This window comes from Ictidomys tridecemlineatus, chromosome 11 (assembly GCF_052094955.1).
Source record: "Ictidomys tridecemlineatus isolate mIctTri1 chromosome 11, mIctTri1.hap1, whole genome shotgun sequence".
NCBI classification, from domain to species: Eukaryota; Metazoa; Chordata; class Mammalia; order Rodentia; family Sciuridae; genus Ictidomys; species Ictidomys tridecemlineatus.
This window is the reverse complement of record NC_135487.1, coordinates 89,056,923-89,129,011: the sequence shown is the minus strand read 5'-3', so window position 1 is coordinate 89,129,011 and position 72,089 is coordinate 89,056,923.

The window sequence follows — 72,089 nt, the reverse complement described above, 5'->3', positions numbered from 1 at the left end:
GTACGGCATGATGTATTGGAATATTTTTATATAGTGAAATCACATTTGCAATAAATAAAATAAACTTATCTCTTTACATAGTTACTTTTTGTTGTTGTAAGAGTGCCTGAAATCTGCAGCCTTAGAAAATTTCTATTTTGTAATATATTATTATTAACTATAGTCATCACACTGTATATTCTGTCTCTGAAATTTTACAGTACACATGACTGCAAATTTGTACTCCTTGATTTACATCTGTTCTTTCCTACCTCTAGTCCCAAAACTTCCACTACTTGTTCCTGGTAATAACCATTCAATTCTTGATGCCCATGTATTTCAACTTTTTTAGATTGTATAAATAAATGAGATCATGCAGTATTTTCTGTGTTTCTTATTTTACTTGACACAATGTTTTCCAGGCTTACATAAGTTGTCAAAAACAGTCAGATCTTATTTTTCAAGTCTAAAAATGTTCATTTATCTGTGTGTATATGTAAGTATGCACATATTTTATGCATTTATATGCACTCATATATGTACACACACATATATGAGTTCTATGCTTTCAGGTGTTATGTTTAGATAATTAATCTATTTTGAGTTGATTTATTTTTATGGTGCAAAGTAAGGATTCAATTTCACTCTTTTACATGTTCAGATTTCTCAATAAACATCAAATAAATGTTATCCCATCATGTGATCTTTGTGCCCTTGTCAAAGTAGTTGACTGTATATATGCTAGGGTTTATTTCTGTCCTCTAATACATTTCATTCGTCTATGTTTGATTTACTTATTTCTAGCTTACCTATTTTAATTTGTACATTAAAAACTCAACAGTTGTATGTATTAATTGAGTACATGCACAGCTTCAATACATGCATATAATTATGTTAAATTACATTAGGTTATACATGTAAATCTCATGCAAATCTGATCATCTTTTTATGATGAAAACATTCAAATCCTTTCTTCTAGCCAGTACCATATTCTTCAGTACTATATCTTGGTACTATCATTTTAAATAAGGAAATGTGAAGCTTTTCATTTTGTTTTGCTTTGTCAACGTTTTTTGACTAATGAAGATCCTTTGTGGGATTTTATATATATATTTTTTTTTCTGTTAAAAATGACACTAAAATTTTGATAGTGATTGCATTTAAATTATATATTACCTTGTTTAGCATGGACACTCATTCTAACATTAAAATTTGTTTCTTTGGAAATTTTATATTTAGTGTCCTGAGTTTCCTAAATTTGTATTTTTATTTTCATCCCTATACTTGAGAAATTTTAAGATATTACTTCTTTGAATAAGCTTTCTGTTCCTTTCTCTCTTCTTCTTTTTCTTGGACACTGACAATGTATATATTGGCCTATTGATGTTGCCCTGTGCACCCCTTAAGCTAGTTTTATTCTTTTTTATTCTTTGTTGTCATTGTCATTACTCTGATTGGATGATTTCCAATAAGATGTTCTTAGATATTAGAAATTAAAGGCAAGGTGTATTTTCTGACAGTTTCTCAGCTCAAGATATAAAAAGCGGAAGGACTGATTAAGAGAATTTATGAAAATTCAACAAAGTAAGCACCACCGAGACACTGAGAGTCAGAAAATTTGAACATAATATAAGAAATAATAGAGACATGCCAACTTGACTAGCAGTAGCAGTGGTGGTCATTGCTGTTGAGCGAAGTGAGAACACAGAGAGAAAGGAAGGAAAATGGCAAATAAAATTGAATTGAGGAAACCAATGGAATACAGAGAGGCTGACATTAACTAATCCAGAGATGGCGGGGTAGTTTTTGAATGAAAAGTGATTTAACTCAATGGTCCAAGGGATGGAGTCCAACAGAAATTAACTCTGTGGCAGTGAAAACTGTTTCAAAATGGCAATGAGGTAGCAAGCAGAGACTAGAGTTTGGGAATTCCTTAAGGAAGTTGCCAGTCTAGCCCAGAAGTTGCCTGTTGTGAGGTCCATTGCATTCATGTAATTTTGAGTATTAATCCAGTGTCTGGAGTCGTAAACACCTGCTGGTTAAAGTCTAATTTGGTGTATGGTTGCTTATTATTGTCACTTCTGTTAAATGCTGGCCCCACCTTTGTACTATAGGTGGTAATTAATGTTATAGATTTCAAAATAGATAACTGAGATTTATTTTAAGGTTCTGCATTGGTTGTTAAAATCATTTCTATTCTTTGCTCTCCCTTTTTTTTTTTTTTAAGAAAAGTTGGGAAGTGATTGGGATATTTTATGTTCAGAGTAGAGAACCTGAGGTTGAACAAATATTACAACCCAGCCAAGTAACAGTGAACCTCTCCCTACACATGAATTTTCCCCACTTGAGCCTCAACAATATTTCAAGACATAAAAGAGGGGAGAGAAAAAAAACTCAAAGCAACAACCAGGACCCCAGTAGGAACAGCTCACTAAGTCCCTCTCCTGGATATATACAACAAAACAGAGAGAAGTCCGTAAGGGGGGGGAAAAATATATATATATATATCTACACACCAAAGGACACATGTATAAAAGATAAATGGGAATCTAATACAACTCATGCACAAGTCCAAGACTTCCAAAAATATGAGGAAATACAAAACAAATCTCTCCATAAAATTTATACTTCCTAACGGGAATCCACAGACATAGAAATGGACAAAAATTTCAGAGATGACTATAAAAAACTGATTATTAAAATCTTCAATGGACTAAAAGAATAAGGAATGAATAAAGAGAACCAAACACGAGGTGAAAGACTATTTCAAGAAAGAAAAAAATATATTGAAAACAAACTAATTAAAGCTAATGGAAATGAAAGACATATGTAGTCAAACTAAAAATTCTCTTGAAAGTATGACCAACAGAATAGGATGCATAGAAATCATTATTTTAAGTCTTCAAGAAAGGCTTTCAGACCTTGAAGACAGGGTATATGAATTGTAATACTCAGTATGCAATACAAAACAACAACAAACAAAACATTATCCGAAAACAAAATAACTCTTAGAAGACAACAAGAGACCAAATCTGAGAGTCATTGGGATAGAAGAGAATATGGAGATACAAGCTAAATGCATTAAGAATCTATTCAGTGAGATAATAGCAGGTTCCCTGGTAAATCCCAATATAATAATAACAATGGGTGATTTCAACCCCCTTCCCCCAAATAGACAGGTATTCCAAACATGAAATCAACATTTCTGACATAAATAATACTATAACTAACTAGGACTTAATGGATATCTATAGAATGCTTCACCCCAAAACAGTTGAATTCACTTTCTTCTCAGCAGCTCATGGAACATTTTCAAAAATTAGACCTTATCCTAGGTCACACCAAAGGACACATCCATAAAAGAGGAATAAGAAAGACAGAAAATTTGAACATAATAAATGATAGAGGTCACAACCTAAGTATTAGCAAATACAAAATTTGATATAATCCCATACTTCCTATCAGATATAAGAGAAGAAACTAGAAATCAACAGCAAGAAAAAGTTAAAGGAGTCATATAAAAGTATGAAGATTGAACAACACTCTTTTTAAATGAAGAATGGATAAAAGAAGAAATTAGAAAAGAAATGAAGAAATTCTGAAAACAGATAAGAACAGGGATCTCTGGAACAGCTAAAGGCATTTCTAATGAAAAAGCTTATAACATTGATGCCTATGTTAAAAAAAAATAGAAAGATACAAAATAAATCACCTAATTCTGAACATTAAGACCTTAGGAAAAGAAAAAAAAACTAAATGCCAAAATTGGCAGAAGACAGGAAATAATTAAAATCAGAGTGAAAAATAATGAAATTGAGAACTAAAAAAAAATAATACAAAGGATCAATGTAGCAAAGAGTTGGTTCTTTTAAAAGATAAACAGGGATTGATTAAAGCCTTGCCAAACTAACAAAAAAGAAAGAAGGAAAAAATTCCAAATCAACAAAAGTATAGATTAAAAGGAGAGTATAATCATAGGCAGTTTTAAAATCTAGAAAAAAATATTAGAAATTATTTTAAAAATTCATATTCATTAAACTGGAATACCTAGAAGACACCAACCACTTTTTAGACACATATGACCTGCCCAATTGAATCAGGAATACACAGAAAATCTAAACAGACCAACAACAAATAATGAAATTGAAAGAACAGCTAAAAGTCTTTCAACAAAGTAAAGCTCAGGAACAGAGGGATTTTCAAGTGAGTTCTACCCTAAGTTTAAAGAACTGACTCTATTCTTTCTCAAATTACTCTATAAAATTGAAAGAGAGGGAACACTCTTACATACATTCTATGAAATTAGTGTCACTCTGTTACTCAAACCAGATAAAGACACATCAAGTACAGAGACTTAAAGAACAATACCCCTGACTAATATAGATGAAAAACTACTTAATAAAAATCAACAACCATATTCAAAAGTTCATCAAGAAGATAATACACCATGATCAAGTGGGTTTCATCCCAGGGATACAAGGTTGGTTCAATGTACGTGAATCAATAAAGTTAATTCACCACAGAAATAGAATTAAAGACAAGAATCACAATTATTTCAAAAGATGCAGAGAAGTCCTATGATAAAATGTAGCCAGCATTCATCATAAAAAACACTGGTGAAACTCGTAATAGAATAAACTAACCTTGAAACTAGACAAAGCAGCCAGTCAAGGGAAGAATATCAAAGGAATACAAATAGGAAAAGAAGAAGTCAAATTATCTCTGGTTGCTGATTACATGATCCCATATTTAGAAGACAAAAGCTCTACCAGAAGACTTCTAGAACTGATAATCAAATTTTAAAAAGTAGCAGGATCCAAGATCAACATTCACAAATCAATTGCTGGGTGTGGTGGCTCATGCCTGTAATTCCAGTGGTTTGGGAGCCTGAGGCAGGAACATCCAGTTCAAAGCTAACCTCAGGCACTTAGTGAGGCCTTAAGCAATGCAGTGAGACCCTATCACTAAATAAAATACAAAATAGGTCTGGAAATATGGCTCCTGAATTCAAACCCTGGTTTAGCCCACCCTCCAAAAAGTATAGCTTTTCTATAATCTAATAGAAATTATGCTAAAAAAGAAATCAGGAAAAGTACTGTATTTACAATAACCTAAAAAAATAAAAATTCTTGGGAATTAATCTAACCCAGGAAGTGAAAGTACTGTATCATGAAAACTATAAAACAATGGAAAAAGAAAAGAAGGAAGTATTTAGAAAATGAAAAACCTCTGATGTTCTTGGATAGGCAGAATTGAGAATTATTATTGTCAAAATTGTCATAGAATCAAAGCATTGTACACACTCAATTCAATTTCCAACAAAATATCAATGACATTTTTCAGAGAAACAGAAAAAAAAAGTCCTAAAATTTATCTGAAGAATTAAAGACTCAGCAAGAAGAATGATTCTGAAGGCATCACAATACCTTCTCTTAAAGTATACTACAAAACCATACTGGCAAAACAGCATTTTATTAGCATCAAAATAGACATGAAGATCAATAGAACAGAACTGAGGAAACAGAAACAAACTCACATACTTTCAGCTATCTGATACTTGACCAAGATGCCAGAAATAAATACTGGAGAAAAGATAGTCTTTTTAACAAATAATGACGAAATAACTAACTATTCACAAATCAAAGTGGCTCAGAGATTTAGGTATCAGATCAGAAATTTTGCAACTGCTAGAAAAAAACATAGGACCCACATTACAATACATTGCTGTAGTCACCGACTTCCTTAGGAAACCCCAAATGCACAAGAAATAAAACAATAATCAATAAGTATGTTGGCATCAAATTAAAAAGACTCTGCAAACTAAAAAGTGAAAAAAAAATGTAAAAAAGAAAGTCCAAATAATGAAAAAAATATTTGCCAGCTACTTCTCTGACTGGAGGTTAATATCAACATCATATCAAGAAGTCAACAAGTTTAACACCAAATAAGCAAACAATCCAATCAATAAATAAGCAAAACAACTAAATACAAATTTCTCAATAAATACAGTAGCCAACAAATATGTTAAAATGTTCAAAAATCACTAGAAATCAGGAAAATGCAAATCAAAACTGCACTGAGATTTCAGCTCACTCCAGATAGAATGGCAATTATCAAGAATAGAAATAGGACTGCTGATGTGGCTCAAGCGGTAGCGAGCTCGCCTGGCATGAGTGTGGTCTGGGTTGGATCCTCAGTGCCACATACAAAGATGTTGTGTCCGCCGAAAACTAAAAACTAAATATTAAAAAAATCCTCTCTCTCTCTCTCTCTCTCTCTCTCTCTCTCTCTCTCTCTCTCTCTCTCTCTCTCTTTCTCTCTCTCTCTCTCTCAAAAAAATAAAAAATAAAATAAAAACAATAGAAATGATCGTAAATGTTGATGAGGATGTGGGGGGAAAGATTCACTTATATGTTATTGATGGGACTGCAAATTAATACAACCACTATGGAAAGCAGTATGTGGATACCTCTAAATGGAAGCACCATATGATATAACTATCCCATTTGTAGGTATTTATTCAATGGAACTAAAATCTGCCTACAGTTCTATCAATGTTTATACAAGTGTACCTCACAATAGTCAGAGTATGGAACCAGCCCAGCCCCACTACTCATCAAGAAATGAATGGTTTAAAAAGTGTGTTATATATACAAAATGGAGGTTTACTTGGTCATAAAGAATAATGAAACTGGCATTTTCCAGTAAATGGATGGAAATGGAGAACCTCATGCTAAGTGAAATAATGCATCCTCAGACAATCAGAAGTCAAATGTTCTTTCTCTTATGCAGAAACAGAAAAGTAAAGGGGTAAATGGGAGGAGTTGAACATCATAGAGTCAAAAGAAAGATCAAGAAAGTAGAGGAAAATAGAAGGGGAATGAAAGGTATGGGAAAGGGGAGGACATGCAGAAAGAATTTGACAAAATTATGCTGTGTGCATGTATATATGTACCTCAGTGAATTCTACACTTATGTATATAATAAAGCACCAATTGAAAATGAGTGAAAGGTAGATCATAGACCAGGAGAGTAGAAGAAAGAGAATAAGGAAGGAAGGAAAGGAAAGAGAGTTATCACTGGGGGCTGAAATGGAGCAAGTTAAATTCCATGCGGACATAATTATGTCAGAATTAACTCAAATTTTATGCACAATTATAATGCAGCAATAAAAACAAAAATAAAAAAAGATGTCTTTAAGTATGCTGATCCTTTCCTATGATTGATCAAATCTGACGCTGTTGAACCCCTCTATGGCTATTTTTAGATCAGTTATTTTGTTCTTCTAATATAATACCAAATTTATTTAGTATTATAAAATATTTTCTATCTCATTTTTAAAATCTTCATTCATGTTTTTTTCACTAATTTCCTTAGTAGGTATCTTTATGATTGTTATTATGTATTCTCTATCAATTATATCATTCATCTTCAATTCATTAAGGTTGTTTTCTAGAATTTTCTTATTCTTTCTTTGGAATATCCTCCTCTGTTTCTTCAATTTCCTTGAGTCTCTATGTTGGCTTTTATGCCTTATATAAAATATGTCCTTTTCTCAGTTTTGAAAAACTGGTCTGATGTAAGAAAAAAATTTTGCCAATCAGTCTGGCCAAAGATTTTGGGTGCTCCCACAAACTTTGTTCATATCCAAAGTAATGTCTTTGTTCATAATATTCTGCAGGAGATTAAAGGGAGTCAAATCTGATTAGTGCCCTGGCAGAAGAAATAGAAGTCAGTCCCTTGAGATGCAGATGTTAAGTGTTGAGGTGTCAGATGCTTATTCCAGTTTTTCTAATCTCAGGGAGGACTAGGGTCTTGAGCTTACCTATCATTTGGTCTGCACTAAACTAGGAGGAAATCTGGGAGATGTCCTCACTTGAACTAAGGTCATACATCTTTTAACCCATTCCTTTCCTCTTTGCTGTCCTCAGTGTCCTAGGAAATGCTAACTCCTGTCTTCTATGAGAGCTAGATGGGTATATAATGTGTGCACTAATATGTGCACTAATACACAGCCAAAATTATGAACAGCAACTGGGAAAGTTAAGAGGTGAATAGTTTAGTCAAACCTCTTCTAGGGAGAACCTGGGACCTGGAAAATTTTGCCTCTGTGTTCTTTGTTAAGCCAGGAAAAATAGTCACAGTAGGGACTCATGTGCCCATATGAAATCACATGTCTCTTTACTGTGATTCAGAATACTCATGTTTAACCCAGTGTTACAAAAGCTAAGTGATTTAGAAAGGAAATCATTCCCTCCTTAGGGAGACACGGAGAAAGAAATATCACTTCCCGATTGTAAGGTGTTATGCCCAGAGTTTGTATTGGATGTCTGTTTCTGCCTTTCCTACTTGTTTGTTTATTGATATAGTCTCTGATTAACATGTAAATGTCTCTTGCCTCACTTATAGGATTTTATTAAAGAGATATGACCCCATGTTGATGTTGACATTTTATACCCAAGGAAGGAGAGGAGAAAAGAAACCGTCTGTTCATCTATCTTGCTGATGTCTCCTTCACAAACTTGACTTTAAATCTTGATTTTTATCCATTGTGTAAGAAAAGAAATAGCGATCATCACCACTACCTTATTGATATCTTACTATGTCCTTGATAGTGTTCTAAGCACTCTGCATAAAATTTGTATAAAAATAGAAAATGATTTCTAATTGCCTTCCACGAATATTTGAGAATATAAACTACATTTTAAGGGGAAGAAAATGTATATTGGTGTGTTGCTCAGCCTTGCATGAATGTGACAATATCTGTTAAGGACAACTTATAGAAAGAAAACAGTATTTAGGCTCAGTTTCAGAGGTTCAGTTCACACTCAACACTTCCATTGCGGAAATTTAATGGCAGGCTTCCATGATTCCAGTATTTTCCATTCTTACAAAACTAGCACCCCTTGGATGAGACCAAGGTCTGCTGCCAGATTGAACAGCAGCTTGAATCATAGCTGCAGCAAATCTGAGTGCCTGGGGGCTGAGCACAGTGAAATAAATCCTGGATAAGTGACTACCTAGGTATCCTTATTTGAGCAAGGCCACCCTCTTTTGGGCAAGACAAACCCATCGCCTCTTACTAAAGCAATGTCTTTGGAATGAATTTTAGTTTTTTATGCACTTAAGACTGAAATGGGTAGGGACTTGCCAATTATTGAGACTAATTCAAGGCATCTTTCCACCATTGTCTCATTGTAAATTGCTTAATTTCTATTAAAGGGATAATCTTTTCAGCAGCCACAACTTCTTTGGCCCCAGTTTTACACGCACCTCTTTATCGGACAAACTGCAAGTTTTAAAATTTCTCTCCCTGCTTTCCGCTCCCAGTTATCATGGTAAACCTGGCAAAAACTTCCAGCAGTACACAAATCAGCACCTGAATGCTGTGCCCCCTTGAAACGGTCTCTGCTCAGTTAATTAGTCCATCATCCTTAAATTCAGCCTCACAGAAAGTCAAGATGGATGAAATGTAGATAAGTTCTTTTCAAGAAAGTAATATGAATGGCCTCCAGTCTACCTCACAATGAAATCCTCATTTCCACCTGAAACCTCATGATCACATTTTTTACTCTGCATTCCTACTGGCATTCTGAGCTCGCACCACAACTGTCCATTAAGCTCTACTTACCACATTCTGAGTAATCTGCATCCTTCATTTTCAAAGTGTTTTAAACTCTTTCCAAAAACCAGTTGCACAGGCTTCTAAAACATACATACAGGTATTAGAGTATGGATGTGATGTGTCCCCCAAAAGCTCATGTGTGAAGCAATGCAAGAATATTCAGATTTTAAATAATTGGGTTATGAGAGCCTTAACATATTCATTAAATTAATCCCCATTAAGGGATTAACTGAGTGGTAAATGAAGGCAAGTAGAGTGTGACTGGAGGAGGTGGGCATTGGAGCCATGACTTTGGGGTATATATTTTGTATCTGGTGACTGCAGTCTCTCTCTCTCTCTCTCTCTCTCTGTCTCTCTCTCTCTTAGCTCATTATGTGAGCTACTTCCCTATACCACACTCTTCAACCTTGATGTTCTTCCTCACCTCAGTCCCCAAGGAATGGATCCTATGGACATAGACCTATGGAACCATGAACCCCCCAAATAAACTTTTTCCTCCTCTTAAATTGTTCTTGTCAGGTTTGGAAGTCACAGAAGCAAAAAGTCTCACTAAATCACCAGGTGGTGTTACTGCAACCAATTTTTGGTACCAATTTTTATTCATTGCCATGACAAATCATCTTGTAAGAACAACTTAGAAAAGAAAAAGGTTCATTTTGGCTCATGATTTCAGAAGTCTCGGTCTGTGATTATCCTTCTCTATTGCTCTGGGGTCAAAATGAGGCAGAATATTGTGGCAGGAGAACGTGGTGGAGGAAAACTGCTCAGCTCATAGCACGTAGGAAGAAGAGAGAGGAGAGGAGGAGGAGAGAGAGAGAGAGAGAGAGAGAGAGAGAGAGAGAGAGAGAGAGAGAAAGCGAGCTCTCAAAGTTAGTCACCCAGTGACCTACTTTCCCTGGTTGGTCCCCATGTACCTACAATCCCTACCCAGTGGTTCTTACAAATCATTAATCCATAAAATGGATTAATCCACTGATGATGTTACAGGTCCTGTGATTCAATCTTCTTTTACCTCTGAACATTGCTTGATTGCCTAGCACATGAAGTCTTTGGGGAACATTCAAACCATAACAACCTGAAACTCAATAAGATATTCAGAAAAAGAGGATAAAATCATACTGTTTGCAGGTAAATGGATGGAGCTGGAGAACATAATGCTAAGTGAAATTAGCCAATCCCCCAAAAACCAAATGCCGAATGATTTTTCTGATTTAAGGATGTTGATTCATAATATGCTATGGGGTGAGGTGGGGTGGGAGGATTAAATGAACTCTAGATAGGGCAAAGGGGAAAAGGGGAGGGAATGGAAGGGAAGGGGCTTGGGGTAGGAAAGATGGTGGAATGCGATGGTCATCATTACCCTAAGTACATGTATGAAGACATGAAGGATGTGACTCCACTTTGTGTACAACCAGAGATATAAAAAATTGTCCTCTATATGTGTAATATGTTGTCATATATAACTAATTAAAATTTTAAAAAAATAAAAAAGGAAAAAGGAAGAAAAAGAAAAACCAAATCTAATTATTTAAGAGTTGAATAAAAGTATGAAAATTCTTAAAAAATAATGAAATTAGTTTTAATGAACATACTGACTGATCCACAGTCCTGTGTGAGGTACTGCTGGGGTCCATCTAGGAGCCTTGTGTGAACTGAGCGATGTTCAAGACATTAATTAGGCAGGGAAGTCACTGTTTTGGGAACTCCCAGGCAGAAACCCCCTGGTACAAGAATGACAAGTTTAGTTTTGTTGTTGTTGTTGTTTGTGTTGCTTGGGATCGAACCCAGGGACTTGTGCATGCAAGGCACGCACTCTTCCAACTGAGCAATATCCTCCGCCCAAGAATACCCTGATCTAGTTAACAGCTCAAGTTCAAACACAGCCTGAGATTGGAGTAATTTACCAAATGCCAATCAGCCTATTTACTGCAAGACTCCTGCCACAGTGAGAAACAAGATCTCCTCCCAGACTGAAACCCTGTACCTGCCCATCCCCTTTGATCTGTACCCCATTAAGAAAGCAAACACAGCTTTCTTTGTTAGAGCTAGACCATTCTGGTTGGCTCAACTGATCATCCCCCTGCTTTAAGAATATTCTTCCCTTTTGTCTTTATTTTCTGATATATACTTTCACAGCTTTTACTTCACAGCAAGCCCATCCCTCTGACAGGTACCCGTTCCCTTGCCCACGCGGGACATGAGCAACAAGGTGCATTCACAAAGCATCTTTCCTGAACTATTGGAAGAATTCTACTAGCTATACCATTTGTTAAATATGGGAATTACCTATAATGTGAATTGTTAAGATGTCAGATAGTAGTGTAAGTATGTGAACTAAATTCTTATTGGAAGGTAGACCCAAGAATTTTGGCAAGTGCCTCTTAATACAGTTTGTGGATAGAGTTGCCATTATGAGTAAAGAAGTAAAAAAATCAAAGAATATAGTGAACCCTAGATAAGGAGAATGGTCTGAGGAAGGCAGCAAATAGCAAGTGACTCAGGTTATTTATGTCATGGAACATTTGACTCAATAGAATCTAGAGGATATTCCCACATGCCTAAAAGTTGATATGGTAGAATATAAAATTATATAAAATACTAAATTATACAATGTGAAATAAAAGTCTTTGGATATTTAAAATCATACTTTAAGAATACTTGGCAATAACAAACTGTCTATATGTGAAATACAGAATAATAGAGGTGTTAGGGAAAGAGTGAAATAAATATAAGTCGCTCCATCAACAACAAACATAACATCACCACATCTCAGGCATTCATCAATGCATATTATTTATGTAATAAATTATCTGAAAGTCCTTATACTTCCTTTGAAATAAGGAGTTAAAGTAATTCATTTTACACAAAATGCATTAGAAAGTAAGGAACATGCTTTTTTTTGGGGGGGGGGTCAAGGGTTTTTGTTGTTGTTACTAGGAATTAAACCCAAGGGTGCTTTTATACTTACTGAGCTACATCTCCAGCATTTTTATTTTGTTTAGTTTGAAACAGGATCTTGCTAAGTTTCTGAGAGCCTCACTATGTTACTGAGGTTGGCCTTGAACTTGCAAGCTTCCTGCCTCAGACTCCTGAGTCACCATCAGGTACTGCAAGTGCTCACATTCTTAATAACCAGACTTGTAGCAAAGAAATGACAAAAGCATGGATAGCTAAAATGAGGTTAAAACCACACTGGGTTCCTATGCAGAGTATTATAACAATTACTCTTGTTGTATTTTAGTGTTATTTTTAATTTTTGTATTTATTTTTATTATTATTTTGGTACCAGAGATTGAATCCAGGGACACTTAAGCACTGAGCCACATCTCCAGCCCTTTCTATATTTTATTTAGAGAAAGGGTCTTGCTAAGTTTCTTAGAGACACACTGTTGGAGTTACACCACTGCACCTGGAGTATTATCATTTTTAATAGAAAGACAGGTCCATGCCCAGAACTTTACGTTTTCTACAAATATATAATTTCCTATACCACTAAAATCAGCATTTCATTGTTTGAGAATTACATAACCTGATGCTATTAAGTAAATATTCATAATTCTTATAAGAATATTAAGGTGAATTAGCATTATTAACTACATTTTTTAAAAGATAACTTATGGATAACTGAATAGTCTTGGGATTACATACCTAACATTGATCTATTTATTTATTGCACCTCAACAATTCACATAGAAACAGATTTTGGAAGTCTATATGACATAACATTCCATGACGAATTTGTTTTTACATTAAAGTTAAAATTATTAAATGTTTATGGCTAAATATTTTCAATTTTTATAGAAGTTTTTATTTAAAATAAATCTTTAAAGCATACAAATTATATTAATAGTTCAAGAGGGTTAATGAAGGAATTATAAAAAACTGATTCTAAGGTAAATTATAGTTTATTCTATTAATGTATGATTTCTTTTTCAAATCCATATATTGTGGAAATTATCTACAAATAGAAATGTTCTTCTTAAACCTTCAAGACATTCCTCAATAATCTTTTATAGCAAATTGTTGAAATTTTCATTGTTTGAGAATAATATGACCTGATGCTATTAAGTAAAAAAATTACTTAATTATGTGCAACCACAATAAATAAGTGCACATATTCTAGTTTTATTTAATAGATTGACAATGTCAAATTTCACATAAGGTATCTAGACAATGCAGAACTGTTCATTCCTTCTTTACTTTCATTGATCTATTTATTTTTTGCACCTCAACAATTCACTTACAACATTAGGGGCTAGAGTTTCTGCACCTCATCTAAAATCTTATATTTGATTTTAGACTTCAACCCTTAAAGATTTATCTTCCAACTTTTATTTATTTTATTTTATTTTAGTTTAGTTTTAGTTTTTTCTAAAAGGTGAGCCTGACTCATTTCCCACTGTTCTTCACCTAATTAAGGTCCTCCAGTAACAAGAATCACGAAGTTTTTTCACTGTCTTTTTCTGTTTCTATGACCTCATTACCCACATATTCTTAGCTTTCATAGTTCATCATTATTTTCATTCCTTTATCTTTATCCTCAAGTTCTTTTGAAACTACTTTATTTATCTATTAAAAAACTCCAAATCTACCTAAACTGACTCTGAAAATACACAGAGTGTGAATCCTCACAACTGAATACATTTGGAATAAAAGAAAATTGTATTATTTGGTTTTATTTCAAATGAATGACCACACTATTTTAAGAGATCCTCAGCTGAAATCTCTTTTCAGTTTTCTTTAAGAACTCAATCTTTTCAGATACTGAAGTATTTTACACATTGTTTACTATTCTCAAACCTCCATTTGTCTTTCTATGTGAACATTTAATTGTATCCTTAATTATTCCCTGACAAAATAGAAGCAATTAGATAACAACTGCTAATAACTACCTAGTCTGACTGTCTTCAAAATATAATTATATTGTAAAAATACAAATAGCAAAATTTCATTTATCTTATAAAATACATAAACTGCTTTGACTCATTTTTAAGGCCAAATTCTATTTTTATTTTATTTTATTCACTGAATACAAATGTTTCATATCATATCTTTACTGTAGAAGAGTTCTCATTGTCTCAAATGCCATGCAATTTTTCTTCTTTACTGTTTTTGTAGTCAACATAGAAACATATTTTAATGTTTCATTCACATCAATAAAATGATACCTGTAAAAATAAAAGGTACAAAAGTACTATTCTGATTTTGCTGTTCCATTTATAACCAACTAATAAAAAATTTTCATTGCTTTATTTCTTCATACTCAACTTTCTCATGAGTCCCTTTAAACAAATCTCATTGTAATGACCTGATCATATCCCTGATGATGCATATCTTCTTAAATTTTTTTAATCATTTCTCATTTATCTCTTTTCCCTTACAACATGTAACTCAAGTGATAATTCCTCTAATTTTCTCATCACCAAGTTTTGTTGTATTACTTCCAAAATCTTATCATCATTGCTAATACATATTTAACCCAAGACAGTTTATTACCAGGAATGTTTCAATAGCTTATAACATATATCCATGATTTCCCACTATCCTCTACCTTAGAGCAGGACTTCCACTTTGTTCTCAGTGTCATTTTCATACACATTAATAAAAAATATCAGACCTATGTACAAGATTATCTAAAGTGGCCCTTTATCATTACAATAAAATACAAAGTCCTAACAAAGAATTCTAAACTTTGTGTTAACAGGATTCTTTTTACACCCATTGTAAAGGAGAAGAGGTTAGACAAATGACAAATATGTTAAAAACTACATAGTATAAAATAATGGCAGGCAGTGACAAATGCCACGTAGATACATATAGTGTTATGGTTTGAGTTTAATCAGTATAAATTATAGATTATAGGTTTTAGGTTAATGACATAGTAATTAGTAAGGATAATGGGATTATATGATAAGTTTTATAGATAATGATAATGTTAAGTTACTCTAGTCTGCTTTAGCTATAAGTTAGAAGAAATAACAGTGCAGCATAATCATATAATCATAGGACATATAATTTAAGTTGTTAGGGATAAGATAGAGAACTGTGTAAGGTGATAAGTGAAAACCCATAGGTAAAATATAGTAACAGATTAGTGTAGGTTAATAAAACAATAATTAATTACAAGACATAGGACAAGCATAAGTATAGCCATAGTGACTCCATCTTTATGATTCTCATGTGAAACTGTTATGTAAGCTATTTTAAGATGTTTTTTTTTTCTGCACTTTATACACCCACAAATGTACTCAAACCCAGGATGAAGATCCACAACCACGCTTGAACCCAAGATGTGGTTGTCTGTTTTTTTTTTTTTTATTATTGATTGTTCAAAACCTTACAAAGCTCTTGACATATCATATTTCATGCATTAGCTTCAAGTGAGTTATGAACTCCCATTTTTACCCCAAATACAGATTGCAGAATCACATCGATTACACATCCACATTTTTACATAATGCCATACTTGTAACTGTTGTATTCTGCTACCTTTCCTATCCTCTACTATCCCCCCTCCCCTCCCCTCCCATCTTCTCTCTCTATCTCATCTACTGTAATTCATTTCTCTCCTTGTTTATTTTCCAATTAAGAGGTTGTGAGGGGAAGTGGTTGTCTGTTTTTGCTTTGCTAACTGCTTCCTCAGCCTCTGCATTCCGCTTGCTTGCAATTTGCAGATTTCATAGAATTTTTTTTTTTTTTTCTTAAATACTTTGTCCACAAACAACTGTTTCTTCCAGAGAGCCAGTTGGTCTTGGTGGGAAAACAGTCCTGGGCCAGGTAAATAAACTCATTGATTTGTTTCAAATTCGGACTTAAGAGTGTTTTCTGAGTGGTAGTCCCATAACAATAGAATGTGAGAAATCCCTATGTGGTGAAGAATAAAAAATATTTACTTATAATAGATAAGCAAGAGCTTTCTGAAGACTTGATAATTGAGCAAGCATGCCTGAATAAGAAAGAAGCTAGTAAGTGCTAAGGCGTAATGTCATAGTAGTGTTGAACTAGTTGAGGGACAACAAGATAAACTGCAGTTAGAAAATTGTGAGGAAAAAGGGAGGTAGTAAGAGATTATGTGTGATGAGATGAGGCTCAATTATTCCCAGGTTGGTTACATGCGGCTTTCTGTCTACTTCATGCCTCCTGATTTGCATCTTCAGGTATCTGGAACAAAAAAATTCCTGCAATGCTGACTGGCACACTTCAAAAATTATTCTCATTAACCTCATATGCACCTCAGTTGCTACAATCTTAAAATATTGTCCTAGTTCTTTCACTTTCCTTTTATCTTTTCCATAGTCTTTTATCTCTCCACAAATTCCAAACACCTCTTTCCCTGTACTAACTCTCAGTTCCTGACCTTGTTTTCTATTTCAATAAGAAAAATATAATTATCAGAAGAGAACTTCTATAAGCTCGTTCCGTCCTGTCTACCTAAGTGTTTGTATTTGTGTTTATAGATTTTGTAGTCACCGTCTTACTAAAGAAGGAAAACTTATTTTTTCTTTTTGCAACAAACGTCAGCTTTTCCACTAGCAGACTAATTCATCCATTCTACCAACATGCCTCATTATCTAATCAAAGATAACTCTATAACAATTTCCTTGTCTTACTTTGAATTTGCAGATGTGTTCTTTGGCATCCTCTTACAAATACATTTAACAAAATTACTTGATCTCACTTTCCATCTACTTACCACAAAATGTTTTCCATTTAATCCCATTCCTTAACAGCGAGGCTACTGCTCCTGAAAAATACCATAAAATCTTCCTTCAGTTCATAAGACATTTTCCCTAATGTTTCCCCTGTACCTAACTTTGTCCCTTTATAGTCAATTCTTAACATAATACATAGATTATAAAACACAGTCTCATTAAGTCACCCTTCTGTTCTAAATCCATCAGTGGCTTTCATTCCCACTCATGGTAAATTAAAAAAAAAAAAAAAGTTCAAGTATTACCCTGAAAGGGTCTTAATACATTGTCTCCTTTCTCTGATCTCACACACACTTAGTACATGGAATTTCTCTCCAATCTCTTTTCTTAACCATTCTGTTATAGACACAACCCTGTAGCCTCAGAAACTAAAGGACAAAGGAAAAGAAAAGTGGGAGTGGATCTCATAAAAATCAAAGGGAGATCAGTAGAGGAAAAGGACCAATGGGTAGGAGTTGGGAGAGAGGGTGGAGGATCTAGTGAGAGATACTAGCCAAATTGTATTGTTATATTGTGTGCATGAATGAATGTGTAGAAACAAATCCAATCATTATGTACAGATACCAAAAAAAATTAAATGTGGAAAAAAATAAAAGAGTTCCTCCTGAAGGCATTGAGAAAGAATCACTCTCTTGGCTTCTGAGAGCAGTGTGCAGCAGCTCTAAATGCTCTGGATTGTAGAAGAGCATCTCTTAATCTGCCTCCATACCCACATGCCATTTTCCCTCTATCTCTGTGTCTTTACATGGCTGACTTCCCTGAGTTTCTCTTCCCACTAAGGACAGCAGTTATATTGGATAAAGGGGACAGTCTAATTTTGTATTAACTAATTTTAAGTAATTACATTTACAAACACACTACTTTTGAAGAAGCCCACAATTCTGAGATGCTGTTGGTTAGAACATCAACTCCTAATACTGATCAACCTTTGGATAATTGCACCTGACGTTTTCTTTTCCTTTCCCTAAAAACTCTTGTTTATTTTCTACATGATATATGCCACTGTTTTATATTCTCTATCTTTAATAATTTCTCATTTGAGTGTTTGTTTCTGTCTACAATATTTTAAGCTCCATGAAGGAAGATATTTTGGCTGATCTTTGTACAATGTTCTATTATGAGTAGAAAAAGGAAGTGAAATTGATTTGTTCTATGTTCATGATAAATATTTATTTAATGAATCAATGAATGAAATTTAAAAGGACTCGTGAGGGAAGTCATCTTAGACTATATCATGCTTTATTCTAAGCAGTAGAAATATAATAGAAAATCAATTTGCAGTCACTGTTCCTTTCTAACACCGGACTTTATTAAATGTAAGTACGTACTTAAGGACCAGTTGGTACTATCAATGCTTTTTCACTAACAATATGAATAAAATTCACATTAGATAAAAAAATTTCCTACCATAATCTGCAATTTATTTTTCACAGTTGAGAAGATATTACCTTCAGAAAACTTGTGCTTGGGATATAAACATTTATTAAGTATTAGACCACAATCACTTTTCATTTCTCTTATACATATGTGGTAGTATGAATTGATCAACTCTAATGAAAAATCACTTGGCTCTAATGTTTTCTCCATAACATTGCAAATCCCATGTCAGTGATTAAAGCACTAAAACTGAAAGTAACATGTAATATAATTTTATTTTGACTTTATTGTCCATTTTGTTTTGCAAGTCTCCTCTTCCACAGACATCCGTGATGTTAATGCACTTTTTATTGCCATACACTTTGTAGTCCTGTTGAATTCTGAGTAGGACTTAGAATTATATATCATATATGTTTTCTCAGAAAGAAGAAAAAAAGTTTGAGTTAATGATGAATGTCATCATTTATCAATGTCATCTGAATGTGATTCAGAAGTACTCTGTTTTTATTCTCTCTACTTTTATAGCTACAAGAGACTAGGAGATATTGAATTTTGACTATGTCTTTTTCAATGTAGAAGCTAAAAGATTGTGAAATGAAAAGGGAAAAAAAGAATTATAATGAGTAATGTGAAATTCATTAGACATTTACTTGTAGATCTGTATTTTTTTTTCAATTTTAATGTGATAACAATATGACAGGTGAATAATTGCCCTTTGAAATATTTTGGCTCTACACTTAATTTTCTCATGGGGCACAAATATGTACAGTAGGGTGTGCTCCTCAATATAAACATCCCAGGTAAAATGTAGAATAATGAAGGTCATGCTTTCAGTGAGAGTTTCGATCTGAATTATCTTTTCTCCTTTTACTCCTGTGTACTTGGGTATATCACTTAACCTTTCTGGAATTTGGTTGCATCATTAATTAAAATGGCAGACTTTAACATTAGTTTAATGCTTATAATATGCCCTTGAGGCTACATTTGAGAAAGTTTGCAGACCTGATATCCTTTCATTTGTGTAACATTTTTGTGAAGTGTACTATTATGCCTTTTTATAGACTAATAAATCAAGACTCTGAAAGATGAAGCTAATAGTGGATGTGTGGGTGTAGTGCTATGAATTCAGCTATTACTGAGTGCCAAATATGGGTCACTTTCTGAAATCTGTGTCGTCTGTTAATTTTTAATTTCACTCGGTTTTACATATGTGTATAGTTTCAAAAGCCAGATTCTTTAAAATCTTTTAAAGAAAATATGATCAGACATTGCCTTGCTCTTTCCCCTTCCCAATTCCAGCTTACTAGAAGCTGTCACTTTGCTTTCTAGATAATGTCTTTATTATATCTCAATTTCTAAGGTTTTCAGTTTTACATATCTACTGTTCTCTTCCTAGGGGAAGTTTTAGTTCAATTTCATTATACTTCTTCAATCTCCCACCCCCGACATAGCTGCAATCTCACTTCCTTCATAATCTACTCAATTCTGGTTTTCTTTTTTTTTTTTGAGTTTCATAAACATTGCATTAATATATCATGGCTGTGCAATATTGTTCATACTTGCATCTTACAATGCTTATTGAATGTATGAGTTGCCATGTATAATTACTTTTTTTAGGCAAGGAGTTAGTATTTGCCTCACTGGTTTGTTTAATCTCTGGACATCTATCCTGTATTTATTCACAAACCTATGTTTTATTAATTTTAAATCTTTTTAATTCAAACACATCAGGGATCTTTTATTTTTTTAGAAGAGTTTTTGTTTGGTTGTTTGTTTTGTTTTGCTTTGTTTTTAAGTCTTTATGCTGCTCTAAAATATTGACTAGCTGCTTTCTGGAATAATTTCACAACAGTACCTCTTTATTTTATGGATATGTGTATGTGTGTGTGTGTGTGTGTGTGTGTGTGTGAGAGAGAGAGAGAGAGAGAGAGAGAGAGAGAGAGTAACGTATATATGTATTTTTTTCATGACTCTTGTTTATTTTATTCTTGGACCATTACTTCTGCAAAACATTGCTTCTCAGTAGTTTGTGAAAGGGCCTGTGGAAGAACTGACCATATAAATGCATTGTAGTGTCAGATCATGTCTGATTCTTTTGTGCATGTTAAAAATTTAGTTTTGAAATAATTACCTTGCCAACTTTTGAATGGTTTGTTCCTTTGCTTCTAAGCTCTCGTTTTATAAGAAATTAGATGCCATTATAGTTCTCATTTTTATGTGGCGTCTCATTCTCTTCAGAGTTTCTCTCTCTCTCTCCCTCTTTAGTTTTTTTTTTTCTGCTACAAAATTTCCAAGAAGCATATCATTACTTGTTTTAAGAATTAATTTGTAAACTTATGCCTTTCAGTTAAATTTTATATATTGCTTTAATGTTCTAAAATGTACCCATTTAATTTATCTTTTTATTCTCTCTAGTGTTCGGATTAGTTGCACATTGGCACTCTGAACCCATCACTTTTATTTGGTCTAATTTTCATTTGCTGAGAAGTATTCTCAATTTCATCTTTAAAGGTTCTAATTTTTTCATCTGTCATATATTTCAATATTTTTCTAACCTTTTATTACATTACATTATTTCTTACCAATATATTTTATTTCTTTTTTATAGATAGATACATTTTTGTAATAGATGTTGTTTAGCAAGTGTTCACTGTGGGTTAAATTCTAGACCCACCCTCCCGCAGGAAGCCTGCTGTGGGAGCTATGCATGCTCTGTGGAAAAGCACTCACCTGTGCTGGATTTCAAGGTAATCCAATAGCTTAATAGAAAAAGAACTTTCAATAAGGAGAATGTAGATGCTTCAGAGGATATTTTTAAATTTTAAAGTGACTTTCTTTCAAAAAACAAGTAGTTTCAAAAACAAGGAATATGACTTCATTGCCATAACACCCACCCTTGCCTTTCTTGCCCAGAAGGATTTCATAATCCAAACTAATATATCACTACTGACTTTTATTTATTTACTTTTTCCTTTACTTATGGAGAATTTGTGTAATTACTTTCCTCCTTCTCCTCCTCCTCTTTTTCTTTGACTACTCCTCCTCCTACTCCTCTTTACTGATTAAGGGTATATACAGTGCTTGACATTAATGTTCATTTATTTGAACCCTATATCAAACATACTGTGTGAGACCCAGAGATCATGAACATTGAGCTGAAATTGAGTCAAATGCATAAATTATATCAGATCTTTGAATGGTCTTCTTTGGTGAGAAACAAGGGCATTTCGTATATGGAAGAAGAGTGCACATGAAAACAACATGAGTAGAAGGAAGTTACTGCTGGTTTATTGAAGAGATTTTCTCATTTTTTAAAATATATTCATGCAGTCATGTGATTATATGGATGTTAACAAGGTGTGAGTGGAATAATGCCTAACTTCTTGGTCGCCTCACACACCACCTGCCCTGTTCTTTGGCTCTAGTCTTCTTCCCTTGAGTAGGAGTGAAGTGAGCCCTTTCACCACGGAAGTGAAGACAAAAAGTGTGTTGAGTAAAGAAAGATGAAAGAACTTGGCCTTGAGAGATCTCATAGGTAGACATGTCCTATCAGGACAACACTACCTGACTCTGGAACATGAAGTAAATATGAAAGTAGCTTTGTACTCTTTGTTCTTATAATTGCAGTTTAGTTGATATACTAAATAACATAGTAGATAAGTGTAAAAACCATTTGGAAAACAGTTTACATTTTCTCCCTCAAACAAATATAACCTACAAGAATATGAGCACTAGGAGACATATATAATAATATTTGTGATAGCTTATTCATGTTCAAAAACTAGAATCAATCCAAATCATTAATGATAGATTCAAATGAGATAACAAATTACATAAGCATTTATCAATAGTTAGCTAGGTTTCTTGTCCACAATTTTAGAAAAGCTTAATATTTTGGAATGCATATAGAAATAATAGATACAAAAAAGATATGCTATGATTATACAACATTCAGATTAAACTACTTAGGGCATTAGGGTAAAGAGAGATGTATGGTGGGGAAGAAGACAGGAAGAAAAAATTTAAGAAACTACTTGTAGTACTTAACTTGAAGTAAAATTTATCATTATTTCTTTAAGTGTTGCTTAAACTAAAACACATGAAACGTACTACAAACTCTCTTGTATATGTTATGTATTTTGATATAAAAAGAAAAAATAATAGTTGGACTTTCATCATTCAGAAAATGTGTCATTTTTTGTACATAAATCATACTGATGTACTGTATACATGTTTAATATTTGTTATAAGATTTGTATAAATACTATACTTATATGTGTATATAGCACAGATTTTACTGTGCCAATTAGGATAAAGGATTCTATAAAGCAGCAAATAGTAATTGGAGAAAGTTTTTGAGAGGTAGTTTCATTACTTAAGAAATTCAATAGTCTAAAGCTTCCATGAACTTTGTGAAAATCAGTTTGAATTTTATAAAAAGGGTTCCTCCTGCGAGTCACAGTGGTCTCTTGTGTAACATAGGTAGGGAAGTACCTGGGGGAATAAAAAACGGCTCTGTGATTAGAGATTTCTTTTAACCTGGGGAAAAATACAATTATAAAAAAAAAAACCTTGCTGAAAAGCTCTTCGAAACTCTATGAAAGCCATAGCACTCTCGGGAAGCATGGAGAGGCATTTTACTTGCTTTTACTTAAAGTGCATGACAGTCAGAATTTGATTCTGGGAGAGACTTGATTTTTGTTTGGCTCAGCGGGCAATTCAATTAAAACACAATGTTTGGTTTTAAAGAGTCTATTTTATGCAGCAGTGACCTTCTCTTGTTTATGGATATTCAACCAATGGTAGTACTTACCTGTGTAAGCTGTCTATTCACAACATATATCTTTTTTTTTTTTTGGATGAGCTACATTCCCTTGTATTTTATGACTTTTTTTTTCTTTTAAATGGTAACATGGTAATTTACTTCAATTTACAAAACTACTTTGAATAAGCCATTATTTTGTCCAAAAACTTATCACATTTTAATGGTAGGATTATTTTATGATTTTTCTATTATTGTGTCTTCTCAAAACATCTTTACATGTGAGCTCTAAAATAGTTCAAGATAGAACAGACAGGAGAGAAATAAATTAACATTTATGTTACTTTGCTGACATCTCAGTCAAAATAAGTCTTTCAATTTCATGCCAGTATAAAGGAGTGTGTTCATTGAAGAGACTTTTCCTAAGATACTTCCCATGACACAAATATTTTAAGTTTGGGAGGCTCTAACCTTGATTAATGTTGTTTTTTTGTGAAATAAAAACACAAATTAAATTACCTGCTTAACTAGACTAAAGGTATAAGAAAGCAAACCTAAACTCTTCAAAAGTCTAAATAGATATTAAATACAAGTGAATATATTTGAATAATATCATTATTTGGAAATTGAATACATATATTACATACCACGTGGAAACTTCAGTTAAACTGGTTATTGAATGCACTATGTGGTTTTCTCAATAGATAAATTAATAAATATATTTTTCTTTTTTATAGATTTCCACGTAAAATTGTACATGAGTAGAAACCTAATGAGTATAACTCTACTTACTCATTCTCTGCTTTCTGGCTTATTAAAGAAAAATCAAGATTTACAAAGAAAAATGACAAAAATTTCCAATAGCACTAAGAATGAGTATTGGGTTTATGATCTAGAAATATTAATTAAACAAGAATATAATGCTAATATATCCTTGTTTGATAGAAGATCTGAGTACTAGATTTGAAATTCTTTCCTATGAGAAGCAATGATGATACTAGACATCACTTATAATGTAATAATTGTAACGTATTTAAATAAATTAGGTTTACTATCAAATAAAAATATCAACTTGTATTAAAATGAACAAAGATTATTCACTTTATTATCTTTAGTTCTGTAAAGATACATAAAAAGTTAGTATGTAAATATATATGTAATCTGTATACATATAAATATCAATCATGATATATATAATGTATATGCAAAGAAACAGTAAAAAACTTGCAGAACATTTTAATAAAAGAGTTTTTGTGTGATTTTTATGCTATAAAGACAGAATAAGTAATGAAATTATATCACACTCTGGTGAAAAGCACATTTTCTCAAAAAATGATGAGAAGCATGTTACAGCCAATCACCAAAATGTCTGCCAGTATTTCTTTGTAATTTTTTTTATGCATAATATTTTAATCACATTATGTTTTCAGGCTTTTAATAAGCCCATTGAAAATTTCAAAGAAACACAAGATGAAAGAAAGGAATTAGTGTCACTACTTAATAAGAGGGAAGACACCCTCCATGAGCCAGATTTTTAGGTTTTTCTTGTTGAGGTAAAGATGGTGTCAGAATAAAATAAAAGTGTACTTCATATCAAGGAGGAGTCCACTGGAGTGATTTTTTTTTCAATTCAGTTAAGGAGAGATAACACTCTTAATGGAAGAGTTGAATTATAATCCTTAGCTATGAAAACTCTTCTTTCTCTAAATCCCTCCCTCAAATTAAAAAAAAATGAAATTTATTTACAAAAAATACTTTTAGTGAACATAATAGATAAAAGATTCAAACCAACTATCACAGAAAAATGACAAAATATTTATGAAACCAATTCAGGGGCATTCTGAAGGATGACCAATAGGCTACAAAATATATCCAAATTTAGTACCATAAACATGAAAAGAATAGTGATGTTTATTTTTTTAAGCTGTGGTGGTTATTTGTTTATTCACTTGTTCATTTTTGAACTATGTGTTGCACAGTTGTAGAAAAGCTACAGAAAATATACAGATTATGTCTTCATAAACCTTTTTGAAACCATAGCTTAGAAAGTGGCTCGAAAGTCCTACAAATAAGGTAGAGGTAATTTTTAAAAGATAAATTTGATACAATGTGAAACATATTCTCATGCATTCATACATGTGCTATCCTTGGGGTAGGGTAGAGTGGGGAAGATATTTATATTGAATTTCAGCCAAGAATAGAGACTTTTTAGTAAAACAAGTTGTGGTAAATTCATTTTAATATAAAATAGGAAGAGTTATTAAAGATGAGGATGTAAATATTAATCTTGAATATATAAAAATAATCTAAGTAATTAAACCTGAGAAAGTGTGTTGGGGGAGTGGCAGTAGAGAGGTATGTGTAAAGACACTAAGTTTATTTTTGTTAGTTGGGCAATAAATCTTCTAATGACTTCAACATTATGTTAGAAAAACAAATGTTAAAGGAATGATTTTAGAATATAATCTATAGTAAAGACATATTTACATAAAGTATAGTAACTATCTCATTTTTACTTCAGACTGATTTTTTTTTTTCTGGAAGCATTGAACAAATTAAAAAGTGGCCTATTTTGTTAAAATAAGCTATAGTGTGATCCAATTTTTAAAATATTTATGTATGTATCTCACTACAGACAGTTATTGAAAAAACAATTATGGGATACTTCTGTGAGCCCATGATTTTGTAGATGCTGGGAATAATGCATTGGGTTCAATAAACAGAATCCTTTGATTTCACCCAGCTGTTCAAAGTTACAAGGGGGCAAGATACTCACCAAGGAGCTGTACATTTTATATTATATGCTAGAAGGTGGTAAGTACTAGGGAGATAAAGCAGGGGCGAAGGAGGTGTGGTCTGGGGAAAATTGAAAGATCAATTATGATAGTCAGTGTATGTATGTGAGACCATCAGGTGGCACTTGATTCTCATTTAAAGAGAATCAAGAGAAGGGAGCCCAGTGAAGAGACTTTCGGGCAGTGCTGGAAGGTCTAGACCATTGGGACTGGAACAGAAAGAAATAAAACAGCATTAAAAAAAAATAAAAATGACATCTGTGAAGGGTAGAGGACATAGACTGTAGATGGCTTAAGGACTTACAGGACATAACATGGCATTTTAGTTTACATTCTTAGGGAAAAGAGGAGTTAGTGGAGATTTCTGAACAGAAGACTGACTTCTGTTTATATTTCTATCCATATTCCTATCTATCTTTCCTAATATTGTGATTTTTTTTCACTAGCATTAAAAATCTTTTATCTGTGCTGGGGGCAGAATTTGATCATAATCACTAACGCTTATCAGATCCATCTAGTAATATAATGGAGGTAAGAATTGCTATCACTGGGGTGAAAAAAAGAGCTGGGGGAGCATTACAGACTGAACAGTCAAAAAAAAAAAAAAGCTGCTAGCTAAGGAGAAAAAGCAGAAACAAAAGTGAAAGACAGGTAAGAGGGACTGAAATTAGGTTCCCTTGAGTCTACAGTGCATCTCTAAATGGACCTCAGCAGTGGCAACACCAAAAACACTTACCAGAAATGCAAATTCCCAAGTACCCTCTAAGACCTGCAAAATTGGTAACTCTGTAAGGTCTAGTCATGCGATCTAACAAGTCCTCCAGGTGATTCTTACACAAACTGTCATTTAAATAGACTTCTGATGCTCCTGTTGTAGGCGACCACAGTTCACCATGAACAACAGATTGTATCTGTAATAAAAATCTATAATAAAAGCTCAGGAAGTTAAGAAAATATGGAGTCAGTGGTTTGTACTCATTGCTTTTACAGTCAGACATGAAAGAGGATGGTTGTGCACAAGCTTTGTAAAGTTTTTTTTATTATTTTTTAAAAATTTATATATAACAGTGGAATGCATTACAATTCATATTACACATATGTAGTACAATATTTTATATCTCTGGTTATATACAAAGTGTATTCACACCAACTCGTGTCTTCATACATGTACTTTGGATAATAATGTTCATCACATTCCACCATCATTTCTAACCCCATGCCTCCTCTCTTTTCCTCCAACCCCTCTGCCTTTTCTAGAGTTCATCTATTCCTCCCATGCTCCTCCTCCCAACCCCACTATGAATCAACCTTTTTATATCAAATAAAATATTCGGCATTTGGTTTTTTTGGGGGGATTGACTAATTTCACCTAGCATTATCTTCTCTAACTCCATCAATTTACCTGAAAATGCCATGATTTTATTCTCTTTTATTGCTGAGTAATATTCCATTATGTATATATTTCCCATTTTTTTATCCATTCATCTATTAAAGGACATCTAGGTTGGTTCTACAGTTCAGCTATTGTGAATTGTGCTATTATAAACATCTGGACTTCTCTTCTACAGACATCCTTAAAACCAAACCCCAAACTACACAGTTATTATTCATAGTCATCTCTGTGCTATGAGGTGGAATGGCTAGGATTAATAAGATTTTTTTTTAAATATAAAAGACTAAATGACATTAAGAAAGAAATGGAGATTCTAAATTACTGATATAAAGAACAAACAAGTAGCAATAAACACAATATTTTTAAAAAGCAATTATTAAAGCACAATAGGAAAGCAGAAGATTAATGCCCCCACAGAGTTTAAACATAAGTCTCTGTATAGAGAAGTTAAGATCCAAGCTGAGCCACTTCAACCTCACAGATTATCTGTTGGAGCTCATATTTTTAAAAATACATTCCCACTTACTTTCTGCATTTTTTATTAGTATAAGTAATATTATTTTATTATGCTACTTTTCTTCTTTTGTTGATTTATTGAACAGCAATCATTTTGAACATTAACCTTGTACCTCTTGGTTTTTTTAAGAAGATAAAAATTTTAACAGATTTTCCAAAAGTGGTTTTAGATTTTTTTCTAAATATTTGATTCCATTCAATAACACTTATGATATTTTAAAAGAAATAATTTATTGTAGGGGATTGATCTACTTATTAGTATGAAAAAACTAAAACTTTGAAGAGAATAATAGGATGGTATAAATAGCAAAAATATATAGGACAAAGAAACAGAAGATATTGGAGTGTTTGAATATGTTACTATCTTTTAAAAGTATAGCTTTGCATATTATCATCTCTAATTTTGTAGTTATTTGATAAGTTTTTACTCTTTTTATTACATTTAATTTTAACTGTTTGAGTTATTGACTTACATTATTGATTCATTATCTAATTTTTTAATTTATAATTTTCAAATATTTATATTATATTGCTTAACTATTTCAACAAGCAAAGAATTAGATCAAATCCATGATGCTTTGACCTTTAGTGTTTTCTATTCATGTTGAGCTAAAGTATATAATCTTATTATTTTCATTCTTTAATTTCTAATATGTTTTTCATTTTCTTGGTTAGGTATTTTAATTTTTATAAGGCTGTTTTTTGCTACACAAAAATCATCTAAATTACTTCAATTCTTAGAAATTTATTGAAGCAGTTAAATTTGGGAAATACATACATTTTAAAAAATGTATACTCTATTGTTTCAATGTTGTATATTCAAAAGGGATCTACATTTTTTAACCCTTTTTTTCATACTTCTATACCCTTGATAATTTTTTTCCTGCTTCATTTTTCAGTTACAGGAAGAGGTATGTTAAAATTTCAACTATAAATGTTGACTCAACTATTTCATTGGTTTTATCAAATTTTGCTTTGTCATTTTGAGGCTGTGCTAACAACTGTGCACAAATCTAGAAAAGTCATTTCCTTTTCCTATTGAATTATTTTGTCATTTTGTAAAGTTTTCCATGTCTTATCTTCCTTTATAAACTGCATTTTTTTCTAGTGTTCAATTCTCAGTCCAATTTTTCTCTTTCCTCCTTTTTTTCCCTCCATTTTCTTGAGTCATTTAATTATAGTTATTGCAATGTCTAGGTCACCCTTGGGTCTATTATTATTTTGTTGTTAAGTTTTTTTTTTTTTTTAAATTAGGCTTTGATAATTTACTGGCCCTTTACATACTTAAAATTTGATTTCTGAATACTTAACAGATTGTAAAGATTTGTCATATCTTATTGAGGGCACTTCATACTTTCTGTCTGACATAACTGTCATTCAGTTGGGGGACTGAGGTGAATTGAGAGACTGTTTTGCAGTTTTCCTAGGGATCTACTTCCCACAATTGTACCTTTCCAGGGGTTAAAAGCTGTGAGACAAGTTTGTTGACATTTGTCATCCTTCTGGCAAGTACTGATCTGTAATTCTTGCCTCTGTGGCATGCTGAGGCTGTCAAGAAAAAGTGCTGCTTTTTAGAAGGTATTTTGCTGGTTTTTCTTTCTCCCAGATGTAGTCTTTTGTGAGACTGAAGTCCAGATACCTACCCTCTGGCTCCATGTGCATAATTGTCAGATTTACCCAGGGAAAAACTCAGCTGAAGTCTCTCCACATTGCTGCAATCCTCTAATCTCTAGGATCTAATATTCCAACACTTGATGCTTCAACATCATTGTATGATCAATTTTAAATTTCATAGCTTTTTAAATTGTTATAAAATGGCTCTTCTTTTAAACAAAAATGAAGTCCTCTACCAGAATATTTTGTGGTGCAAAAAATATTTTAAAGTATTTTAAAAAATGTTTCATAAAAATTCAAAAAAATTTAGACCTGTATTTATTTATTTTTATGTGGTGCTGAGGATCAACCTAGTGCCTCATACTTATGAGACAATTGCTTTACCACTGAGCCACAACCCCAGCCCTCATAGAAAATCTGATATGTTTATAACAAAGAAAAAATATTTTCTCCACTACCAATTAAAAAGAGATAAGTGTACAATTTCTCATTTCTCTGGCTGTATACAATGCAGAGTCAGACTGTTTGTGCAATCATGCATGTACTTAGGGTAATAGTGTGAGTCTCATTCTACCATCCTTCCTGAGCAGTTGGGCTCCATTTGTGTAAAATGAGTTGAAATTCATTATTCCGTCATGTATAACTAATTAGAACAAATTTTAAAAATTAGACAAATGCAATATATACAATTTGCAAGAAAAAAGTATTAATTTTCTCTGATTTTTCTTCACATTAAACGATGAACTTTATCGCAGGTAGATCTGGATTCAATAACACTTATCTTGTAGAATGATCCAACTCAAAACAGTTTACACAAAATCTAAATACATTAACTTACATAAATACAGAACTAGAAGTCATCTGCTTATTTCCTGTCTAGATCCATTAATCATTGTAGTTCAGGATTCTATATTTCTCCAGCTACTTCCTGTCATTTGTTCACTATTTTTTTTTAATGCTGTTTCTTTTTTTCTTTTAAAATATTAGCTGGTTTCTATTCTTACTAATTAAAGATCATTACAGAACTTCAACAATGCATTAATGTGGAACTTTTAATCCAAAAAGAACATACAGTATTATATGTACCTTTTCCATTATACAAATATCAAAAAACAAAAGTAATTTTCTCAGTCTGGTCATGGGAAACAATAGGTACTATGTTTGGCCATTCTTTGACTCTTCTGTTCCTTTGAGCATTGATCTGGCATGGTAATCAATCAAAACTTCCATCTGAATCACATGGAATTGAGTAAAGGATGTTTCAACATGGCGGACAGATAGAATAGATGACCATTGCATCTGCTCAGAATACTTTTTACTTATAACCATTTTACATGTCCTTATTTCTTATAATTAGGTACTAACTATTGTTTAATGATTTTTTTCCTACTTAGTTTTAAAACATATTTTTTTCTCCTTCCTGCGTTTAAGAATAAGTGAATGAGCCAGGCACGTTACTCCATGCCTGTAATCACAGTGGTTTAGGAGGATGAGGCAGGCAGATTAAAAGTTCAAATCCAGCCTTAGCAATTTAGCAAGACAAGACCCTTCTCAAAATTAAAAATAAATAAATAAATATTTTAAAAAGGGCTATAGATGTGGCTCAATGTTTAAGTACCTGTGGGTTTAATCTCTGGTATTGAAAAACATGTGAGAGAGACTATGTGAATGAATATTTGTGTGTATATGAGTGTGGTACATCTACACAGAAATGCTCTCTTTAACTTGTTTTTTCTTTTGCTACTTACCTAGATGATTATTTACTTGAGTTATATCATTGCAAAACTATTGTTAATAATCCTTAACTAGGGCTGGAGTCATGCCTCAGTGGTAGAGCACTTGACTGGCATGTGTGAGGCCCTCGGTTCAATCGTCAGCACTTCATATAAATGAACAAAAAAATTCATTGACAACTAAAACAATATTAGAAATAAATAAAATAATCCTTAACTATGTAATAAAAATAGGAAAATCCATCTCTTCATTTGGTATAAACTTTTCACACATCTCACTTGATATGAATTTTCAAACATGGCCCAACTTCTTAGAGATATTACTTCAACTTGCTTATGTTGTGAATTGCTAAGGCCTGCCACTTCTTGGGACCCTTCAAAAGTCACCAAAAGAATACTGATCTATGGAAAACAGGGTCTCCCAGCAGATGACTCTGTTCTCCATAAATCAGCATCCCTTTGGTGACTATTGAACAGTTTCAAGAAGAAAATTTTAAATTGCTTTAGTTAGAAATATTCCTTAGCAGTTACACATTTCCATAATGTTTAAATTTTTAATTAATTAATTAATTCTATTTTCTTTTTCTGGAAAGGAATATTATCCTGGCTTATTCTCAGAGACATATTTATGTAAGCTTTTACATTGTGCTTCAGGATTTGTGATTTTACTGTCTCTTATCTGCATTTTCTTTGTAGTGCATGGAAGCATCTAGTAATATTCTTTACTATTTTTATCTGAAATTGTTTGTCCATTGTATGATATATCAGTATATTGCTATAAGGTGGTGCTTCTGGTCATGTTATATATAATAGAACCCTAAATTTACAACATTCCTGTACAATTGTTATCTATAATCTAAATACCTTTGTGAACACTGGAGGAGTCTTATAAAAGGATAACATCTCTCATGAATAATAAGGGAGACCATACTTTACAAAATCATGGTAAAAAACAGGCAATGATATAGTAAAAGAATGAGATTTTTCTCTTAAAATACTGACATGTATCATGATTGTTCTAGTTTTTATTCAAACTCTCTCAGTGTCACATCCTCAGAGATGGGGCTTTTGGGAAGTGATTAATTCACCAGGGCTCTGACTTCATCAGTGGATTAATTCCTTGAGGACTGAATGGACTGCTTTGAGGTGGGACTTAGTTGAAGGAAGTGGTGGGTCACTGAGGTGTGCCTTGAAAAGCTTATCTTCACTCTTGTCCTTTTGCCATGATGTTCTGCCTCACCTAATGGAGTCAGCTGACCAGACACAAGATTTCTGAAACCGGGAGCCAAGGTAGACTTTATTCTTTAAGTTGTTCTTGTCTGATATTTTGATCATGGTGATGCAAACTTAACTGACAATTATTATTAAAAGGAGATCATGACTTTAATAGCATACTAAAGCTTTTGAAGCTATTTTGGAGTTCACTTGAATAAAAAAAAATCTCTCTAATTCTGATAATGTGATGAATAGAATGGTATTATAAAATATCCTATGATTCTCTTACCCAGAACAGAGGTGACATTTCTTATTTGCTTAGAAAAACCTGTAGGTGTTAGTTTTTTCATGTAGTTAAGAAAAAAAAAAAAAAAAGGCCCACACAGAATTTCACAGAAAGAATGGCCAAGAAAAATACTTAATATGAATATGTCACATTCATTAATAAATATTTTATAATAGAGTTTGAAATAAAATAGAAGGAATAAAATACATTCAACACTTTTGAAAAGCAGATCAAGGATCTAAAATTTGGAGAGAAGAGAAGTAAGTGAATAGCCCAGAGAAGAAAGACTTGGATACGTAAAAACCTAGTAGTAAATAAATACAGCAATCTTGCAGTCAGATTACCTGAATTCTACTTTGATTAAAAACTATACTTAGCCTGAAGATCTATCTGAGTTTCTTTCCAAATAAATCCATTTTTATTCCAGTTATTTGAGGAATGTTAAGAAAGATCTTCTGGAAGGACAGGAGATAAGTGCTGTGTGCACTGAATGTGGAAGAGTACTAATCTGGGGGGGAGGGGGCTTGAATATCCCTGAAACAAAAAGAAATGTGCTGTTATTATTTTTTTCTAAATAAATGCCTGAGACATGGACCCCACTTGCACATAGGACCTGAAATCTAGGATTGACGTGAAGTTACTTATAGGACTGTGATGCTTGTGCAAAAGGGAACTCTGAGGGATACATTTGCCATTGTTCCTGTGCATGGCTCTGTTGTGAAAGCCATTCCTGAGGCTGCCTGGAAGTTGGCTGGACCAGTGCTAGAGATTCAAATCTCAATGGCAGAATCCAGCAGCTTCTGCAACACAGTGGCCACAACCAAGGACCCCATTCTTCACAATTTGTCTCAGCTTATTCATCAACTAAGTTTGTGTATAATTGTTTTTTTCTTTGTGATACATGTAAGATAAGGAGTAGCCAAAATCAGCAGAAATTGAATTCCTCATAATAGAAATTTCAGATTTAGTTATAGTTAGGTCAGTATGGAATTTCAGTATTTGTTGTTTGTACTAACATTTATGCATAATCAGGCAATTCTTTTTTGACCTAATCATTTTGATGAATTTCTTATTTCTTATATTTTTTTTAAAGAGACAGGGAGAGAGGGAGAGAAATAATTTTTTAATATTTATTTTTTAGTTTTCGGAGGACACAACATCTTTGTTTGTATGTGGTGCTGAGGATGGAACCCGGGCGGCATGCATGCCAGGCAAGCGTGCTACCCCTTGAGCCACATCCCCAGCCCCAAATTTCTTCTCTCTTGATTGGGCATTAAAGAGCATTTCATCTCTAACTCTTACAACAGGGTCTTATAAATCACTTATCACCCCATCAGAATATTATTCAACGACAACAACAACAACAAAGATAAAAACATTATTGCATTAGTCTATGGAAAATACCTAAGTCTGGCTGTCATCCTGTAACACCAAATTTTATTTCTGCATAATATTTTAGATATGTATCAATTCCAACAATCTGTACCTTACGAAAAATCAAAATTTAAAATTAAATACCATATATGCTTTTCATTTGTTAAGTAAAATATAGGAACATTCTAGAAATATAAAATAGTTAAAATAAGCTTAAACATTTGTAATTATTATTCTATTATTTTGCTGTTAAGTCAATCTTTTACAAACAACAGTTATTAATTCAGTTCTTCCTATAGAGTGAAAACTACAAAAAAGGGAATTATCTTATTGTTCTTATAAATTTCTCCTGTTGTTTTTACAATGTAATAAGTTAGCGCCTGGAAAATATTCAAGTAATAATCTACTAATTTGTTTGCATATATTTAAGTATACTTTGATAGCAAGTGTATTGGTAAGTCCTGCTTAAAATTCTATAGTGCTTTCATTGAGAAAATTAAACACACAATATGGGTGCAGCTGTGAATGCTTCTTTGTGTATGTATTTCCTGGAAGCCCTCCATCTTTTCAACTGTTAATGTGAGAATTTTTCTTCCCTTGGTTATGAGAAGGTACCTAGGTGGATGACTTTACTCTCGGGCAGATAGCTTAGCAAACTAGTTTGTCATCTAAATTTTACTTATACATTCTATGAATTTCATATATACAGTTAAGATTCTACTGTTTGGAACCCTTATGTGTACCTGTTTGTTTTTTCAATTGTACACCTGCCCTGTAACATATAAAGCAAAAAACTAATATTAGACCAGGTTTTAACAATTCTTTCCATGATAATTTTTTTCATTCTACTTTGAAGATACTGAACAATATTGTTTGTATATTCCACTTCAAAATTTGAGACTCAACTGGGTAATTTTCAGTAGGAATATGGAAGTTTACTCCTTAAATATTAAAACCTAATGGTAATGGTTTTAATATTTGCCCTTTTCTCTTTGAAATCAAACAAGTAAAACTAATAAGACTGATTTTTAAATTTAGATTCTTCATCTACAGCATTTCATATTTTTTTTTCTTTTTCATGTACTTGTTCAAATCTTCACATTTCTATGCGTTTCTCTTTGGCATTTTTTAAACATAGTCTATGTATCATGCTTTGCTTTATATTTTGGTGATGAATAAACAAATAGAAATTTCTTCCTATAAAACAAACATTTTAGACAGAGATTAATATTTTTAAAAAGATAATTATATGCTAATATAAAAATATAGTAATAGAAATATTCACAATAAATTTTGTAACAACTAAGACGAAACATCAAACATTATTTTAGAGAAGATACCTAAAAGAATGAGGAATATTTTAGTCTTAGAAAATGTGTAGGAGCTTCACAGAAAGAAAAGTAATAATAATATCACATTACACATTTTTTCTAAAAGCAAAGGGGAAAAAAGTAATTTGCAATTAGTAGGCATATTTTAAGTTTCTTGTATTTTGTGGTTTAGGCAGAGAATTATATATATGATGGCAGGGGCCGGAGCATATAAACAGCTAGCATGATGGTTCTGTCTGCAGATTTTCTGGACAGAAACAATTCACTGATAATTTGGGTGATATCATCTTAGTGCTTTATTAATATGAAATGCTACTCCGATTCTTGATGCTTAGTATATAACCAGACATATTTTCCCCTGAAACTTTTTTAGGATTGTCACTTACTTCCAAGTTTCTGGACTATCACAATGATGCATATGATATGGTGTCTTTATTTTTAAAATATTTTGAACTGTTATTACAACTTTTAAGTTAAGAAAAATTGTGCCTTTCACATCATGGAAATTTTCTGTACATGTGCTCTTCTTTCTTTCTTTCATGTGTAAGTCACATATGAAGTGTTTTAGAATACTCTAACCCACTCACTATCCTGGATTGTTTCATAACACTGTCTCTCCACCTACAGTTTTCCATTTGTCACCAGATTTATTTTGTGATGTTTCTTTTAAATTAAATTAAATTCCTTTAAATTATTGTTAGAATAATCATATTCTTACATTTTAGGAGTTTCCTTAGTTTTGAATGCTCACTGTTTTGAGAGGCATCCTGTCTTTGATTTAGTAATGTAGTTTATTTTCATTTGTCTGTATATATTATTTGCAGTGATTTTGTTTTTGTTTTTATTTTTTAAGAGTTTTCTTCTGTTTTTTGAATTTGTCTATTTTTTCCCAATTTTATTTTTATGGATATATTTTGTTCTTCTTTTTCATTTTAGAATTTCTAATCAGTGGTTTGATTAATTATCTGTTATAGTCTTAATCAATTTGATACTGAGAAAATTTTATAAATTTGTAGAACTAATGAACTCTTGGACCTTGAATTGATTTTTGGCAGGGATCAAACTGTTTCTTTTGGGAAATTCCAAATTTCAAAGGAATGGCTTTCTAAGTTAGGAACATAACTCTGAGAAAATTATTTAACTCTTCCACAGGTACGATATAAGCTGACTGGGAAGGCCTAGTCTATAAGCCTAGTCTCATACCACAATATCTAAATAGTCACTTAATCACTCAATGGGGGAGAGTATTGTGTCTACAGCAGATTTTGCAGCTAACCTACATGAAACTTTCCAAAGAACAAGACCTCTGTATCTCCTTCTAGGTATGAGAGGATCATTTGCTGACTGTGCTGAATAGTAAGAACTTCAAGGACTCTCAGTAGACACTTTGTACATTCTTGTTTTAAGACCCACCAGAAACCTGGCCTTCAGAGATAACTGGTATCACCAATTCCTGAGTCTTTCTGAGAAATTGTCAATTTTTTTTTATTTCTTATTGATTCTTAAGGACATTTAACTGAATGAATATAATAAAAATGCAAATAATTTAGAAGTTTTCAACTAATTTCTTACATTGCATTTTATGATAACATCTCTTCTGTTTTATTCTTTCTGCTAATATCTTTATGGATTCCAGGAAGGGATATAAAAATTCACAAATTATGTCTACCATATTTAAACAGAAAAATAAATTTCAATTAATGGTTTTAATTTCATCAATACCATATTAGTTTTGCATACAGTTATCTCATTATGACCAACTGAATGAAAAAGGAAGAAAATATAAAGAATACTAAAATATGATTAATATAATTAATCATGAAATGATGCTCAACACTATTGTGCACCTCAGGGGCAAGTTGAATCACACTGAATATAGAACAAACTGTGTTTTGAAAACAAGGTGAGGATGGCCACCCTGGAAAGCATGTATTCTCTGAAATGGCACCGAAGGGGTCTGGTTTTGTAGATTAAGAAAAAATAGAAGGGGATTACAAAAAAAAAAAAAATGGTTGTTACAAATGTATTTGCTGACAAGTAGAGGGTATTTTTTGGTGTTAGTTCACTTCATGAAATACATTTCAGGTGAAAATTGATAAGCAGGGATAAGGCATTCAAACTTATTTATTACTCTATTTGTATCAGTATGTCTACAAGGAATTAAGTTAGAGAACCCAAAAGTAAATTAAGCAGATTGTGAGATTTTGGAATTCAAGAAGTTTTGACTGCTGTTCATAACTATTGTTTTCCAGACCTGATAGAAGTTTGCAGACTCCCTTTTTAAATGTATGTCTGCTTTATCAAAGCACTAAAATTATTTTTGAAAATTAAAGATTAAAACAAAGCAAATTTGAAAGTTCAAACCAAAAAGAAATAAACCAGAATTTCATAGTAATGTCTATTTTTCTTTTTAAATAATCTCTAACTTTAAACTCAGTACCAGAGTTCTACAAACATATAAATTAACAAAAGCATTTCATAGTAAGCACTTGCACACCTTCCTAGTTTATGGTCACAGAGATTTAGCATAATGTAAAAGAAAAAAAGACAACTGATGATTATCATGTTGTTTTCATTCCTCACATTGATACAAATAACAAAGCTGAACTGTTGAAATTTTTATGCAGATGTAACATATATAATGTTTTTATTTACTATGTTAAATTTGCTGCTTTCTTTTCTAAATATTTTGAAGAGATTATTAGATTATTATAGCATTTTTAGTTATTGCCCAAATTTGTGTGTATGTGTATGTGTGTGTGTGTGTGTGTGTTACTGTACATAGGACACAGAGGCTCTCTTTCATTAAGCAATAACCCAGGACTTTTTATTTAAAGGCAGGGTTCTATTAAGTTGCCCAGGCTGGCCTTGAACTGACCATCCTTCTCCCTTAGCTTCCTGAGTCACTGAGATTAAAGATATGTACCACTGCTCTGGACTCTTAATTCAAGTGACTGCTTTACTTAAAATATGTTTGAAATCCTGTACCTCAGATGGCAAGTAAGCTCATGATGGACCCTCTGGCTCTGTGTGAACCATCACAGTTTACAAACAAGACATTTTTAATTGACATTGATCCATCATTTAAAATCAGGCCCAACATATATATTTATATATTTAAATCAGTTATATGCTATCTTAAATATTCACAAAAATAATGGGTGTTTTAAGTATTTTTGGTCTTTTCCTCTCTGTGTGAGTGGGGACCATCTGTTTATCATGGAAAGTCAGAAAATAATATTAGAAATGTGATTTGCACTCCAAGTTTGACACTTAACTTAAGTGGAGTTTTGAAAACTAATTATCTATAACGTACCTAATTCACTTATATTTTAATTTCAATCTATCAGTGTCAGATAAAATAAATTATTTCAGTTGTGAGTTCTGATGATCTTAACAAGCTCCTGATTGCTGAACTGGAAATTATGTCATGCTGTGTGGTGATAGTCTGGATTAACACAGGTGCCAGTATTCATTCCTTTTAAAGAAATTACTATGTTATATAAACTCAATATCTCTGATTTTGTCATTGAAATGAAGTTAAAAATAAATGTATCCCTTATTTTCAAAAATGACATATGACTGAGTCATAAAAATAGCATTGTGTTCAAATAAATTCCCAATTTAAGATAAACTGATCAAATTATTATACATACCTGGTAGAAAACTAGACATGTATTCTCAATAATGAGAAACAGTATGTGTATGGAGGGAAATAGACAACAGGAGCTAAAGCATTTATGGTGCATTGAAAACTCATTAGCATTCACTGTTAAATTTTGTATTTGAGAGAAAAAAGAAGAAGAATTGCAGTAAGGTGATGTGGAGGATGTTTGAGGTTCAAATTCCAAATAGTGAAGCATGTGATTAGCTGTGGAGTCTGAGTTCTAAATTTGGAGAAATTTATAATTCATCTAGCTCATAACAGTAATATTAGTGATAGAAGAATTAACATATGATTTAGGGAAAGAGTCATTGTGTAATTATTAGTTTTTTTTGTTGTTGTTGTTGTTTGTTTGTTTGGGTACCAGATATTGAACTCAGGGGAACTCAAGCACTGAGCCACATCCCAACCCTGTTTTTTATATTTTATTTAAGAGAGGGTCTCACTGAGTTGTTTAGCGCCTCATGGTTGCTGAGGCTGGCTTTGAACTTGGGATCCTCCTTTCTGGGATTACAGGTTTAGAATATTACAACTGTGTGGGATTACATGTACCAAGGCCCTATTATGTAGTTATTTTAAGGACCCTCCAGTGTAAATACAGAGAGAAGTTTTATTCTTAAAACCTCAAGTGTTAGCAGAAAGCCAACAAGTTTAAAATAGAGGTAGAAAGAATAAAATCACAATGAAGGCCTTTTATTTGAAATGGACTATCTAGCTGGTTAGCTGAATTAGAACAGCATATCAATCTGTTTATTCAGTATTGGATTCCATGCTCCACACCCTTAACAGCAGCAGTTGACTTTACTCTCTCAGTGACTATGGAATGTATTTGTTCTATGAAGAAAGAACAATTTCTACATTATTTATTTCTCTATGTCCAGTAGCTCGATTCTGTGGACACCTGGTGATTGCCAAATGTCATGTGAATCAGAGAAGGACTGGATGGAGTAATTAACGCTGTCACACAAGAGAGAACAGATAGTGTGCAGCACCCCCAATCCATTAACAGCTACTTTGCATAAATTGAACCGAACCTGAGTAGACCAATAGTTTTTAAGTCAAAGGGCAATATCTGGTGCTACTTCTTGATGAGACAAAATAATTGATAGTGAAAAGTATTTCAAAGAAGACAAGTGAATGTAAATTTCCAAATAGAATTCATTGAAATTCATGGGAAAACAAGTGTATATCTAATTTTTAAGTAAAAGTACATAAAACCATTTTTAATTCACGTGTAATTTATCATAGAGTATAAAATAATTATTGATATTATAAAGGACAGTTGGAATTATTTTCCTAAACTTAATATGAATGACTACCATTGTATGTTAACTTATCCTGATTAAATAGACAATACTACCCAAAATCTACTCTGTCCTGGAGTCAAGATATTTAGGTGTTTTATACTTTGTCAGTAGGGGAAAAAAAGAATATCTATCTATCTATCTATATATATATTTTTTTATCCCAAAGAGAGAGTATATGTGAAATTTGGGTTGAATGAATTTGTTTCTCAGTAATAAATACTATTTATGGAGCTAATTATAATAAATATATTTATGTATAAAAATTATAAAAATAAATCTATGAATTAAAATAAATCTAAACTTACCTATAATATTTATTTACTTATTTAGTTGTTTTTTGAGGTTTTGTTTTGTTTATGTGTGTGACACTAGGCATCTAAACTTGGGCCTTGCACACACTAGGCAAAACTCTTACCACTGAGCTACCTCTATGACTGTAAAATATTTATTTTAAACATATGTAATATATAATAAAAAGCTATCATTTACTATATGTATATGTTTTGTGTATATATAAAGGTGTAAATATATATATATATGAAAAAACTGAAGAAGCAACATTGTTGGAGGCTGTGTATGAATTATGGGTTTGTTGGAGCCATCACAAGGCAGGGGGTTGCTTTTCTGAGAATCCCTGGTGTGAATTCACCCATTGCAGATTGCTCAGATTAAAGCTGACAGCCTACCTTAGCTAACAGTTGTAGGTTCAAAGGCAGCCCCAGTGTTGGGCATAAACTCCCTAGCCCCCAATAACTCATTTTCCCCTTCTTTATTCTGTTTTCCTCAAGAAGCCTGCCACACTGAAACCTTTTGATATGTTTCTCCTTAAATAAAGAATATGAGTCTTTTTTGTTGTTCAGTTCCAATCCCTACGAGGGCTGGAAGACCCACCAGTCCCCCCACTTTGAAAACTATTTTCTGTCTATTGTCTTTTGTTCCTTATTGGTTATTTTCAGAAGTTTTCTTTTCCCAGCTGGTTCACACTTCCAAGCAGTAATTAGCTCTCGAGGTGCTGGTAACCCTAAAACAACATGCACAGTTCCAGAAAGAAACATTCCTTAACACATCCTCTCTATTTTGATTTTCAAATAAAAAGGAAGATGGTCAAACAAATGGCCACAATGAAGAATAAAAATTTGTTGCAATTCATTCCCAAATACCAAACATATGGACTAATTCTGGAGAAGTTAAAGTATTAAGATGTAGTAGGTAGTGTATACTAAAACTGATTATAAACACCCAAGTGGTAATTATTGGAATCTAAATATATGTCAAGAGCAGGATTATAGAATATAAAATATAATCACTTTTAATTTTTTTTTAACTTTATCAATTTATTTCATGTGGTGCTGAGGATAGAACCCAGTGCCTCACACTTGCTAGGCAAGCACTCTACCACTGAGTTATAACCCCAACCCTTAAAATTTTTTTTGAAATAGAAATCAATGAGGTTTTCTTCTAAGTGTCATACATCAAATATTACTAATCATCAAATATCATTTCTCATACCCACCTTTTGACATTTTTAAAAGCAGTCTGGAAAACAGTTCAAAACCGGGTGTGGTGACTCACACCTGAAATTCCAGAGGCTTGGGAGGCTGAGACAGGAGGATCACAAGTTCAAAGCCAGCCTCAGCAAAAGAGACTAAGCAACTCAGTGAGACCCTGTTTCTAAATAAAATACAAAATAGGGCTGGGGATGTGACCCTGTGGTCCAGTGACCCTGAGTTCAATCCCTGGTTCAAAAAAAAAAAAAAAAAAAGTTCAAGTGTAGAGAATTTAACTTTAAAATAGTATATAGTCAAAGAGTTTTACTTCTTTCTGCTAAAAAGAAATCTCATATAGATGGTGATGAATAACATGTATAATAAGAAGGAAGGGGATATCTCCTTGCTATTTTTAAACTCTGTTATTGGCAGAAGTAAATTGGATTGAACACTCAAGTCATCCTCACACTAGAAGACAAAATTATAGTGTTTTATATTATCTATGCTATAAAATATTTGCATTAGTTATGCATTTTTTAGACATCTACAATGTAAAGACTGAAACACTATTTAAAAGTATTTTTAAATATGTTCAATTTCCTGGATTGCCTATTTTAGCTTTCATTGTATTATTAAAAATATTTGCAATAATTAATAAGCTTAAAGTCATTGTCATACATATTTTAAATTTCTCATTTAAATATCAAGTAATTATGTTGACCAGATGGTATATCACATCAAAACTGTCAGTATTCTCCCTGGTATGACTAGCAAAAGACAACACTTAGCATTTGTTGATTGATGTTTCCTAAAACTAAATATGTCATGTTTCTTACCATTGATAAGAAAATAGTAATAGTCAATGAGTTTTATATTATTATTATTTTATTTGATATTTTGGATTGATCAACTTAGCATACACCATTCTCTAGCAATGCAGAAATTTTGTACTTGTCTTCCCACTTAAAATATCATCTAGTTTCTGCTTAATGTGTTATATCTATGGAAACTTATCCTGAATCAGATATCATTTCTACAGAGTATTACATCTGTAGAAAGTTCTATTTTGTCTCATGTTATTTTGTTTTACTTTTAAGCCAATCTGGATATAATCTAAAACAAATCAGAGAGCCCCAAATGTTTACTTTCCTCACAAATAGTTTTATATTGTTGGCATGGTCTTATGCCACATTTAGCATTCAAACATACTCACCACGTCATTTGTCATTTTGAGTTTACAGCACAAGTCAAATCTCTCAGTGAAACTAAGGAAATCTACTGAAATGAAATTGCTCCTCCACCCATTTATTTCCCAAGGAAAACGTTATGTTTTTATTATCCTGACCTCTATTGAGTTTAAACTTCTTAAAGCCAAAATAGTAATGAGATATTGACACTTATTCTGGCTAAACATCTTTTGATAACTTATGTTTAGGTTATTTTATAATTTTAAAATATTCTTTTGCAGAGCTGGTAAGCAGTGCTTGTTTAAATATTTTAAACATTTAGTTTAATATAAGGATTGTTTCAATCTAAAATATCATAACTGTTTATTTTTGAAGAGAATGTTCAGATCTATTAACCATGAATTGTAGTGTATACAAGTACAGCCTGTTGCTAAGTAACAAATACCTGTTATAAGGAGGATGATATTACATCTTACTAAACAGAAACAGGGACAGGAAATGATCTCTGAGAAAAGGGATCAGTCACAGGACTATCACAAACATTCTGTTATAGACCATAGAAGAAAATTAATGGTCAGGGTTTTCTGGCTTCATATATTTCAGTTCCTGTCTTCTGGAAAACATGCATTTCAATTTTATCTACTCTGAATCACCATGCACTTTAAAAGATTAAATATCATGGGGTCTACAGAATAGCAATTTAGAAATAAAATATTCCTTTTGCAGGTGCAGCTTGTCAAGTTGCTAACATTTGGTTGAGCTTTTACAATGCTCAGAAAAGCTTTCTGGGAAAATGAAGTTTGTAATTGTGGTAGTCACCTTAAGCCATGCTTTGAATAATCTTCAGAGGCATTGCTAGCTTTGCCCCAGATCAAATGAGATAACTGCTGTTCAGATATATAGATGGATACGTTAAGCAATGAAGACACATTGAAATCTCTTTTTCATAGGAATTATGTTATGAGAATAAATTCAAATATATTTAAAACGTTTTTAATATTATGTCTGCAGTTCACAAATATGAATTTTATATAATAAGAAATGACTTCCTTATCTGCCATCAAGGCCTCTGCATTAGTTTTGTTACTAATGCGTTTTGCCCTTCAAAAGCATCTCAATGGATGTTTACTAAGTGCCAAATATTTTTTTTTCTTGGGGTGCAGTTGAGCATATTAGGGAGCAGAACTCTTTGCTAAAAATTCAACAATTATTATTCTTTATGTAGAAATGACAGAATTTTCCTTACACGTTATAATGAAGCAAAGATATCATCATTGTTATTATTTAGCATAATGATGGAACTATAGCCAGGGAAAAATGCCAGAAAAGGCATTGATATTAAGATGCAAAATAAAAAAATATAATTGTCATTATTCACAAGTGACCAAATTAACAATACTGAAAAATTTCAATTTATTTCAAAATGTTAGAATTATTGACAGAATCTAGTATAAGTTCAAAATGCAAAAAGTAAATTCAATTCAACAGCATCAGCAAAAGTCTAAAAACATAAATTCAAGAATATAATTTTAAAATCATGAGAAATTAAGTATCAATAAATATAACAGTTGCATTATATAGTCACTGACAAAGTGAAGCCAATTGTGCAGTATTTTAATAGAGCAAATATAAATCACTATCAAAGCTTGAAATCATTTCTACATGGATTTTGAGATAAATTACCTTTATGATGGATAGACTCAATATTGTGAAGAGATAAATTATGTCCAAATTCATTGATAAAATTATTGCTGCTTAAATCCATCTGTTAAAGTGTTTTATGAGGACAATGACATCAACATTTTTTGTGTGTGAAAAAGGAAATGAATATAAAGTATAAAAATATACCAGAGTAAGAAACTTAAGTTGAAGACTTATAAGTATATTTTGTGTGTTTATTATATGTCATCATAAAATTATTGCTAGGAAAAGAGAGTATTAGAATAGGACAAAAAATTGTCCAGTTAAGAGAACTTAGATGACAGAAATAAACTTTGTCAGCTTAAACATATGGTACATTATCTTTGGAGATTTCCAGGGAAGGAAATGGCTATGCTAACAATAATAATAGAAGAATTTAATGGGAGAGAAAGGAAAAGAGAATGGAGTAGTCCTTAATATTCTATACAGAAATTAATTCCTGATGGATTAAATAATATAATTGGATTCATAAAACTATACACATTTTAATTACAGTAAACATCTTTTGTTGTTTTTAGGTTGTGAGAGGATTTTTCTTGAGATACAGAAAGTACATGTATTAGAATAAATAAATGATAAATTTTGCAACACAAAAGTGAAAAACAATTATTAAATGAAACATATAACCAAGAGTTAATTAAGCTGAAACTGGGAATTTAGCAACATATATAATTAGTAAAAATTAGCATTTAGATTATACATTGTTTCCAAATATAAGAATTAACAGATATTTAAGGAGAGTATGATTGGTGATAAACATATGGGACTCTAAAACTAAGCAGTGAGCAGGAATTTAAAAATTAAGATTACAATGAAATACTACTTAACAAACAGTAGATGGCCCAAAACTAAGAAGTTCAAAAATATAAGATGATGTGAGGATGTACAAATTCTTCCCACTATTAAACCCTAAATGGTACAATATTTTGAGAAGCTGTTTGGCATTATTGAAAGTTGAAGGTCAATGACAAAGTTTATTCTCATGTCTGTCCCTTGGAGAAATTCATGTATATATGACAGAGAAAATATATTTATTGCAGAATTGTTTTTCCAATCAAAGCAGTTTGAAACAAGTAAAGTGTATAAAAAATTGTGATATATTAACAAAACAACACATAACACATCAGTGAAATGAAAGAACTCCAAGTATACAAGGAACATGGCTGAATTCCTGAAATATAATGTTAAAAAATAATATTTTAAAAATTTATTAACATTATTTCATTTTATGAATTTGAAAAACAAGAAAGTCTAAATAATACATGATTTGAAATATATATATGAAAATTTGAAGATGGCTACAGCAGATCTAGGCAGGAACCTCCCAGTACCTCCACAGCCCAGAAAGGAAGCAAAGAGAAAGCTGACCAGAGAGATGGGTAACAGAGAGAAGACTCTAAAACACAGGATTGGATAGTCTGAGAGTTAGAAGGATTTGAAGTTTGGTTACTGGAGCAGAAAATAAAGACAGAATTCTTTACCTTCAACCTGGACTATAGTGGCATCAAGGGGAAAGAGCAACAAAAAGAGAAGGAAGGAGAGGAAAAGCACATAAGCTTAGTTTCTTAACAACAGCTGGAAAGAAAAGCAGGCCAAATTAAAATACAACAGAAATAGCAAAGACAGTGAAGGATATCAGGCAGCTTAACCCAAATTGTGGACTGAAAGCTGTGCTGGGAATGGCAGCCATATTGTAGAGTCCACAGCTAGCCAACCTCCCTAGAACTTAAATCAACACAGCTTCTTCCCACCATAAGAGAGCAACAAATAAAACAAATAAACAAAATACTTCTGCAATAGGCTGTCTCAATAATCTTTCTAGAAGGTACTTGTAGAAGAATCATGCCTGGCTGAAAGTTACTGAAACCCCCTGACCCTCACTGCAAGCAGAAGTGGGGTGGAACAGTCCTAACAGCTAATTATTCCAGGCCAGTGCCAGTCCTGACCCAGCACTCCTCCCTGGGAGTTCAGGCAAAGATTGGTGTAGATACATAAAATTTATGACTGAAGGTAGTAAGGGCTCAGATGCAGGTGGTACAACTGACTCCCAGTCACAAGGAAGGCACCTGTGTAATGTACATCAATCCAGGGAGAACATTTTGGCACCATGGACCACCCACAGAGAACCCACAATCACAGCTTCCATGCTTGCAGACAGTCACTATGCTCTGTGTTACTTTAAAGAAAACTCTGTGGAGGGGAGCAAGTGAACAATATCCCTCAGCAGTTAGCATGACATCCCTGAATCCTGTATCCTGGGCTCTGGCATCCAATAAAAATAGCTAGCAGATGCGTGGCAGCACCTGCCAAGCATGCAAGCCCTTTGGTTGACAAACATGAACATGCTGGTGAGAAATCCACAGCAACCAGGGAAGTAATCCCTTTAGACCCAGCACCTACAGGAGGATCCAAAGCTGAAGAGTCATTAGACATTTTTTAAGGTATTAAATTCTGATGGAATCCAAACCAAGAAGGCTCCTCAGTAAGAATTTTCTCCACCTTGGCATGGTTTACTATAAATCACTCTAGTGTCAAATCTATTCAGACATGTACTGCTCTTCATTTTCATTGAATAATTGTTCCTCTAGTATTCAATATTGTACAGTCAACCCATTTGATTGTATTTCACTTAAGGTTTTAAAACATCAGCTGGAATAATTATCTCTTTGTTTTCTTAGTTCAGGTTTATTTATACTTGTTCTTCATAGCCCCTCCCCCTTCATTGCCTGCTATCTCAAATTCCCCACCCCCATCAATCTTTTCTTCTTCTTTTCACCTTGGTTTGTGTTATTTTTTGTACTTTTCTTTTCTTGCAACTGATTTTCTCTCCTCTTTTCTGCTTCTATGTAAAATAATAGTCCTTTTCCTATTTTTAATAACTAATTCCTCAACCTGTTCCAGAAAATTATTGCAATTTTATATCTGCATTAAATAAATTGTGGGGAACATTATCAATAACAGTAAAGTGGAAAATAATGATTTTAATTAATATTTTTTTTCTTTTTGCATTACATCACAGCCTCCTAACAATTAGTAACACTGAGTAGTATCTTAATACCATGCATTTGTGAAATTATAAAGAATAAAGTCATCAGCAAAAATTAGAAATATGAAAACAGAAACCATAGCAATCAATTGTTTGTGAAATGAGCACTTGTTTACACTAGGAGATCTTAAACAAGAAAACAAGTGTAATTTTGTTTTCCTTTGCCTGGAAATATGCATCTTGGGAGATTCAGTTTTTTCACTGCTCTGTGAATGACTGTGAATATTCATTTTGGGGTTACAAGAAATTTATTCAAGTACAAAAATTTATAAATGTACATCCTTGAATATTATGAATTGACTGCGTGTATGTATATTTTTATATATGTGTGTTAAATATATAAATATATATGCTTAAGTAAATATACATAATCTCATAATGTTATTCATTATAATTTTATAAAGAAATGCATATTGCCAGGTGCCATGGTGAACTCCTGTAATCCCAGAGGTCCAGGAGGCTGAGGCAGGCAGATTGAAAGTTCAAAGCCAGCTCTAGAAACTCAGCAAGGCCTTAAGCAACTTAAGTATACCCTATCTCAAAATAAAAATAAAAAGAGCTATGGTCAGTGGTTCAGCACCCCGGGTACAAAGAAAAAAAAAGTATATATTAATACTACAGTGATATGCTACGGTACAGTCACTGGAATGGATAAAGTAGCAAGCACTGGTAAGACTGAGTAAGACATGTAACATTGTCTATAACTTGTAGCAAAGTGAAATATGAAGATAATTTTCTGGATACCTACCAATTAAGTAATATGATGAGTCAAAAGTGTGATATACAGAAAAGTTAAGTTAGGCTTAGTTGGAGGAGGTAGAGAAATGTAATCTGTTGAATTGCAACAATTATTGATAACATCCAATTTTTAGTCAATGGTGTTGTATCGAAACATAATTGCTTTAAAACTAGTTTTATTACTCATTATTAGCACACACACTAACACAAATATGCAGAAGTAAAAAAAAATCTGTCAGGTACACTCTGTAAATATTTCTATTGCCCTGAAAACAAGAGAGAGAGAGAGAGAGAGAGAGAGAGAGAGAGAGAGAGAGAGAGAGAGAGAGAAGGTAACTCATCACACACACAAACACACACACATATATGTAATGAATTATATACATTATACACACTCATTATATATATATATATATATATATATATACTGAGTTATATACAATACACATACACACACACACACACATATATATGTGTGTGTGTATATATATATATATATATATATATATATACACACATGCAGAATTTGTTCTTTTTTTGGGGGGACGGATCAGGGATTGGACTCACAGGCAGTCAACCATTGAGTACATCCCCATTGTTTTTTACATTTTATTTAGACACAGGGTCTTACCAAGTTGCTGAGGACTGGCTTTGAACTCGTAATCCTCCTGCCTCAGCCTCCAGAGCCACTGGGATTACAAACTTTCATCACCACACCTAGCTGAAAGCAGATTTTTGCACTCAAAACAAATTTGCAGCATCCTTAAAAATTGATACTAATAGGGAAGTAGCATCTGAATATGTATATAAGTATGCATCAACATGAAGATGAAGCAGCTTTTCTTCTAGTAGAAATCCCAAACTATTGATTGGGTCCTCATGTATATCCTCTGGCCACACCTCTTGATTCTCATCTGTTCAGATTTCAGCCATAGCATATTATTATCCTGATGGTGCTTAAAGCCATAAGAAGCTTGTCAAATCCTACAGGTATGTTTGTGCAATATGTAGAGGCCAGTTTGATAACAACTCATTTTCTAAAAATCAGTATAAAAAGTACAAATTTTTATAAAGAAAATCCTTGTGACTTTTGTGCTTATGATTTACTATATGAAACAAAATATTAATGGAGATATTAATGGCATACACATGCATAAATACTTTAAAATATGGCAGGTGGAATATATTTCTAATAGATGCTGCACTACATTTTTGAATTAATAATTCCTATATATTTTAAAATTGATAATATATTTTTAAAATAAAAGGTAACAAAATTAAAAAAAAAACCTGTGCAGTTCTTTACATTTAAAGGGTTAAAATTCTTGTAAAAAAGGAAAAATCAGAAAACATTAATTCCTTTAAGCATTTAATTTGCATGTACTTATTATGTTAAACCTATATCCTACATAGATGTTTAGAGACATTTCATAATCAATTAATAATTTCTAGGTTTCGGAAAATCAATTTTATTCCCATGGATTGTTTCACATTAACATTTTATATTTTTTCTACAATATGTCAAATATTATTTTAGAACAATATTATTCCTATTTTTATATAGTGACTGCTAAGGCTGATCAATCCCAATACCAAAAAAAAAAAATGTCTAAGGGAATAACATTATTCTTACAAACTAAAGATGGAAATGGAATGATTTCAAAATTTACCTACTAGTCAGCAGTCCCTGAACTAAGCTTCTTTGCTTTTTGAGTATGAAAATGTATCCTAAAATAAAACAAGTAAATTCAAGAAAATAAATTAGATTCTATAATAATAATTTATCTAATAATATATGTCTTATATACACAATACTTATTTTCAATAAAAATTTAAATTTGGCAATATTTTTTTTTTGGTACTGGGGATTGGACCCAGGGATATTTAATCATTGAGCATGTCACATCCCTAGTCCTTTTTTTTTTTAAAAAAAAATATATATTTTTTATTTAGAGATAGATAGCATCTTACTGAGTTGCTAATTGCCTCTCTAATCTCCCTAGAGTAGCTTTGAACTCACAATCCTCCTGCATCTGCCTCCAAGCCACTGGGATTACAGGCATGCACCACACAGTTCTCCTGCATTAGCCTCTGAGCCACTGGGATTACATGCATGCACCACGGTGCCAAGCAAAATTTGGCAATAATGCAATTCCAAAAATCCAAAGGCTGAATGTTCTCCCTGATAAGTGCATGCTGATCCATAACGGGAGGCAGGGGATGGAAAGAATGGAGGAAATTTGGGCAAAGGGGAGGAAGGGAGGGTGGGAACCTGGAAGTAGGAAAGATGGTGAAATGACACAGACATCATTATCTTACATACATGTATGACTGCACATGTGGTGCAACTCTACATCACATACTACCAGAGAAATGAAAAGCTATGCTCCATTTGTGTACAATGAACCAAAATGCATTCTGCTGTCATGTATAACTAATTAGAACAGATTTTTAAAAATGGCAATAATGTTCTTTTTTTTGTTGTTCACTTTGATCACAATTTCTGTTTACTTATTTATTTTTATTATTATTATCTTTTAAAGTATTTTTTATTAGTTGTTAAAAACATTACAAAGCTCTTGACATATCATATTCATACATTAGATTCAAGTGGATTATGAACTCCCATTTTTACCCCGTATACAGATTGCAGAATGATAAATAGTGTAGTTATATAACATATCAGGATTACATTTACTCCTAGTATTTTAAAAATATCACTCAGGTAAAATGTATTATTCAGATCTTGGAAATAAGGAAATTTGACAAGATGCTATTCCATTGGCTTATTAGTCCTATAGGTGAGAGCAAGCAGTAAGTAATTCTATTGATAAATAGATTAAATCATACTGAACTGATTCTCTCTGGCTTCTCACATGATTCAGATTCATAGCAGTCACTGGAGACAGAGAAAAATTAGTCTCCTAGTCTCCTGACAATGACTCTTCATCTTTCATGGTCCAATTCAATTATATCTGCTTAGAGAAATCTGACTTTTTTCTGTAAGCAGAACTATTATTTTATCTCAAATACCATAAAATGTGGCATACTACTATTTTTCTATTAGAAATTATTGTTTACTGTACATGCCTAATAATATTAAATAGTGCATTTTTGTCAAGATAAGAGCTGTATCTTATTTCTCTTTATATACCATTATCTGCATGGATGAGACCATAGAAAATGGCAACTGAAAGAAATGTATAGCAACATAGAGTCCATGAAGGGGAAAGAATATTAGAAGGAAGATATTTTTAAAATGGAAAATATTACTAGATGAAACAATAAATTCCATTTATCTTTCCAATATGTGGATTAATATTAATAAGTTAAGAAGCATGTTTACAAATCCAAATTGACTCACATTTAAGGAGATATTCCCTATGTAAGTGAGGAACACATAAATTTGCTTTAAAATGAATGGTAATTGTATAATGAATTGATTCTTTGGAAGTAGAAATGCAAGGAGAAAACATGAGAAAATATTAACATCATGATGTGTTGGGGAGGAAAAAAACTTTTCTTATCCTCCAAGGTTTAGGCGATTGGGGAAAATGCCATTGTACTGACAAAAGAGAGATTAATAGGAGAAAAAACTTTATATGCATGTAGAAGCCTACATTTCTGGATAAGTCAGCATTTTTGATGGTATGACTAAAAGATATGACCAGAACAATTTTAGAGGAGGAAATGTTTATTTAGGGTTTCAAGGTTTCAGAGTTCTTAATGCATAGAAGGCAGGCTCCATTGCTCAGGCTTGAGGTGAGACTGAACATCATGGTGGAAGAGTGTGGGAGGAAAGCAGCTCACATGGTAATCAGCAAGAGAGACTCTGCTAGCCAGATACAAATATATGCGCCATAGCCATGCCCCCAATGGACCACTTCCTCCAGCCATACCCTAGTTGCCTTCAGTTACCACTGTTAATCCCATTAGAGACTAATTCACTGATTAGGTTAAGGCTATAACCCAGTCATTTCTCATCCAATCCTTGTATCATCTCACACATGAGCTTTCAGGGGACACTGCATCTAAACCATAACTTTACAAAAGCTCAACAAATGGGTAAAGTTCAAGGCTTCTATAAGTAACTTAGGAAAAGGAAGAAGAGAAGAAAAGCCTCTACGGAGACAACAATACATCAAGTTTGTGACAATCCTTGTTTTTGCAGGTGTCCTTTCCTTTGCTTCATAGCAAATCCCCTAGAAAGGGAATTTACAATAGAATTACTTTCTTCCCTTTCCTGGGAGGTAAAGTTTTCCCTAAGAGGAAATTTATGACAGCCTCATTCCACAGAATGTTCTGGTTTTAGTAAGATAAGAAAACCCCTGAGAAGGTATCTTTCCACATCTGTAGAATTCTAAACATCTTTGGCTTAAAATAATCTTTATACCAACTCTGAAGTTCTAAGTGGATTTCCTCATAGGAAAGGATAAAAACAGGTTTACAATTTAGTTAGGAATTTTGGCATGTTAGAGGTTAGTACTGAATTATAGAATGGTTATGAACAATGATGAATTCTAAATAAATAGTAAAGGTAAAATTTTGTAATTTTCAAGGAGTCCAGAGAGTTCTAGAGAGCATCTAAACATTATATATGAAAGATAAGTACCTCTTTAAGGAGGTACTAGGGGATAAATACCTCTTTAAGGAGGAATTTACTTGGAACCTTTCTGTTTACTTCCTTTACTATGTATTTTTTTTTCTTTCCCCATAGTGGGTATCTAGTGGCTGTAGTCTGGTTCCAAAACATCCCTGTTTTCTTTACTTGTATGTAATTCCCATTGCAATGTACATGTTTCTTTGAAGGCACATGAACCCTAACTATGGCAACAAATACTGAGGACATTAACCAATGACAAAAACCAAATGTGTACATAGCAGAAATTGCTGATGTTCTTTTTGCTAGAATTAGATAAAAATATACACTTTAGTTAAACAAGTGTGTGTTTATAGTTCTTATATTAATATAGTGTCATAGTTAACATTATGGGATTTTTATGAGCAAAATATATTTATTCTTTTGTAACCCAAACCTCAGTCCTTGTCTTCGATGCCAATTAATGTCAGTCTAATGATGAGGACACGGTTTTGAGGAAAAATGAAAAAGAAGTTTTATTACTCTGCTAGCAAAGGAGAAATGCAGGGGACTCTAGTCCCAGAGGCTGTGATTCTACCTGTCACGAGGAACATGGGGATTTTAAAGGAACTCTTCAAAGACTATATTCCAGGTGTGCCCTGATAGGGGGTCCCAGGGTGCCCTGATGGTGAGTTAGGATTCACTTATTAATTTGGGAGATACTCACTTCCTGCATCCTCTGGCAGATATCTTCTTCCTGTGGATCACAGATAATTTAAGGTAATCTTGTTCCTTGCCCCCAAAGAAAAACAAGTAGCTTTTCAAATAAGCCTCAGTGCTAGATATTCAAAATGTGAAGTGGACCACCAAGAAATACAGACTTCAGGGATGGCACCAGATTACTGGAATCTGGAATGGCTTTCTCCCAAATTCACAGGTGAATCACAACCCCCACAGGGAACTTCTAAACTGAATCACTTCTTTAAACACCTTCTGTTCTCCTGGAGGGGTGGATTACAGTGGGTCACAGCCGCTGGGACAGAAGTTCCCTGTGCTTCTCCTTTGCTAGCAAAGCAATAAAACTACTTTTTTCTTTTTCTTCAAACCAAGTCTTATCTTTTGAATTGGTATTAGGTACAAGAACTGAGCTTTTGGTAACATTAATAGTTGAAACATTGTTTTTTGGGGGGATATCAAACCATTTTTTTGGATTCTCAAATCATTTAACACAGAAGCCTCTAAGAAGTTTTTTGAAAGAAAATGTAGTTCATGCAATATGCGTGTAATTACTATGCATTTTCTTGGCCAGCTTTATAATTTTTTTAAAAATATATGGTAGCATTTTGAGAGTCTACAGTATAAGGTCCTTGCTTAGCATCTGGATGGCCATCTAAGTGACACCTGACATTTTAAGGAAAAAGTTTCCCTTTCCTTTCCAAGGGCGTTTTTCAGAAAGTTTCACCATTCCCTTATGCCAACCTAATGCCTAATTGCCCGAATTAGGACCTGCCCAGCTCTGATTCCTGAGCCTCCCCAAATAAAAGTCTCAGAACCCCGGTCTGTTTTGCCCCTCTCTCCACTATAGAGAGATGATCTTTATTTGTCAGTTCTGTATCTTTGCCTGGTCTTCATCTTTCATTTCTCGTTTACCTGTCTCTCGTTCCGTACTTTCCCTTCATACAGAACAGATAATTTGGTTATTAAAATTAAGACCACATCCTATTTTCCACACATACCTCATTTTTACATTTATAAACATTTAAAATTTAATTTCTATGCTTTAATTGCAAGCTACGTAACTGCAGATGTACAGGTATGCATAACTTAAATGATATTGATAGCTTTTAATAAAATGTATTATTCAATATTTGGAACATAAGATAATAAATATAACATAAACAATGTGTATAACATTGAAATAAGACAGTAATTGGGAAAATACTGTTCAACATAATTATAATTTTACCAAAACTGTTCAAACTGCTTAAATCTAATAATATATGCACCTCATTTTCTACCTCCTTGCTTCTATATCCTTTCAATTTTAATGTTTTGTCATAAAAATGAATAATTAAATGCATCAAATACCACTGTGAACACTGACACAAATGGCAAAAGTTTCTATAATCTTTCTTTTTAATATTTTTATTGGTACATTGCAATTATACATAATGGTAGGATTTATTGTGACATATTTATGCATGCACATAGCGTAAGTTTATTAATCTTAATTCCTAGTACCTTCACTTTCCCTTCCCCTTGTCCCCTTCAAACTCCTACTCTACTGGTCTGACTTCTATTTTTTTTTCAGTTGGTACATTATAATTATGCATTAAAGTGGAATTCATTGTGTTATATTAGTACATGAAAATATAACATAATTTGGTTGATTTTTTCCCCCAGAACCTCCCCTTTCACTCCTTTTCCATCCAATTTCTCCATTCTGTTTGTCTCACTTCAATTTTTATGAGATTACTTTTTTATTCCTTTTTTGTCTGGAGCTTTTGCATATGAAAGAAAACACTCAACCCTTGACCTACCTAGTCTTACTTACTTTGCTTACCATGAAGTTCTCCAATTCCATCCATTTAACAGTAAGTCAGATAATGTTTTTTTCTTTTTGGCTGAGTAAAACTTCATCCTGAGCATGTATACTATATTGTCTTTATTCACTCATGTACTGATGCACACCTTGAGTGGCTCTTGTGGATTGTGTAGCAATAAACATTCATATGCATGTATCACTGTAGTATGCTAATTTTAGGGTTTGTTTTTTTGATAAATCTCAAGGAGTGAGATACCTGGGTAATATGCTGGTTTCATTCCTACTTTTCAAGAATTTTTTCTACTGTTTTTTTAATTTAATATTTAATGTAACTTTTATTTATTTTTACTTTTTAGTTGTTGATATACCTTTATTTTATTCATTTATTTATATGCAGTGCTGAGAATTGACCTAGTGCCTCACACATGCAAGACAAGTGCTCTACCACTGAGCCACAACCCCAGCCCCAATACTGGTTTTTATAAGTGGTTGTTTTAATTTTCAGCCTCTCCAACAAAGTATAAGTGTTACTTTCCAGCCAATATTCTCACTAGCATTTATTGTTAATTGTATTCTAAGTGAGTTGAAATATCAGTATAGTTTTGATTGGATTTTCCCTGATTGCTAAGGATATTATACATTTGTACAAATGCTTTTTTTGTTTAAATATTTATAGTTTCTATTTATTAAGAATATGATGCAAACACTTCTACAAGTTTATAAATTAAAAAGCTTATAGTCTGGTAATGTAGCTCAGTGGCAAAGTGCTTACCCAACATGTACAAGGGTTGGGAAGCAGGTAAAGGTCATGCAGTCAGTGTAGGCATGAATGATAAGGGTCAAAAGGGGGCCAACTTCTAATGAAAGAGAGTACAAAGGGTTGCTAATGATTAACCTCCATGCTCAGTGTTCCTAGGCACTATATATACATTGAGAAGAAAGGGAAGAAAATTATTAATGAAAGAGAAAAATACTGAGGGCTATAAAAGACAAGTCCATCTCCTCCTATAAACTTTCCACTCTGAGGTCCCCTCTTCCCTGGAGACATGTGTTCTCTGTTGCTTTCTTAACTTAAACTTGCTTGCTTGTTTACCTCAGTATTCACAGTGCTCCTTCTTCAACTTCATGGAATGCAAATTGGATTCCCATCTCTACTGGACCTGTATCAGTTCTGTCCCATAAAACAAATTTACATTTTCTGTAACCTTTGTAATTGTTTTGGTCTAATACATTCATTTCTACAGAATGTGTTCAAGTATTTTACTATGGTCATATATTTATCTGTTTTATCCTGTAATCATGACAAGTTTCTTTACACGTATATTTATTAGTATATTAGAGTTATAATAAAATTGCAGTTCATTTTGATGTAATAATACAAGCATGGAATATAATTTGCTCCAATTCAGACTCCAGGACTTCTACTTTTTCTCCTTTTGTTTTCCCCTCTCTTCCTTTTCTTCTACTCTACTGGCATTCCACACACACACACACACACACACACACACACACACACACACACTTAAAATAGTACATTGTAAATATGCATGAAGGTGAAATCCACAGTGGAATATCCATGTATGTATGTAAATAATAACAATAATGAAGAGGGGACAGAGACAAGGTGCAGAGGCAAGAAAATGGCAGAGTGGCTCTTTGTCCAAGTGGCCACATTTATTTATACCAATAGGATACATTAGGTTATTAGTACCATAACCACATTATTGTTTAGAGTATCAGTAATGTTGCTTATTCTGCAGTTACATTTCATGGTTACAATAGGCAATATAAGGAGACTTCTGCAATTCTCAAGAAAGTCCATTGTCTGAAGTCTGTTAGACAGACAGATCCAGGAGCACTGGAGCTTGGTGAAACTCTGTAGTTATGAATCCAAACAAATTTCTTTATTCCCAGGAGTTCTGTGCCTAAGATTAAGGTCGAAGCTGGTAAGACTCGAACATGGAGAACATTACTATAGCAACTGGGCATCCTGTACTTTTGCACAGAAACTTTACCAGGCACCAAGCATGTCACAGCCATGAAATCATCAGCAACCCCAATCCCAAACACAGAACACCTACATATGTACATAAAATAATTTTGTAAATTTCATTCCATCATTTCTCCTGTTTTCCATCCCTCCTGCCTCCCCATCAATCTTCTTGTACTCCACTGATTTCTATTTTCATAGTATCCTCTACACACCTTTTTTTTTCCTCCCTTAATCTGCTCTCATTTCCATGTATAAGAGAAAATATTTGACCCTTGACTTTCTGGGTTTGCTTGACAAGATGTTTTCTAGTTCCATCCATTTATCAAGAAGTTAGATTCATCATTCTTCTTTATGATTTTTAATACAACTTCACTGTGTGAACATATATCACATTTTTTTTATTCATTTATCTATTGACAGGCAGCTGGGCTGGCTCCAAAACTGTGCTATTGTGAATTGTGCCTGTATCACTGTAGTATGCTGATTGCAGACCTTTGAGATAAACAGCAAGGAGTGGGATATCTGTATCATATGGTGCTTCCATTTCTCATCTTTTGAAGAATATTCTTACTGCTTTCATTAATTTAGGCTCTTAGACAAACTATTTCCATTTTTTCTACTGATTTTGGATTTAGTTTGTACTTCTTTTTCTGAGAACTTGGGGTATGTATTAATATTTTTATTTATTTAACGTAGAAACACATTGCTATAAAGTGTACTTTTAGAACTGGCTTTATATTGTCCCAGAGATTTTGACATGTTGTTTCACTATTCTCATTTGTTTCCATTTTTTAAAAAAATTTCTCCCCTAATTTCTTCTATAATCTATTCCTCATTCAAAAGGATATTATTTAATAGTGGGGTACTATCTTCTAAATAGTTTACATTTTTTCTTGTCATTGATTTTTTTTATTCCATTATGATCTGATAAGATGTAATAAATTATCTCTCTCTTTTTTTGTATTTTTAATACTTGCTTTGTGCCAAAAGAAATATGTTCTAATTTAGAGAAAGCTCCATTTCCCAATTAAAAGAAATTAAATTCAATTTTTGATGGATGAAATATTCTATAGATGTTTGTTAGGTCCATTTATAATAATATTTTTAAATTTTGAAGTGTCATTACTTAGTATATGTCTGGATGACCTATGCACTGGTGAAATAGGTATGTGGAAATAGTATTGTTGAATTTGTGGTCTATTTGTGTGTGTGTGTGAGTGTTTCTGTTTACAGATGTTATTTTAAATTAATTAGTAATGGGAGCATAGAAAAAGCATTTCAGTTGATTTGTAGATAAAACACTTCACTTGACATAATGTCAAGCTCACCCTTGTTGTTACAAGTAACAGTATTTCATTTTTTTCATGCCCCAGTAATATTATATTGTGCTTTAATACTACATTTATTTTTATTCATTCATCTGTTGATGGACATCAAGCCGATTCTATAATTTTTCTATTGTGAATAATATGGCAATAAACATAAAAGTACAAGTATGACTTCAGATGAGATCCGGCGCGTTCATGGTGGTATGGCTGTAGACAACAAGTATGACTTCAACCCACTGATTTACTTTTATTTTGATATACATAAATTAGAATTGTTGGCAAGAAACAAAAAGACAAGCACCACACATTCTTCTTCCTATATAGAAGCCAAAAAAATTAATTTCATAATAGTAGAGTGGATAATAGCAGTTACCAAAGCCTGGGGAAAGCAGAGAGAATGGAGAAATAGACAAGAGTTTGCTAATGGGTACAAAAATATAGGTGGATCATAGTGATGTTCTAGTGTAGTATTCTATAGCACAGTGCTGTGATTATAGTTAACAAAACTTTATTGTACATTTTAAAATAACTATGAGTGAAAATTTTGTATTTCTTACCAAAAGAACGATCAATGTTTAAATGATGTATATATTAATAATTCTGATTGGATCAAAATGTGTTGTGTATGTGTCCACATATCACACTGTACCCCATGGATATGGAATATGACTATATACTAATTTAGAAATGGAGTTTAATTATATAAGTATGGTGGCACATACCTGTTATCTCAGCAACTGGGGAGTTTGAGACAGGGGGATCTCAAGTTCAAGGGATTAATCAGCAATTAGCAAGAATCTCAGTAACTTACAAAGACCCTGTTTCAAAATAAAAATAAATAAATAAAGGGGACTGAAGATTTTGTTCAGGAACAAAGTCATCATCAACCCTTAATACAAAAACAACAACAACAGTGAGTATTAATATGCCTTTTCTCTGTAGGTCTATATGTTACCTCATTGCCTCTTAACATTTGTAACACTAGACAGCACTTCATTATTACCCATTATTACCATGCACTTTTAAACAGTAAAATCATCATAAAATGTGTTTTTAAAAAACAAATCCATTGATAGATTCTAAAATGGACACTTGTTTACATTATGAGAACTGAAACAAGAAGGCAAGTGTCATTTTGTTTTTCCTTCACCAGGGAACACAAACCCTGGGAGATTCAAAATTTTCACTTCTCTGCGAATGACTGTGAATGTTCATTTGGTACAAAGAAAATTTGCCAAATATCATCACCATTTATTCTTTTTTAACAATTAAAAATTAAAATAGACTTTAGAAAGTATTTTGGATTATTTTATAATAATATGTTTATTTATTATGCTTTAGCTAAATCCATTTCTACAGGACATATTATAGATTGTACATTAGGCAAAAGAAAAACTAAAAAAAAATTTCTTGATCTTAAAAGACTATGAAAAAAACAAGGAATTATCCTAAGAATGGATAAATATAAGAAAAAATAAGCAGAACTGAAAACATATGATATTAAGAATTATACAAAAGAAAAAATATCAAAACATATAGTTGTTTCTTTTAAAATATAAATTAATTATGTAGTCATCTATTAAGTTTGATCAAAAATAAAAAAGCAAGAAAATAAGATTAATTCTGCTATATTGAGAGGAAAATGGGAGCATAACTAAAGATCCTGCAAATGGGAAAAAGATAAGAATAGAATAATATAAGTATTTTACCAATTAACCTAAAAATTGGATGAAATAAAAATCAGAAACAAAAAATTTATGAAATAATAGAGTAAATTAAGTTTATATATAGCATCATATTGTCAATATCCCTATACTCTTGAAGAATGGCTATTATTCATTATTAGTTATAGCATTCTATGTATGTCTGTTAAAAAATTACATTTCAAAGATATTTTGTTTGCTATTCTTTTTAGCATCTTATTAAAAAAAAACTGTTGAGACAATTGTGTCAAAGTTATGATTTTTAGTCAATATATATTAGCTTTCTGCAGGTACTTATTTAGTTTCTTGTTTCATTTTACTTAAATTGCTAATAGAAAATTACCCTTATTCATTTACTTAGAGTAAGATTTGCAGTGAAAAAATGCTGAGGAGTGATTTTGGTCAAATTATATTGTAATACTATGTGCATGCATGAAGATGTAACAAAATCCCATCAATATGTAGAACTATATTGCACTAATAAAATTGTGGAAAATAATTAATGGAATTTTAATTCTTCCCTTTCGATTCCAAATGACTTCTGCTAGGACAAAGATTATTTTTGCATTTTTGTGTGTTTATTGAAATATTTTAAAAATGAAAACAGAAAAAAAACATTTGTTGTGATAAATTTTCTTAGTTTTATTTTAAAATCATAATCTTACCTTGATTTCTGAATTTTCTTCCTCAAGAATAGAATTCTTTGCTGCCAGTCTCTTTTTCAGTAAACATGTCATATTATTGCCTTCTACTATTTGTAATCTCTAATGTAATATCTCAATTCATTTGCAATTCTATGACAAAACACCTGAGATTGGATAGTTTGCGATGAATAAAAATTTATTTTTTATAGGTCCAGAAATTGAAATAACAAGAGCACAGTGTTGGCAGTTTCAAGGTCTGGTGTGGAGGGCTGCTTTGTTTGCTTCCACATGGCACCTCCAATGCTAAGCTCTCTGGAAGGGACTAACAAGATATCCTGACGTGACACAAGTGATGGAGGGCAAAAGACTGGGCATAAGATAGTAGCCTCCATTCCTTTTAGAGGTCACCATCTGTTCCAATGGGTATGGCTCACAGGAAACTTCAACCTGAAATTTGGAAAGGACATGTGTTCACACTGTAGCATCCAGTATTAATATAATTTGCTTCTTTGAAGTGAATATATCTTGTTTCTTTTGTCTGATTATAAGATTTTTTATTGTTTTATTTTATAGCATTGTATAAACTGCATAAGTGTAGTTTCTTTTTGTTTATTTATTTTTTTCATCCTTGGGATCAAACCCTGAACCTAGTAGCTGTTTGCTAAACAAGGGTTCTACCTCTAAGCTACACCCTCAGCCTGAATATTTTTTAATCTATCTTTCTTTGTTTTTAAAATATTTTGAATATATAGTTGATGATTATCATTAACTTTGGGAGATTATTAAACTTTTGTTTTCAAATATTACTCCACCTCTATTCTATTTTTATTTTTGAGGTTCTAAGTATGTATTTAGATAGTCCCTAACTCATGATAGTTCAATGTATTGTTTAATAACTTTAAGATGGGCTTAACTTTAAATAACTCCATCATAACTCAACTTCATCTTATAACACCATAAGACATAGGCTAACTTCTGTTATATTTTTGATTTTTTAAATATTTATGGCCCTACTCTAAGTCAAGAAATACCTATACTATGGAAATTTTCATTGTCTTTTGTACTTTTTCTTCTATGTTTCATATTGTTCAGTCTCTTTTTTTCTTTTAGAATTATCATCTCTTTTAATTATCGATCCTCTACACTGTAGGATGCATTTTTCTGTTAAAAGTATGTATTGACTCATACATCTCACTCCCCAGTCTTTAGATAAAAGAAATAAAATTCAAATACCATAGCAATATATGCACACAAATGTTCATAGCAGCCCAATGCTCAATAGGCAGGTTGTGGAATGAGCCTTGATGTCTGTCAACAGAAGAAAGGATTTAAGAGAACATGGGACATTTACATGATTGAGTTTTAATCAATCATAAGAAAGAATCAAGTTATGTTATTGGCAAGAAAATGGGGGCAACTGGAAATTATGCTGAGAAAAGGTAGACTCAGAAACCAAGGGCCATATGTTTTCAGTCACATGTGGATGTTTCAGAGAAAAGAAAAAAGAAAGAAAGAGGATCTCCTGAAAATAAAAGAGATATGAGTAAAGGAAGTGGATTGAGGAAGCAGAAGGAATTAAGGGAAGGAAATGAAAGGCATGGGGAAATGAAATAGAGCAATTCCTGCTACCTGAATGTATGACTAGATCACAATGAAGTCCACCATTATGTAAAATAACCACCACAAATTCAAACTAATGAACAAAATAAAATCTCCCCAGCTAATTATAATGGGCAGTCATCCTTGAGAAGCAAAGCCTTTTTTGTTTCCCCTGAGCAACATCTCCCTTAATCAGTCTCTTGCAAAGGAATTACCAGCTCAGTCTCTTTTTCCAGGGAAAGGGACCAAACAAACTTGCTTTCCACTGAATGTGTCCATCTACCAGTTTAGACCCAGCACTGGGGACATAGAGAATTTCTTTTCTAGGGTCGAAGCCCAATCTGCAGACAGGGAGACATTCCGGTCATGGAGCTAGAAGTAGCCAAATGAGGACTGAAAAATGGGGAGACAAGAGAGTGCATGTGGGAGAGAAGGAGAAAGAGAGGAGCAAAAGATGAGTCAGACAGAAAGATCCAGACCCCGAGGAGGAAAAAAATAAATACATGTTGATTTTAAAATTCATTTACTAATTTTATTCTAAAGTATCTATTTTATTGTAATCTAATGTTGTATTTCTATGAGATCTCATTAACTTATGGGATAAATCCAAGTAGATTTATGGATAAATTCTCATTTTCCTCAGTTCTTTTTTGTTAATTATAGCTTTTGGCACCAGATATGTTTAGAACAAAAATAGCATTATGATAGTGCACATGCACATGCACATGCATACCCAAACACAAATTCATTTTCCACTGGGAATAATTATACATGTAACATCTTACTAATCACATTATGTGTGCAACTAGCATTTTGTGTCTTGTTTGTGTCATGGTTTTCACAAATTAATCTATTGTGAAAATTTGGTAATGCCTTAAATAGTTATTGAACTACACAGAATCACATCACAACTTGAAAGTAGTGATTTATGCCATTTCAAAAATAGAAATATCAAAAATACTGATTATTCCTAGAAAACATGAAAAGCCTATGGTAATCTATGTCTAATCTGTGATTAGACACAACCCAAAACATTAAAACAAGTTTTGTGTAAGAAGATTAAAATTACAATGAATAAGATTAATTAGTTCAAGATATTTATATTAAGAAAACTTAATTTTTTGAAGGCATTGCTACCAACAGATTTTTCAGAACACTACTACTAATATTTGTCTGTCATCACACTAGCCACTTTTATTTTTCATTTACTTTTTAACTTTTTTATTTTTTGTTATTATTTATTTAAACTTTAGGTTTTTATTTCCCAGAAGAAAAGAGTGGAAGAAAGAGTGGTCTGATCCATGGAAAGAGTTTCCAGGACTCACTCCTTTAAATCCGTCTTTTCCTTGAAGATCTTTTAGAGATCCTCCACTGTGGGATGAATGGATGTGTCCTACTCCAGGTTGGTCAGCTGTCCAGGAGAAAAACATTCCAATTCTCCAACCGTGTCACACATCATGTCATGCCACCATCATTTGAAGAAGAAAGGAGATCCCAATGTCCCATAATCACAGGCTGAGACAGGACAATCACAAGCTCAATGCCAGCATCAGCAATTGAGGGAAACCCTCTACAAAAGCCCCCTGTTCCTGCTAATGGGCAGAATCACAACCTTTGGGACAGAAGGCCCCTAGGTCTCTCCTTTGCTAAGAAAGAAATAACCCTTATTTTTTTTTCCTTTTTCTCAAAACTACATCCTTGTTATTGGATTGGCATTGGATACAAGGAACAAGCTTTTGGCAACAGGAAGAAGAGTGGGAAAGAGAGAGGGGGGGGGTGATAAAGAAAGGAAGGAAGGAAGAGGGACCCAGTCACATAAACACATAGTCAGTCCCACACTGAACACTCTCACATCAGAATTGAGGCAAGGGGGTGGGGGAAATATATATATATATATCTTTTAATAAAATCAAAAGTGAAGGGAGGGAGAGATAGGGAGGTTGGGAGAGGAGGTGAGGTGGAGGGAGAGAGATATTATTTTTTTAAGTTTTATTTGTTCTTTTTAGTTATACGTGACAGTAGAATGTATTTTAATATATCGTATATATATATAGAGAGAGAGTACAGTTTTCCATTTTTGTGGTTGTACATGATGTAGAGTTATACTGGGCATGTATTCATATATGAACATAAAAATGTTATTTTGGATTCATTCTGCTGTCTTTACAATTCCCATCTCCCTCCCTTTCCCCCATCCCACCTGTCCAAGGCAGTAAAGCTCCCCTTCTACCTGCTTCCTCCCCACCTACTTTTGAGTCCGCATCTGCATATTAGAAGGGACATTCAGCCTTCTGTCATTTGGGTTTGGCTTATTTCACTTAGCATGAATGCCTCTACTTCTATCCATTTACTGGCAAATGCCATAGTTTTAATTTTCTTTATAGCTGAGTTATATTACATTATGTATATATTACCTCATTTTCTTAATTCATTCATCATTTGAAAGGCACTTAGGTTGATTCCATAGCTTAGATATTGTGAATTGAGCTACAATAAACATTGATGTGGCCATATCACTATAGTATTCTGATTATAAATCTTTTGGGTATATGCTGAGGAGTGGGATAACTGGGTCAAATAATGGTTTTGTTCCAAGCTTTCTGAGTAATCTTCATACTGCTTTCCAGAGTGGTTACAACAATTTGCAGTTCCACCAGTAATGTATAATTGTATCTTTATCCAAACATCCTCACAAACATTTATTGTCATTGTATTCTTCATAATTGTCATTCTCAGTGAAGTGAGATGGAATCTCAGTGTATTTTAATTTGTATTTCTCTAACTGCTAGTGATGTTGAACTTTTTTTCATATATTTGTTGACTTATCATATTTCTTAATCTGTGAAGTATCTGTTTGATTCCTTTGGCCATTTATTCATTCAGTTATTTTGTTGTTTTGTTTTTTGTTTTGTTTTGTATTTTGTTTGTTTGTTTGTATTGGGGTGTTAAGTTTTTTACTCTTTATATATCCTGGAAATTAATGCTGAGATGCAGGTGGTAATGATTTTCTCCCATTCTGAAGGCTCTCTGTTCATGTTCTTGACTATTTCCTGTCCTGTGAAAAAGCTTATTAGTTTGATATCATTTCCTTTATTGATTCTTACACTTTAGGAATCTTGTTGAGACAGACATGATGAAGATTTGGTCTTAATTTTTCTTCTATTAGGCAAAAGGTTTCTGGTCTAATGCCTATGTCCTTGATTCACCTTGAGTTGAGTTTTGTGCAGGGCAAGAGATAATGGCCTAATTTCATTTTGTTACATATGGATTTCCAGTTTTCCTAGCACCATTTTTTTGTAAAGGCTATCTTTTCTCCAATGCATGTTTATGGCACCTTTATCTTATATGAGATAAATTTATTTATGTGAGTTTGTCTCTGTGTTCTATTCTGTAACATTGGTCTTCATGTCTATTTTGGTGCCAATACCATGCCATTTTTGTTACTATACTTCTCTAGTATAATTTAAGGTTTGGTATTGTGATGCCTCCTTCTGTTATGGGCCAGAATATATGTGCTTTGGCAAGGCAAGAGATTCCATTTCATATAAGAAATTCTTCTTTCATGAGAAAACCCCACCTCTTCTACCCACATCCTGCTTAGCATGCCCTGTTTAGAAACATATGGTTGTTGGGAAATATTTGTGTTCTTTCCTTATACAATGTATTATTAAGAAATTCTTTTGTAAGATATTCTCTTTTTGGTTCCAGTTTTTCTTGTGTAGTGTACTGCATCTTGACCTGGCTCATTCTGACCTACTCCCTATGTTGCTATGGTTCTGACTTACAGTTTTTGCCTTTTTTACAGTTGTACCCTACCTCTGCATAGGGTTAAGGAGTGCAGAGGTGACATGCTTACTGCCTCTTGGCCCACTGGCAAATAACGTCCCATGTTCTGCTTCAAGACTGACCTGATGATTTGTTTCAAATGTGCCACCACACTGTTTCCCTTTTCTTGCTGAGTACTGCTTCTTCTATTTTGGGCCTCTGTTTTTCCAACTAAATTTTATGACTGATTTTTCTATTTCTCTGAAGAACATCATCAGTGTTCTTCAGAGTTCGTCTGTGTATGTCTTTGCCTATGAGGTGAGTCTATGGAGACAGCATATTGTTTGTTCTTAGTTTTTTAATCCAAGCTGCAAGTCTGTCTTCTGGTTGGTGAGTTTAAGAAATTTATATTCAATTTTATTATTGATGTGTGATTTTTATTCCCCCTCCTTTTGGTTTATTTCTGGCATTTAATTCAAAATAGCTTCTACTTTGATAGTCTATTCTTCTAGTATGTTTTTGTATGCAATTTTCCAGTATTTCATTAAGAATTTTTGCATCTGTATTCATCAAGGATATTGGTCTGCAGTTTTATTTCTTCTATGTGTCTTCATTTGGTTTTGGTATCAAGGTGACACTAGCTTCATAGAATAGACTTTGGAAGAATTCCTTCTTTTTCTATTTCATGGAGTAATTTGAGAATAATTTATGCTAGTTCTTCTTTGACGGTCTGGTGGAACTTGGCTGAGAATTCATCTTGTCCTGGGCTTTTCTTTCTTGGTAGGCTTTAGATGGTATCTTCAAATTCATTAAAATTGACCTGCTTTTTGATTTTTTTTATATCCTTCTGATTCAATTTGGGTAGGTCATATGTCTCTAGAAATTGTTTGATATCTTCAAGATTTTGTATTATAATACAATTTTTTAAAAAAAGTTTTGGTTATTGTCTGTATTTCAGTAGTGTCCATTGCCATATTATCTTTTAAAAAATATTTTTAGTTATTTATGGACCCAATATCTTCATTGTGTTTATTTATTTTTATGTGGTGCTGAGGATCAAACCCATAGCTTCAAATGTATGAAGCAAGAACTCTGCCACTGAATCACAATAGACCTATAGTTTTCTTGAATGTTTCCAGTACCTCACAATAGACCTATAGTGTTCCTGAATGTTTCCAGTACCTCACTGTTTAGAGGGAGACAAATAATAACAACAACCAGTGCAAACAATGTATAACATTAAATGAAATAGTTCCTGCTATGACATCTACAATGTTGACATATAATAATAAATAGAGATGTTATGATCAGTCATTGCCTACAAATGGGTATACAATTTCAAATGGTTGAAAGGGAAAGAACAGAAGTGATATAGAATATGATGATTATGAGGAAAGAGGAGAGAGACTAGAAGTAAAAAAAATGAAACAAGAGTTACAGAGAGAACAAGCTGTTAGCTGAGGAAAAGAAAGAAAGAGATTCAAGGAAAACATATAACTGAGAGAAAAAAATATATAAAGTGAAAATTTAAAAAATAAAATATAAAAGAATACAAAACAAAATTTAAATATATCAATCAAACTTCCTAGTCCTCAAAACTCTGATCAATAAAAAAAAAACTGATTTTAAAAATGCTAGAATTGAGAAAAGAAAAAAAATATGAATATGTATAAATGTCCATGAAAAATTAAGGTCAAAATTAAGAAGAAAAAAAAAAAGATCTCAATTAAAAGTTAAAGAATTGTTTTTGTTGAAGTTAAAAAAATTCTCAGCTCCCTTTCTTAGCAGTTAGGTGGTGTTGTCAGGAGTATGATGCTTGCTCCAACCTCAGGGTGAGGTTGCGAGGATGAGAGAAATCATCAAGTAGATGGAACTTCTGAAGGGGGCATGTAGGGTTATGTAGGCTCCATGCTCTTCCCTGGATGCATATTGGTCTAGAGATTTTAAATGAGTTCACCTCCAGGACCCAGAAATTGCCATTCCATGCTGGAAGACTGCACCCCAGAGATCTCGTTTGGTTCTACAGATGTGGTGGTGGAGCTAATTCTTAGTCCACAATATCACCTGTGGAATCCAAGTGTCCTGGTCTCAGATTAAGTCACCAAAATCATCTCTCCAGCCCTGGCCCTTTCAAATTTCTGGTCAACCTCAACTCACATGGCTCATACTGCAAGCACCCAGGTTGAAGGGGAATAGGGAGAGTCAGGTGGTTTTCCACAAACAGTAGTTCCCTGTGAAAATCTCTCTCCATGTTTTATTTTTCTCCTGGTCACATAAAAACACTCTATGTCATGCTGTGTGTGTTTGCCAGGCAATATTTTAGTCCAGATTTGGGTTTGCCAGGAATTAGTTCCCTCAACTGACAGTCCTTGGGCAACTCTTGCAAAAGGGTCCCTCTGTCTTCTGTAGGACTCCAGGAGAAACACCATTTCTTTCCCATACAAGGCTATTGTGCAGTGCACTTTTTGGTTTAGTCTAGCAATGTCTTTGACCTCTATATGCTTCATACCAAGATATGCCTCAGGCTTCCTAAAAATGGAGGTTTCTTAATTCTCGTACCCATCCACTGTGCTCACAGAGATTTCTCTGGCAGGTGCCTCTGGCCTCTACATCAGCTGTGACACTGGAAGTTCCTTACTTTATTATATCCAATCTCCTGAATCCCAGACTGCTTTGAATGTCCAGTATTAAAAGTAGTAAAGTCCTCCTCTGCCTTCTTTTTTTTGTTTGTTTGTTTACCCAACTTGTGAGATGCTCTCTGTCTACTTTTTGGTTTCACACCACTGAGCAGCCAGGAAAGTGACCTGCTCTATTCTGACAGCTTGAAACCCCTTCTCATTTGCCACTTTTAAATTAGGAATTGAAGAAGCAAATCATAGTTCAGCAGTTCAAAATTTTATTATGTAAATTTCTAAAACATAACACTTTAATTAAAAATATAAATATACTTTTGACCTTACACATATGGTTGAAAACACCTATAGTTCATGTAAATTTTCAGTTTGCCCAATTGAAGGTCCAAACATACTACAAAATATTTGAACATTCAAAGGTAAGTAAATACTCACTTGTTTCTCATTTACTATCTCCAACAATCTCTGATTGTGTCTCAGAATTTACCCATTTCTAAGAAAATATATTTATGAAGCACTTTTGACCATGGTCTTCAAAGCCAATTTGCAATTTATTAATGGTGCTGTACATTAGTTGTTTTCCTTTATTTTCTTATTTTAAGTCATCTGCAAGAGTGACAAAATAGTTATGATAACTTTATGTCAAGAAGTAAATTTTAAGTATCATTTGAGTAAATTTTTTTTGAAGTTATATTACCTCAACTCATTGGGATGTGTATTAAAATGCAGTATGTAATATCATCAAACATGTTAAGAGTCATGTTTTGTTTTCTCACTTATTAATGACACAATTACTACTTGTTATCTTTTCTAAATGTATGGAATTAATAGTAAATAGTAATATTTATAATAACCCACTTCAATTAAGTAATTTTATCTTGTTCTAGAAACTAATTTACTTTATGCTTAACCAAACTGTATCTTACAAAAGTTTAAAATACTACAAGCAAGTATTAACCCTAGAAATTGTATTCTAGTGAATTTGTTTGCTTAGAAAGATTGATTTAATTTAAAATGATTTATAATGTAATTTTACTGTCCATAATCTTTAATTTTCTTTATCAATAGTATCATATATAACTCAATGAAAATTACATATATAAATATATGTATATAAGTGTTATACATATATTATTACACAAAGTATATGTATTTCCTTACTAAATACTGCATATGAAGTACTAAGGAAAGATCTTCAAGAGCAACTTCAGCAATAGCAAAAAGTCGGAATGAAAATAAACAATTAAACTTGCTTAAAATTAAATTTGAAGTAATTACTTACATTAATGTTCAATCAGGTTTCTATTTAAAAGTTAGAATTCATAGTACCACAGTTCTTTGTTTAGAACAATATTGAGAGTATAATCTCTATTCTTCACTGTGTTTAAATTACCATCTGTGATTTACTGATGAGGTTCTGGTTTGCCACTGTACACAAGAATCTACTTCCCCTTCTGTGACTCTCAGCAAAACTACATGCCCCAGCCTCTGCTGGGATTGTAATGACCACAGTGACTTCACATGCCAGAAGATGAAAATTGTGATGCATTTGGCCATTTTCATCCTGCACCCAGAAAAGTCTATGACATAGAATGATCTCTGATTTAAAAACCATAATTCCAGCCATTGACTGACAAGGAACTAAATCCTAATATCCAGATGCTACCCAATTTTGAAAATCTATAACATTTATTCTATCTTAATAAGCTAGTTCTACCATATAAAACAAAAAATTTTACCTATGTACTTCTGTTATATAATCTAGAGATATTGATTTTGTTGAATGAATGGATGGAATTTAATTTATAGTTTCTAAGATTACAATTTCCTTTAAACAACTTATTTTCTCTCCATTAGCACATAGACTTCAGTAGTTCAGTGCCTTCATACAATTTCTGAAATACTCCAAAAGTGAATGACGGTTTTTGGTTTATTTGTTTGGTTTTTGAGGTGGAATTTTGCCTTGCTTTGTTTTATAACAAAACAGTTTATAATTTTGTCATTCAGTTTATTTGTCATTCAGTTTATAATTTTGTCATTCCATTCAAGCATATCTTTTACTACATTAAAACCACATGAACATCTTCATAGAAGAATTCTAACTATATCCCTATTCTTAAAAAGTTCAATGAGAAACTCCAAATCTTTGTACTTTTTTCATTGCTTTTTTTTAAAATTTCCTTTGAATTTTTTGTTTCATTGGTACATTATAATTATATGTTCGAGGGAAATTAATTTTTACATATTTATACATTTACATAACATAATTTGATTAATTTCATTCCCCAATAACTATTTTTTTTCCTCTTCTTACCCCTCTCTCTTACCTCCTTCTTCTTCTCCATGGTCTTCTTTCTAGTTTCACAAGGTTTCTTTTGAAACTTCTTTATCTCTAGCTTCCCCATATGAAAGAAAACACTGACCCTCAACTTTCTGTGTCTGGCTTATTTCACTATGC